Here is a 72089-nt window from a genome sequence, read left to right on the forward strand (position 1 = left end):
ATCCCCTCCATTAAATTTTTTTTGGGGTCAAAATTAATGAAAAGTTCTTTTTTTTTTTAAAGAAGAAAATTCATTTTTAAATGTGTCTACACCAAGATGTTAATGTGTGGATGTGATATTTTTGTTATGGAAAGGAATTAAAGTTATGAGTTAGTTCCTCAAAAAAAAAAAAAAAAAAAGAAGTTATGAGTTTAAATTTTATAAGGATGTGGTATAATACTCAAGTCTTACATCCTCCAATCCCAACATGTCACATTATCTTATCACATATTAAAAAATAAGCACAACCATATTCAATTAATTTTAATATTCATCTAACACCGCGCACCCTTGGTGCAGTGGTCACTCCACAAATATAAATACTTGTGGAGTGTGGGTAGCAAGGGCTGGAGTTTAAGTCTCTAGAGGGAGCTTCACATATATATACACTTAGATTAAACTAGAGTATAAATTCTATTTTGTATAAAAATAAAATTAATACTAATCTAAAAATCTAACCAAATTGGGAGTTTATAGAAGGTAGCATTACAAAAAATGAGGGCTATAGCCGTGTTTTTAAAACGCGGTTATAGACCTAGAAATGCAGCTATAGCCCCATTTGGTCTATAGTCGAGTTTGTACCTGTGACTTATGCATCACGACCACAGGTCCTACAGGTCTATAGCCGTGTTTAGAAATGCGGTTGTAGACCATGTTTTGGCCGCGTTTTTATCAGGCTTATAATATTTATTGAGTTTTAAGTAAAATACTAATGTGACAATCTCTTATTGGATAATATAAAACATGAGTTTTATATTCCTTCTTTACCAAATTCTGATTCTAAAGTTATTATTATACATGTTATATCTTTATTATTATTAGAAAGTATTAAGATCTTTAACTTGTGAGTTCAGACACATATTTCAAACAATTAGATTTCTCATTCATTTGAGCAAATACTAGCACATAGCCTCATTGGGTAAAGTACAGTGCTCCTTACAAAAAGGGGATCATAACAATGTTTGGAAACTAATGTAAGGACATTGCTAACTATCCTATAAGGGCTAGCTATACCTATCTTATATACCTAAAGGGGGAAAATGCAATCCAACTAATATATACGATCCATTGCTAAGATATGCAATTTAACTAATTTGATTGATTACTAAATCAGGACCATAGATTCGTCAGAAATGCATCCAGTCAAGTTGATTACCTTGATGTTCATGGGCTGCCCGCTTTAGTAATTGTTCAATTTGGCAACTCCTATTCCTATATCAAATTTCCAATAAGCTATATAGCTAGCATCCACTATTGGTCCAGATCAAAACTCTCTTTCACACACAAGCAAAGCCAAAGCATATTTTACAATTAAAGATTCTTACAAATGGCAAGCAGTATAACTTCATCTTCAAGGTTCACATACAAAGTTCCCACTACATCTTCTAGTTAGATTCTTATATCTAATATTTAGTACTAGGAGTAGGCAGTCGATTGTCTTCAATTATAAATATTCCGGGCCGTATGCTTCATTGGCAAGGTCCATCCATTGTCTTGTAAATTAAGCTTGAGTGCCTTATAGTTCCCTCGATTCCATCACTCCAAACTTGTTGGATCTTGTTCAAGAGTATGTGGAAAAAGATATCAAAGTCCGTAAGAAATTTACTTTGCCTTCAACCAAACCGTCTTCTGCACCGTAATCAAGTTCTCAATGGGACACTGCATAGTGCCAACTTGGATGTGCAGTGGGTGAGCTCCCATGTTTGTTTAGAGGAAATCAAACCATGCATGTGTAATCACAGCATTAAGAACTTAGAGTCTGTCGAAAATGGCATAGCGATTGAGCACAGTGTGGGGGCTAATGGTTCTTTTGCTCATGCTGTCATTAATATGACTGGGATGCTCATAGGTAATCAAGTTCTTGCATCATCTAGTTAGTTTCATGCATTTGTTCATGTTTACCTTTCATATATCTAATAAAATTGCTTTGTTCCTCTGTTAGTGTTCGTTTGGGAACTCTATAGTTTTCAATAACTTATTTGTATTGTGTCTATCAAAAGATATAATTTTTGTAAACTTTTATGTCAAATGTATGAGAAAAAACTAAAAACTAGATTAATTATTTAAAAAAAAAAACTAATTTTGTTATTTTTTTATAAAAATAACGGAGACAAAAGGCTAATTTTATTTGGTCAAACAAACACTCAGTTTTCTATTAGAGATATAGGTTTATGTATTTGAGAAATGTTACATTTACAATAAATCTTAAGTAATAAGTTGCTATCTGCTGGCTAGTTATAACCTACCACTTAAGATTTGTTGTGAAAATATTGTGAATTTAACATTTCTCTTGTTTTGCACAAGAGTCCAATTATAGTGTTAAGTCTATATATACCTAAACCTATCTCCTAATACATATCCCCTACTTAAGGTTCATTGTAACCATAATTTAATTAATATAGTGAAAATATAACCAGAAAAGATTTTCTTTCATGGATGTAGACGTTTAGGTCAAACCACATAATTCCTTGTATTATCTTTCTTTGTTCATTTTTCTTCTTTGTTTCCTCACCTACAATTAATTATTTGTCTCCTTTAATTTCAAAATATTCCATTTTATGTTCTAATAATTGCAGCCAGTCACACGCACCTTTTTTCTCCTTGTAAAGCAAACAATTTTATTTATTTTTTATTTTTTATTTTTTTAAATCAAGCGTATAATAGGCTGAATAGAGATATAGTAAAAAGTGAAATACTAAGTGAGAAAGAAAATTTGTATTCTCAGTTATCAAATCCATTGTTGATGTCCAGCAACTTAATTGGTTATGTTTTTACTTATTTTCTCACAGGTTTGGGGCAATTATCAACTCCATATGCACTGGAAAGAGGAGGGTGGGTATCTGCTTTTCTGCTTATAGGACTTGGGATAATATGTGCATATACTTCTCATCTGCTTGGAAAATGTCTTGACAAGAATCCCAAGTCAAGAAGTTTTACAGATATTGGACAGCATGCATTTGGAACAAAAGGAAGAGTTTTAGCTGCAACCTTCATCTACTTGGAAATTTTCATGGTACTAGTGTCCTATACAATATCATTGCATGACAACCTTATTACAGTACTTTCAGGGATGCAGATTAAGGTGCCATGGGCTAAACTATCTTCATCTCAGCTCCTAACAATGATGGCAGTCTTAATGGCACTCCCTAGTGTGTGGCTGAGAAATTTATCTTCAATATCTTTCCTCTCATCTGCCGGAATTCTCATGTCGCTTCTCATTTTTATATCAGTGCCATTCACTTCCATTTTTGGAGGTGTAAAACCCAATCACAAGATACCAGTCCTCCAGCTCCATAACATTCCTGCAATATCTGGGCTATATATCTTCAGCTATGCAGGGCACATTGTTTTCCCTAATTTATATAAAGAAATGAAAGATCCATCCAGGTTTACCAAGGTATGCACTATGTAGATTCTCTTATTCGTCTCCCATTTATAAAGCACTTGATAATTGATATATACCACACACACACACACACACACACACATATATATATATATATATAGTTTACACACCTAATTTTTGAACTGAAATTGTGAATTGAAGACACAATTTCATTGTGAGTAGAAGACACAATTTGAATTATATCTTCAACTCAAAATTTCAATTCAAAGAAAAAAATGCGTGACAAATACTACTATACATAGGTATATAGTCCTGCCTCTTTTTATCAAGCCAAATATACAACGCTCTTGTACATTAACCTTATACAAGAATGGATTTAATATTCTGTAGACGTCACTTAGCTCGTGGTGGTAAAGTGTATGATCCTCGAATAAGAAACAGATGTCAAAGTGGTAAAGTCTAGAATAAAAAAACTTAAAGATTGAATTCATGTCAAGTAATAAAGTCTAGAAAAAATCCCACGGATTTTAAGTGTTAACAATTAAAGGTTTAGACATAAAATAATACATAAGTTATGTGTTACACTCGGAACCTCAAAGGAGTTTGAGTGCGCGCAGGCACATGCATACAAAAAAGAAAAAAAAAAATCAAAGATTTTCCCCCTGGAGTTCAAATGACATGAGAACACAATCACATTTAAATTGGTTAAATATTAAATCTTTATGTTGCAATATTAGAACCTCCCTATTTTGCAAACAAATTAAGAGAATCTTTTTTCCACATGAGGCTTGGGAATTTAGAGAAAGGCCTTAAGAGAGATAACACTAGCTGGCCTTTGATAAAAAAAAAAATAGAGTCAATATTTCGTTTTCTACTTTATTTATTTATTCATCTTGGAATTTCAGGTATCTATTGTCAGCTTCACAATAGTGACAGCATTATATACAGTATTAGCTTTCCTGGGAGCCAAATTGTTTGGGCCAGAAGTCAATCCTCAAATCACTCTCAGCATGCCTCCACATCTTCTTGTGACAAAGATTGCATTATGGGCCACTGTGCTGACACCCATGACCAAATATGCATTGGAAATAGCACCATTTGCCATTCAACTTGAGCATAACCTTCCGGATTCCATGAGTTCCAAGGTAAAGATGATCATAAGGGGTTGCGCTGGTTCATTTCTACTTCTATTGATACTAGCACTGGCTCTTTCTGTTCCATATTTTGAGTACGTTCTCAGCCTCACTGGTTCCCTTGTTAGCATTGCTATCTGCGTAATCTTTCCTTGTGCATTCCACGCCAAGATTTGTTGGGGTCAAATATCAAAACCTCTCATAATTCTCAACTTGACCCTCGTTGCATTTGGCTCTCTTCTTGGGGTTTTGGGTACCATTTCCTCATCCAAGTTACTTGTGCAAAGCCTACGAAGAAGAGCTCATCACTCAGCCTAAGAATATGATAATATATAGCAGCTTTTTTTTTTTTGCTGTTGTAAAAAATGGAAGTGCTTTTGTTTGCACTTCTTCTGAAAGCTTCTATACTTGTTGCACATCAGTGTGTATGGACACAAGTTTGCAACAACTGAAATCATGAAATGAGAACACAATTTCAGTTGTTTGCACAGTTGCGTATACGTACACTCTGATGTGCAGCAATCACTGCTCTCTTTGTAAGATCAACTCTGTGTATCTGTCATCATCCAAATGGTGACATATACAAAATAATAATAATAATAAACTAATTTAAGCTTGCTTTCTCCTCGGTGATCATTTTGGGTGCTATTTAGAAAAAGTAATAATAAAAGTTATAACCAGAAAATTTTGAGATAATAAAAGTTGAAAATAATCTCTGAGGAAAATTAAAGGAAGGATGTTTCTTGGCATTCTTAAAGGAAGGATGTGTTGGGCAAGGAAATAAAATGAAATTCAGGCAAAGATGCACTATCCAATTTATTATACAAAGCATCTAATACCCAACGCTACGCCATAAGAATATATTATGTCCAAGTTGCAGCAGCCTCACCAGTCACCACTCCAGGCCTAGCTTTCTAAAAACTGAAATAATTATGAATGCCTTTCTTTTGAAGTGATTAAACTGTCATTTTAGCCTAAGCAATTATTTTACTTTATATTTTTGATAGCTAGCCTAAGCAATTTTAATTCAAAGGTATTGCACTATTTAGAAAAATAAAAAAAATATTAGTTTAAAACAGGTTTATAAATTGATAATACACCCCCATATTTGAGAGCGACAGCACACCCAAAATTTAATAGCCAATATGTTTGTATCTATTTTTGTTACTTTTTGCCGTTAACATCACATTCATAGTTTAAAATGAAAAGAACAATGACACATTCAACTCAAGCTCGAATTCCAAGTAGTATGCACATGTAGCACATTTTTTGGAACTTGAGTTTGGGTTAGAACTCGAGTTTGACAAACTCGAGTTCTAATCAGTATGAATGCATATTGCTTGGAACTCGAGTTTGAGTTGAAACTCGAGTTCCAAAAATATGCTACTTAACTAAATAGCTTTGTTTGTGTGCTATTTTTCTAAAAGTTTTCTAAAATGGTGCTATAGAGCAAATTTTGCCCATTTTCATTTGTTCTTGTTGTTTTACAACTAGTAAATCTCTTAGAATTTTCTTTTTGTTGTTCGTTGTCTCCCCCATCTAACTCATGTGATAACAAAAGTTTTTTTTTTTTTTTCTTTTTAATTTTAGTATGAAGTGGTTAAGGCACTTGATATGGCAGGATTTTATTATTAGTCCATTAGATACGTTAAATATTTCCATTTAAGAGATAATGGTAGGGACTAAACTGACATGACACCAAAATGTTAAGAATCTAATTGACACAATCGAAATGTCAGAGACTAAATTGACATATGGTGTAAAGGATATGAACTAATTATATAGTTTACCGTTATTTTTATATTTTAGTTTATTTATTATTTTTGTCAAAATATGTAAACTTCCTAAAGTCATAGGATTAGCTAAAAATCATGATGTAACATCTTACTAATAGAATTTCATCATGATTTTTAAGAATTGTGTCGGTGCCTGAACTTCTTTGCATTTTATTTAAAGAAATAATTTTTTTTTAAAGAAATCTTTTAGTTATAGGATAATGAAATTCCTTCAAGAGAAGTAAATTAAAAAAAAAAAGTATTTTAGTAGTATGACAATGATTTTACAAAGTTGGCTATACCACCTGCTAAACATATACCAAATTAGCTACGCCACTTGTTATTATGTGAGAAAATTTAAGCATTTAATTTTTTTTGTTTTTGAAAAGAGCTTTTAAAATTTATTGAAACTGGCCATAATAGGAAGAACAGAAGTCTTTTAATTATTGGACTTCAAATTTGTGGGATGGTGCAAAATTAGATATTAGATTATTTTTGTTATTCATTTTTTTTTAAAAGAATTGTGGCAGCAATTGGACTAAAATAAAAACAAGCAAATAAACTACTGTGGCATCACTTGCATTTTTTCAACAGCCACATTCATTTTTTCCCCTAGCATTTTGGGAGCACTTGGGTTTTTTTTTAAAATTTTTTTTAAATTTTTTTTATATAAAAGAATTGTGTCTGTAATTAGACTTCTTTTAATTAAAAAAAAAACTTTTTTAATAAATCTTTAATAGTTGGATAATGATATCAACAAAGGTAGTTATATATGTCACTCGACAAAGTTTATACAATATTAGTGATACCATGAGACAATGATATTTATAAAGTTGGCTATGCCCCTTGACAAAATTTATACAAATATTAGCTATACCACTTGTCAATACATGAGACAATTTAGAGCTTTTAGGGATTGCTTTGAAATGGAATTGGACCTCAAAAATTAATACTTTGTTGAATCTTAGTAAAACATAAAAATTGGAAACAAAATTGAAAGAAAACACAAAAGTGTTCTTTAAAAAAAAATGAAAATATAAAATTCAAAACATCTCTACATTTTATTATATATCTTTTTTTTTATGCCGAGTCATTATTCAATTAAAGAGAAAAAAAAAGGGAATAAAGAAAAACCTAACTTTTGTCACAACTGATTTGGATTTCAAAATTAACATTTGAATAAATCTTAGAAAAACAAAACAAAAAAACATTTGTGAAAACGGGAAAAACACAATCTTGAAAATGTATATCGTTGATATTAATCCTACAAAAGACATTGGAAATTTTGGTCGATTAAGAGATCACATAGCTGTTCCAAAAAGCCCAAAAATATGATCTCATAGGGAAAGCAAACAAGACCAATTTTTCCAAAATGTACAAAATGCTAACCCACACATGCATCATGCATGATCTTATAGTATACTGTAAAAAAAATTTATATTTGAAGGAACACTATTTTGTTATGCGATGCAGGGTCAGAGTATGAGTCCACTAACCAAGCATCCATCAGTTCCACAACCTTACCTCCTTTTCAATCTCCATGCCTAAAAAATATTGAAACCTATTTGTCTTTGGTTGGTCTAACATATCCTCAAAAGAAGTACTAACTATTAAAGACATACATATCCTATGTGGTTAAGGCTGAAAATTAAAGATTGAAACAAGAGATGTATAGTTTGGTGCACTACCTTCCTTTGTTAATGTTTAACTAGGTGAATGAATGTAATTATTGTAGTCTCCTCAATTTCTGAGTTGTGTGTTGTCAATGAGTCATTTGGCACTAATTTTTTTTATAATTATATTAGAGGCGTGGCGCAAAATTGGACTCTTATTGTAGAATTTAATTGAATTTTCTCTGAGTTTTAACTTTATATAAAAGGCAAAGATTTGCTGTAACCTTGGTTGCAGCAAGTCTTGCATAATGGTGGATGTGGCAATATGTTAGAATGACACCTGTCCTGTTAGTGTTTCTCACTCCTCTCTCTTAACACTCACCCCTCTCTATCTCTAACACGTTCACGTAAATCTCTGCCCTTATATAAATTAGTATGTAACCCGTGAGTTAATTGTAATTGTGCTATTAATATTAGTTTGGGTTATTAAGTATATATGGCATTTTTTTTAGAAGAAAATATATATGACATTTGAATGTACTAAATTGGTTTTTCCTTACAAGTTTCATAATATTGGTTATGTCATATTTTTTGTTACACTGCACCATCACATTTATGAATAATCACAATTAAATATATAAAAATTTTGGTTGAATATACACATTAATTTCAAATTTCATTAAAAAATAAACTCTATTCATTACGAGAAAAAGTTATATTCTGTGCCTTTTCTTTTGATAATACAAAAAAAGAAAAAAGATATACATATTTTGACAATATTCTACTTCCTTCATACCAACTAAGGAAAAATATATACATATTTTGACATTATGCTACTTCTTTCATACCAATCAAAGGAAAGACTATCAACAACCATTAAACAACCACTACTTTATAAGAGGAATCCCTTAATGGAAATGCCTCATTCATTTAAAGCCATATTGTTCAAACTATAAAAGAATGGATTCAGATCCTCTAGAGTTCCTAGGGTACTCTACCAAGTAGAGTTCATTAAATCCTAACCACTCTTTAATGATTTAATGGTCTAGATTTTGCCATGTCAGCATTTCATTAACAATCATCTTAATTGTTTTGTTTGCAACATTATTTTATTATTTTAAGAATATTATTAATGAAATGCTGACATGACAGAATCTAAACCATTAAATCATTAAAGAGTGGTTAGGATTTAATGAACTCTACTTGGTAGAGTACCTAGGAACTCTAGAGGATCTGAATCCGTAATATATATATATATATTTTGAGATGGGTTCAAGTTAAGAGTTACTTATTTTCTAAACCATTGGATTTAAGTAGATCTAACGGTCAAAAAAGACACTCATTAATACTAATATTCTGATTAGGATCTCATTAATTACCCCTTATTTATTGCATTCCATACCTATCTCTAAACCTAGAAAAACACAAAAAAGTATACATCTCTCTAATTTTTTTCCACCGTTTCTCAAAAAGAAAAAAAATTCCTCCACTGCACGTCTCTCTATCTCTTTCTCCTCCACCGCTCTTCCACCTCCATGGCTAGGTCGTCGGCAAAAAAGAAAAAAAAAAAAAAAGCCGCTGGTTGTACAACTGGTTAGTCTTCCACTTTTTGAAGTTGCCAAGCACAATTTCGTTACCCTTCTCTGTCACATCTCCATCACCACATTGCTCGTTTTCTTCATATGGTCCAACATTGCAGATCTTTTCAAATGGTACTTCGTTTTTTCGCTAACTAGATAATGTATATGCTAATATTGCAGATCTTTAAAGCTACTGCATTTGTTAACGGATTTTGTATCAATATCGTAACACTAGTTCAATATCATCACCAGTACTTGTGATGAATCTTGGTATGGATATATATATTAAAAACCCATAAAAAATTCACTAGGCATGCCACAAATGGAGTTTGAATTTCGTGGATGATTAAACCAATACACACACTTCACCCTAAAAAACAAAGATATAATTTGACATTCATAAGTATAGTTCAATATTGAGCTATGTCATAAATTTCAAAATCAAGAATTTTCCATTGAGGTGTTTGACAAAGAAAATTGAAAAAAAAAAAAAAAAAAACTAATTACATAGGATGAACATTTTTTTTTTCTTGAGAAAGTTTATCCAACGCATTTCCTTTATCTTAACTATTAAATTTTCCCTAGTTAATTGTTATAACCAATTGTGCAACCAGCGGGTTTTTTTTTTTTTTGCCAGTGACCTGACCATGGAGGTGGAAGAGCTGTGGAAGAGAAAGAGATAGAGAGACAGAGAGATGTGAAGTGGAGGAATTTTTTTTTTTTTTTTTGAGAAACGGTGGAAAAAAAAAATTAGAGAGAGATGTATACTTTTTTGTGTTTTTTTAAGTTTAGAGATAGGTATAGAATGCAATAAATAAAGGATAATTAATGAGATCCTAATAAAAATATTAGCATTAATAAATGTCTTTTTTTACCGTTGGAATTACTTAAATCCAATAGTTTAGAAAATGTGTAACTTTAAAGAGTTACACTAGGTGTAACTTGAACCCATCTCATATGTAGTATTAATTTAAGGTTGCACTTTAAAAAAACTCATTTTTTGCACATGCCTATGCACCTTAGCTTAACTTAAAGTACCATCAACCAACTGCCAAGGGGCTTCAATAAGTCAAAATAGCATTGGGAATAATCAATAAGAAATACCACCCAATAAGAATCATAGATGCGATATGACAAATTGCATCTAATAGCAATAAAAACATCTTGATTAGTTGAGTAATTGATCATAAATGTATTGAGTTAGATGCATCACAAGTAGGCCTGTTTGATTTAGAGATAGTTGAGATTTCAATTCTCAAAACTCATTTCTCTTCACTCTAAACTCTATCTTTATCTCTATTTTTCTCATAGCCCAAATTAGACTTGTGTTTGGTTTTTATGCTCAGTGTAGTTCTCACCCATAAACTCAAATTTGAGAAATAATTGTGACAAATTGCCAAAGAGCAATCATGACTCATCATCAAAAGTGGAGGCGGTGGAGTAGAACATCTAGCACCCGCCAAATCAGCTCGTAAAGCCTAAAGCTCAGTGAGCACATCCAACAAAATCTGTCCATGCGCTGCTTGAACGATCATAATTGTATCCAACACGCTCCACAAGGACGAGTCGCTTGAGGAAGAAGGTGGAGGATCAACAGCGGCGGTAGGATCTACATACTCCTCGGCAGTAGGATCACCAGAAGTAGGAGGCCTAGATACATCACCTGTGGAAGACTCGACTCTTGGGCGTTTAAAGCTAGCTTTCAACTGAGCAACTCTTTGCCTAAGGAAGGTGGCACCTATAGGAGCTATGATATGAACAGGCTCGGATGTAGGAAAATCCTCTAAACCTAAATATAACAAAATCCTATGAATGAAAACTGGAAAGAATAAACCATGAGATTTTGCATTACTCCTATGAACCTCTACAAGAGAGCTAATGAAAAGAGATGTAAAACTTATAGGAGCATCAGTAACTAAAGTGTACAAAAACGCACATCTCTCAATAGGAATAGTATGAAGGTGGGAGATAGGCCAACTACTGTGACAAGAAATCCGGAAAAACAAGTAATTGAGCTCGGTAAGCTCATGAGAAGTGATTCGAGAATCAGTACCTCATCTAATGGAAGTACTAGTGAGAAGTGACATAATGTCATTAAGGGGAGGAGACTCGGTATAAGGTTACATGGGCTGTGATACCAAAGGTACACCAAGAGCAGAGGCCACTACCTGAGGAATAATGACATACTCTTCACCCCTTATCCAACTCATCACAAACTAAATGTTGGAATCATTGGAGTGGACAGAGATGTTCGAATAGAACTCTCTAATCAAAGCAGCTGGAGGAGGATGCTCTACATCTAAAAGAGGTAACCAACCCCTACGCTTAAAATTCCACCTAATCTCCCCATCAAACTCATCTAGTATGACCCTACGCTCAGTCCACACAGACCTAAAAATGTTCAGTTTTTCATAGGTTTCTTGACACTTAAGGGTAATGAACCTATCACTTTGAAACTCAGGGGTAGAGGGAGTGATGGTTTTCTTGTTGGCTCTAGTTTTCCTAACCATGATGCTAAGAGTTTAGAATCAAAGAAAAACAGAAAACAAAGAAAAACCGAGGGCAAACTGCATTAGAGAGGGTTAGAGTACAAAAATCTCAATAAATATCAATCTATATGATGCATGTAATGAATGCACATATGATGCATCCTCTAATGCATTAAAATTTGTTCAATTTTACTTTAGAAACCATCAATTGACTTGAACATAGAGTTTTAGTCCAAAAAACCCCAAATTTGAAAAACCCAATTTCAAAAATTGAATCAAATTGATCAATTAACCACTATGCTAATTAGAAAACATCATATAACGAGTTAATCTATCATTTACACAAGTCAATTTCACAAATTAAAGCCCAATTTCACAAAATCCCCAATTTCACAAGGTTTCAAGCTCTAGAATTTCAAAATTTTCCCAAATCACAAAATTGATCAAACTAATGCGTGAGGATTATGTTTATATCATCTAAGGACAAAAATCCAATGATAAAAGATGATTAAAAATAAATGAATTGAACAAAAATCCCTAAAATGCTTGGTTCGAAATTTTCAAAAAAAAAAAAGGCATGAATCATGTGATTTGATTGAAAAAGAAAGGGTAAAAGAGACTTACTAGTACTTGAAGACAAAAAACCCTTGAAGATTTGAGGAAGAAAACGACAACAATTTTAGATTGGATCGGTCAAGGAGAGAATAGTGAGAAAAGTTTTTGAAAAAGTGAAGAGCACGTGAGGAGAAAACCTTTTTAAAACATTCACTGTTTGAATTTCGATTGGTCAAAATTGCGCTTCAATTGATCGAAAAATAGATTCGATCGATCGAGCATCAATTGAGCACCGATCGAGCAAGACAAATTCAAACCAAAATTTTTGTTGTAATTTCGATCAGTCGAGAATCAGATTCGATCAATCGAAAATCTAGAATTTTGAAAATTTTGAAAAACCATGCAAGTTTTAAGCAGAAACCACTCAAACCATTTTATTTCATGAATAAAATGCATGATTATGAGTTTAAAATATTTTAAAAAACATTTGAATTTAACCCAGATCTTCCAAAAACAAAATTTTCACACTTTTGTCCCCAAAACTCAAAAGATGAAACATATTTTGCATCAAAATCAAAGAGCATATAATCTTGGATGGCCAAAATAAATTCACATATAATCATGTACTAAGTTTAACAAAGAATAACTTGTGTAGTGTGTGCAACCAGTCATAGCTTGAGATACATGTGAGGTGATAAATAGATAGTAATTAATCACAATTTTTACATCATTCATCACATAAGTTTAAAAGAGACTATCACCTAAGGAGTTACATCATATAATTCTCACATTTCCTAGAAAACAAGCTTGCAATCATGTAAGTTTCTTTTGATTTTGTCTTATAATGTACATACCAGTTTTATTTTATTGTTAAGTTGATATTTAAGCCAGATAATGTACATACCAATTTTATTTATTTGTGTCATCTATATTATAGCCTAATAATGTAGACACAAATTTTATTATTAATACAAGACTACACCTTATGATCTTTTTGTGCATGTGCTACACTTTTTCGAGTACAAAATCTTATGATATGCACTAAGGTGTTCATGATTGGCTAGTAAACAGTGGTGAGATGGTTATTTATGCATTTCTCATTAAGTTCTAGTTCTAACAATCAAAAGCATGTGACTTCAAAATCAAGATCATGTGATCAAAAACTATAAACAACTCACAAACAACATGCACTACACAGCTAAAACTAGCAAAGTACAGTAAAATAAGCTCATCCAAGCTAAACAATGTATACAAGCATGTTATGTAAAGATAATATGCCAACCTTGATTACATATTCCAAAATATGTGATACAAAACATTTTTCTTTTTCTTTTTTTATTTTTTTTTATAAAACAAAAATAACCTATAATGAAATGTATGAATATAATGCAATGCAAATCTTAAAAGCAAAAAGAAGAAAAAAAAAAGCAAAAGAAGAATGGTCACAAAGAATATTGAGATGAAGCACAAAGACCATGTCAGAAAGACTCACTTAGATTGAGCCTTTTGCATCCAAAACTTCTTAGATGCAACTCTGGGTCTCGAGTTATTATTCACATTAGAATGATGAGCAACTCTAGGATTGGTATAAAGGTTTAACGCCTTAACCAATTCACCAATAAGTACCATAGGATCTTGTGCTTAAGGCATAGATACTTTTGGCTTATTTGCTCGCTTTGTAGCTTGCAACTTGAAACAGTTTGGGCGAGTATGTCCAACCTTTCCACAAAAATGAAAAACCCACAAAGGTCTATCATGCTTCTCATCCTTAGGGAGGTTAGGATTCTTAGGCTTAAACTCTTTAAGATCAACCCTAATCTTTCTAGGAGGTGAAGTGCCCTCTACCATTTTGACAGGTTCACTCTTGGGAGGCTCAGAAGAAGAAAAAAAATTGGTGGAATGGGTTTCAGACACCGAGATGCTTTCTACAAAACCTAGTCCAGTTTTGTCTAAGGGAGACTTCTGAACACTCAACATGTGATCAATTTTAGAACTAGCAGACCTATTTGTTTGTTCTCTAGCAATGGATAATTCTAGTTCCAAGTTCTTAATCTTATCAAGCAATAACATGTTTTTAGTCTTCACCTTATCAATTAAAGTATTATCATCAAGCAATTTCAACAACAAATCTTTCTTATCAAGTTCAAGGGAGGCAATTTTCTTTAAACCTAAGTCAACATTCATTGTATTCTTTGCAGCAACCTTGCATAGCTTATTGAAAACTTCTTGCACATCAATACATTCAGAGAGTTCCCTATCAGAAGGGTTCTTTTCAACCAAAACACTTTCATCAACTACAGCTGTAGCTGTGAAAGCAATGAAGTTTCCATCTTCATTACTACCAAGCTTGTGATCAAAAACTTCATCATCACTAAGGGTTACAACCATAGTTTTACCCTTTGATCTCAAGAATGTAGGACATTTTTGATTTTACATGACCATACCCTTGACAACCAAAACATTGTTAACTTAGAGAGTTACTAGAGGTTTGATCAGCTTTCTCTTTTGATTTATCAATATTGTTAAGTTTAGTTGGTTCATTTCTCTAAAAATTTCTAGGTTCAGCACTATTTTTACCTCTTGCCTTTCGGTTGTTATTCCTAAGAAAATTTCTAAAATTCTTGGCAAGATAAGCAATCTCTGTAGAAGAGAGTTCATTATCAAATCCATTCCAATCAACATCATCAACTGACTTAAGAACCATTGATTTAGATTTGTTTGTTTTGGGTAGGTCTAGCTCATAGGACTGGAGAGATCTTACAAGCTCATAGGACTGGAGAGATCTTACAAGCTCATTAACAGGGATGAAGTTCACATCCTTGCTTTCAGTAATGACAATCACTTTGGGTCTAAAATCCTTAGTTAAAGATTTAAGTATTTTCCTAATAATCTTAGGTTGATCATAAATTTCACCCAAATTATAAGCAGAATTAACAATATCATTAAGCTTAGCAGAGAATTCATCAAAACACTCATCATCAGGCATTCTAATATTTTCAAATCTAGTTGTTAATTGCAGCAACTTATTAATTTTAATTGCCATTGTGCCTTCATGCATAGTTTGGAGAATATTCCATGCAGTATGAGCAACCTCAACATTTGAGATTCTCTTGAATTCCTCCATAGAAACAGCATTAAAAATAGCATTCATGGCTTTGCTATTAAAAGCAGCTGCTTCTTTTTGAGAAGTTGACCACTCGCTTACAAGAATAGTCGGTTTCTCCCATCCGTATTCAATGGAGTTCCATACTCTCTCATCAGTAGATTTTAAGAATACTTTCATCCTTACTTTCCAATAGACATAGTCATTCCCATCAAAGTGAGGTGGGATCACTAGAGAGTGATCGTGTTCCATGACAACAGGGGTCAAGGATCAACTCTTAGATCAAATGATCTAAACACTAGAGCTAACCCACTTTGATACCACTTGTTAAGTTTTAGACCCTTTAACACAATATGTTTAACCTAGTTATTTAGCCAAGTGATTACTTAGATAAATTATTCAGTTCTAGGTTAACACATATAAATCATATCATGTAAATAATGCGAAAATATAAAGAACACAACGATATGATAATCTAAGAAAAACCTAATCGGTAAAAAACCTAGGGAGGATTTAACCTAACTATCCTCAAGGTAAAAACAGATCCACTATGAAAGAATTGAAGTTTTTACAATAAGACTTAGACCACTAACATCATATTGCTATCTCGTGTAGAAAACTTGCTACCTCGTATAGAAAATTACTACCACAACCACGTGACAGCTTCAAGTTCACGGATTACTTCTTTCCTTGATTTGTTGCAACCACAAGTTCTCCTACTTGTGATTTTGAGACTCCACTCAAAGGTTTCAGATCTTGTTTCAGTTCTTTAAGCAACAACTAAATCGATCATCAAGCTCTTAATACGAATTTTGATCTTAATAACCCTATGTGCGTGTATGAAGGTAAACACCTCAAGGTCTCACAAAAGATTCACCACACAACACTCAAAAAAGACTTGTTAAACATAGCTAAGGTTTTTCCTTTTATATGTGAAGTAAAACATAAAACTCTACACGTCAAACGGGTTTAGACTGAATTGGAAATTTTGCAGAAAATTAAATTTGCACAAGTTTCGATCGACTGAATCTAATTTTCGATCGATTGAGCATTGTAGATTTTGTTCAATAATTTCTGCAATCACTCAATTCCAATTTTACAATTAAACATACTTTGAGCAAGTCTAAACTTAGACTCTATGTTTTGATCATAGTTTGCCAATACATTACATATTGAAGTTCTAATACATTAGTCCCTAAAGTCTTAGAACCTAACATAGATGAATGCTAGGTTGATATGAAATGCCATGATAGATGTATGTTAGGATGTATTGTGATATGCCATGATTGGCTGAATGATTAGGTTTTGGGATGATTGATGCCATTTTGTATGTTTAGATGTATGCTAGTGTGTGTGTATGTGTCGGTATAGATACAATATTAAATATGCCTTTAATAGGGTTATGACATAAGATACAGTGAAAGGAAGCCAACCTTAGGGTTGGGCGGTTTTGGGTGTTTAACACCTTCCTAAAACTGTACTTAAACTCCGAACCCATATTCTAGTGGTAAGATCAAAAGTTTCTTTCTCAAGATGATGCTATATTCATGGTTCCTAGGCCATTGCAAAAATTAAGTAATGACTTCTCGTTGTGTCCACACATATAAAAGTGACAAATACTGTGTTGATCAAATGACAACAATACCTCCCTAATAAACTTTCTCACATTTGATATTTGATCACATAATATAAATTCAATTTTGAGAAGTTATACAGGTTTTCTAAACAAAATATTTATATAATCCTTATGAGTTACTCATGTTCAACACAAGCATATAGAACCATGAGCCAATGAAAAGAACAAGTTTACATAGGTTTAGGAGTGGAGACATACTCTGACTAAGAAATGTTTCTCGTACATTATCAAATTGGAAATGTGACTATAATAACTAATAATATAATTTAGAATCTTATTCAATTTAAATGTATGATAATCAAGCAATATGGTTTATATTTGAGTAATATATGTCAACTACAAGAGAAAGAGCTATCTTACTTGAGATCCAAGTTAGGATATGGGTTTAGGAAGGTGTTAGACACCCAAGCTCACTTGATCCAAGGATTAGCCACCACTTATATGATGAAGGCCATATTTAACTAAGGATTTAACGGAGTTGGTTCCCTCGTTACAAGGAACAATTATATTTTTTTTAATCATGCACATGAACTACCCAAATCACGTAGTAAGGGATGGATTGACCTAATTCTAGGGTTTGTAGTATTTATTCTTAGGGAAGTAGTGTGAAACTGAAAAATAAAAACGAACATACACGGATGGTTTAGTTGCACCACAATTAAACTTGGAATAGATAGAAAACTAGGTTCTTTTATTCAAAAGGAAAAGTGTCTGATGCACCCTCCTATGACAAAAACCCTAATCTACATATTTAAACTAAAACAAATGAAAAAAAAGTAAACTCAAAGAAATGTTGAAATTAAATTTAGAAAATAAAGAAATATTGAATCTAGATGCAATTTTTTTAAAAAGAATTGACCTAGGCCTGAAGACCACTTTACTCATTTGGCCAATCCTAGAATCCTTGTCAAGTACGACAACAAAAACATTATCTTAATGGTTTTTGTTTTCCCTACGCTAAAAATAGAAAAAAAAAGATTATTTTTTTAAATATATACTATTTTGGAAAAAAAATTTCTCCAAATTTGGAGAAAAACCTTTCAAACTCTTCATCTATCTTTTTATTGAATGTGAATTTTGAAAATTTAACTGTTAGATAACATGTTCTTATTATATTTTCTATATTTGCAAAATTTCAAAATGATCAAAGATTAATAGCTATGTCTTTAATCAAAATTTTAAACTTCAAGTTTTTTTGATCCAAAATAATACATATGAAATAAGTTTATTGATTGAATAATAAATAACATCTGATTTGAACAAAATTTTATATGAATGTTATGAACATTGAGCACATACTATCCAACAATTAGATTTTCAAAATTCACATCTGATAACAAAATATAGGAGAAGTTTGAAGGGTTTACTTGGAGAAAAACCTTGTCCTACTTTTTTTAAAGATTAATTATTTGAAAACATTTTTTATAAACACAAACTTAGATTTTGATAGGCTAAGAATGTATCGATTTTTTGTGATGAATTAATTGATTAATTAGCTAAGTTTATTAATTAATCAAATTAACATGCAAACGCGTGGTAGCGCAAACAAATTACCAACTAACTAAAGTATGCAGCGGAAAATAAATTGATACGGTGATTTGTTTACAAATGGGAAAAACCTATACGGCAAAAACCCCACTGGGTGATTTAAGGTCACCACTTCCAAGAATTCACTATTATCACAACAAGCGAATACAAGTAAATGAATTCCAGTACTTTATACCAACCTACAATTGAACTCTTACCCTAATACCTAATTAGACTTGTTCTGTAGTGATAATCTCTCTTTTCAATGCATGACTCCCAGTACGTGACTAACCAATTGCGCGGATCCCAGTATGCGACTTCAATCACCAACTAGAGAAGATTGTTGGCTGCAAAATTCTTCAGTTCATTATATGATGAAGATTGAGAAGCTAATTGGTCACAAAACCATATGGTGCACATACACAGCAACTTCTTCACAAGAAAGATGAATACGGCAAATTCTGTCTCCGGTCACAATTTGCATGAACAAACTTTGCTCAATACTTGTGCAACTTGTATTACCTTTGATGATCCTTAAAATAATAATTTTATATGTTTAGAGTTGTGAGAAAAAAAAACCCAAACATACAATTACGGATTGGATGAAAAATAGACCAGAAATTCTAAGTTTCATAAACCTCGACAGATACCCTATCTGTCAAGCTGTTGTCGAGCCACGGGCTGGAACAGCTCTTCAAGGCTCGATAGATGATAGCTGTCGAGTTTTAATGAACAACACTTTTCACACTTGAATCTTGGTCAAATTTGCATGGCTTTAACACTTGAACTTGAAACAAGGTTTTTTGAAGCATCAAACACATCCTAGATCTACCCAATTACAAGTAACGTGCGTTTTGTCAAAGGATTAGCCAATTACATAAAATAGTAACATATGTTCCTAACATTGAATCACATATGTCCTAACAGATTTCTAATCAAGAGTCTCAGATCCTTTTATCTTCTTCATTTAAAAATTTTTCTTTTACCTTTCTAGCTAGTTTGTATGGCTACAAATGAAGCCACATATGAAACTTCTAAATGTCCTTAGTCGAATTTTAAATCACTTTATTTCTCATTCATATATAGTATTGAAATAATTTATATTTTGAAAGTAATTTAATATATGGAGTGTGCAATATTATAAATAATTTTGATCTAAACCAACTCGTTTTGTATATGAGTCAACATACTAATAATTAAAACAACTTATTAGAAAGACGAAACAACGAATTAGAAATGTCATGAAATCCCCGCTATTGGGAGATGTATCTTACGTACTCTTTCAATTACAAGCAAAGTAGAGAGGACAATTTTTTCTCTCACACACACAAACACACACACACACATATATATATATATATATTGCTCAGTGTATACAGTGCTTTAAATAATCACGATCCTGGCATCTTGAAATCTCTAGATATATACCTGGACTGAATTGATTTTGATATCCATATAAAATATGCATACTATGAGATTCATGTGACGTGTGGCTCAATCAGCTAGACTCATTGTAAAATTCCTCTCTCCTAAAATGAGAAGATATGAGGTTAACAATTTTATTTAAAAATGCTAGTAGGTTAATTAGTTAGCAGAATATACCATTTTCGAGTTTAATACCACATTTTATCCCCCTTCCAAAAAAAAAAAAAAATAAAAAAAAGAAGAAGGAAAATATGGACACATTCCTCCTCTATCTTGAATGATGTTGCACACCTTGAGTGGGTACTTTAATTATCAATAAATTTCTACATAAAGTAAATAGTTTACCTTTTTACTGATGAACTTTTGGCTAGTAGTTTTGAGGTAAAATAACCTTTTGTGTATTTGTGTGTGGATAAAAGTAGCATATAGCTATGACGACCTATATATTGCTAAAAATTCATATTTGTGGGAAGAAATATAAATTTCTTTAGTAATGGTTTGAAAATGCTGATAAGAAGTTTCGAACTCACGACTTTATAACTTTTATGGGGCCTAGCTGCCTAAAGGCCAACTAATTAGGGTTTATTGATATTAACATTTATTTAGTGTATAAGTTATTAGGGGTTATTGTTATATTTTTTATATAACAATGATTGGGGGGGGGGGTGTTAAATTAAATGTTTACAGTAAAAATACTAGAAGGTGTCAATCAATCAATTGAGTTATAAAGTTTTTGGCTACGAGGGTTATTATCAAAGTGAATGAATTATGAAGAATTTAAATTTTTTCTCTTTTTATTAAAAATGTAATTTTCTTCTTTAAATTCATATTAGAAATCTCATTTTCCTCTTACCAATTTTGAGGTATATTGAAGCCACATGTATGATATACATGTAGCTGGATATCATACCATTTCCCATTAATTTGTCCTGACTGGTTAAGTGTTCATTGATTCCAATCATCTTCTTGTTTAGAAACATTTTTTGAATAGAAAAAAAAAATTGTTTTGTTGACAGTTTTATATATATATATATATATATATATATATATATATATATATATATATATATTTTATTTATAAAAGTGGTATCAAAACTTTTCTAAAATAGTTTATTAACAAATGATTTAAAAGCACCTACTAACCGAACCCAATTCAATGGTGATAATTTTCTTTTTCTTAATTAGTTCTTAACAATACAAAGAAAGAAAGAAAGAAACAATAATGTATCAGTCTTCACTTTGTTTCATTGGAAATGGAGAAAAATTCATTTCACTATTAATATCTTATTTTTTAGAATCTAATAATGTCCAAAATGTCATATTGTTTTAAATTTTGAACTGAGTGACACCAAATACAAAATTAAATATCTACTACGTAATCCGAACCATGAAGTTGATCAATTTCAAACAGAGAAGATCTTAAATTCCTATTAGGTCACGATTGGTTTAAACTCTAGTTTTGTTAAATGCAATTAGATTAATTGAAAAAAATATCAAAGGTGTGTATGGGATAATTAATTCCATCTTAATTACCGTGCTAACATTTTGTATTTCTTTGCTATAAAGTAGGAAAAATGTCAGCATCATTTAACAATCTTATCTAGTTGATTATTGTTTGAGCAGTATTATAGGTATCACAAGTTTTACTATATTGGTCTTATAAATAGTCGTGTTACCAATTAGAAAGAGACAATTCGAGATTCAGTTATGAGATTGTTGAAATCTCCAATCACATTTATTGTCACATCACTTTGTAAGGTTTATGTAGTAAAACTTGTAGTACCTTTAGCATTTTCCTTATAATTAATAATTATAGGATATTAAATGACATCTTCCTCTCTTTGAGGGAGTAATCCAACATTTATTTTAAAGCTATTTTGGGTTTAAGATCAATGTCTTCCATACTCACATTTTGACTAGTTCTTGCCTCATTATCATGTATCTTTCATCTATAAATTTCCCCTCCCAAATTGAGTATCTTCTAGTATTCATGAAAGATAATGCTCCTCCCAAAAAAAGGTTTACATTCGAGCAATAATGCTTTTCATTTTTTGTACATGACTCTAAATTTATATGGATTTCATATGACATTTACATCTCATATATTAGAGGTTTTTTTTAAAAAAAAAATTAAAAAAACTTGATAATTAAAATGTAAGAGGGAGAATTTAACCACACGATTGAAAAGATCAGGAAGTATTAGAATTTGAATCCACAATTGAAAAGATCAAAAGTGCCAATTGAACTACAACACTCTTGACTTATATTACTTTTATTGCTTTTATTTTTATGTTTTTTCAATTAATGAGATATTTATACACACATATGAAATATATAAAGACTTGAATCACTAGTGTTTGAGCCAACACAATTTTTTTTAATACATGAAGAATAGTTAATAGTTAGGTGTGAAGTGAATTTTAACTAAAATATATTTAAGTCTTAACACGTGTCAACACAATTTATAACCTTAATTAAAGGGACCAATTAATAATAAAAAATATTAAAAATATTACAAATTTTAGGAAAATTTTTAGGTAGTCCCGGAGTATAGTGAAATAGTGCTCCCTCCTCTCACATTCATGGTGAGCTCCACCATAAATTTAATGAGCGGATCCCACCATGAATGTGAGAGGAGGGAGCACCATTCTCCGTGCTCTGGGAGTACCTAAGAATTAATCCAAATTTTATTAGATGAAGTTACTTAACTAATGCAACAATGAATATAGTTGGTGAATTTTAATTACCTCGTAACTAAAGTTTGAATTAATTTTTTTATTTTTAAAATTTTTTTAATTTAAGTAGTAACACGTTTGTTTGTAAAATTAATGTGGTAAAGGTGTAGAACTTTGGAATTTAGCGTGGAACATTGGCATGTCAGATGAGGGTGTGGGTCCACAAGGAGAGAGGTACAGTTTCGTGGCCGCCACAATACGGTTAGTGGAGTGGTCTTACAAAAGAACGAAATTGACATTTGCACGCGCACACAGAAAGGGCGCGCTGTAGAAATGAGGACAGACTGTTTTATTACAACAAGAACAAGAAGGAGGGGGAGGAGGAAGAGAGAAACAGACAGACAGAAAGGAAAAGAAAAGAAATGAAAGAAAGAGAAAAACGGAGGAGGAGCTCCATCATCCACCACTAATATTTAATCATCTAAATATCAGAGACGGAGAAGCATTCAAAATATTACCAATCAATTTTTTCGCCTCCGATTACGGTGTCCCGTCCACACACACACACTCTCTCTCTCTCTCTTCACACTTTCTTACATGTATATACCATCCTCCCTCCGCCACGTGTCCTCTCACACCCAAACAAACAAACAGAAATCTAACTATTTCGGCGCTTCCTTTTTGCCTTGATATTAGTATATATCACTACCTTTTTATAACAAACTTTCCTCGCCCCTCTCTCTCTTCTTCTTCTTCTTTTCTTTTTTTCTTTTTTTTATAATTTTTTTTTCTTCCTGGTCCAACCAAAATATCGACGATTTTACGTGTTTTTGGTTTTGGTTTTCATTTTCCTTTTGCTTTGCTTGTTAACGAAGGCGAAGGCAAAGAAGGCAAGCTATACCTACCAACATTCTATCTAGCTTTACATTTTGTTCAATCAAACGTGATCGAGCTTATTCATTCGTTCCTCTCACATGTATTATGTATATATATTCGGTCACATTCAATGTCGTTTTCTTGAGCTTTCCGTGAACTTTCCCGCTAAAATTTCACCATCTATCTAGATCGATCGCACTACTCTTCAAGCAATTCGATCAATGTTTTCTTGTCGCGATCGCTAGTAGTCATTTTCTGTACGCTCATGGATTCTGTATTTATATATGATTGTTTTTCTCTGTTGCCAAACGGAAGCCCTTAATTATTGAGTTTGTTTATATTATTATATACAAATACAGATCACATTATATATATATATATATATATATATATATATATATATATATATATATATATATATGTACGTATACGTATAGGTGTTGGTTTCTGATCTTTGTGAATTTATTTATTTAATTAATATTGGCAGGGCGAGAGATAGTTTACGTGAATTTATTCCTTGGCAGAAATTAAGCAATGTCGGAGTTGGGGCAACAACAGGCTCTGGCGAGGAGGCCATCTCGCAGCGCAGCCATGACTACGTTCTCGACGGAGGTGTTCGACAACGAGGTCGTTCCTTCTTCTCTCGCCTCCATCGCTCCCATCCTCCGTGTCGCCACTGAAATTGAAACTGAGCGCCCTCGCGTTGCTTATCTTTGTAATCTACTCCTCCATCTCTATCCCTATCCCTATCCCTATCCCTCCTATACATGCATGCACATATTATTCTCTAATATATATTATTATCTTAATTAGCTTAGAGATAGGGTTATAATTAGGGATGAATTTTTGGTTGTGTGAGTTTGTTTTTAGCTGAAAGTGTTTGGTGATTTTGGAAGGTCGATTCTATGCGTTTGAGAAGGCGCACAGGTTGGATCCAAGCTCCAGCGGACGTGGTGTGAGACAGTTCAAGACAGGGCTTCTTCAACGATTAGAAAGGGTAACACGCACACATACACATACCTTCTCCCTCTCTCTCTCTCTCTTTTTTTTGCTTTTTTTAATTTTTGATTTATTCGAAAAGCTAATTAAGTTGTTCCTTTTAAAATAAAAAATTAAAAAAATCGGTAGATTATTTATTAGGTAATAATTAGTTGATTGATTAATTATGGATTGGTTTTAGTTTTACTTCGAGTGATATTGTTAATAGTATATATTTTATGTAATATAAGCCGCGAGACGTGTTGAAGAAGGTGATGAGCAATTGTGATGATCAGATGTGCTCAATCGCATTATAGCTTGGGTGAAATCGGGATGTGATAGGATGGACTTTTTTCTTCATAAAATTCCAAAGGAAAAACTTTTTAAATTACGTTTTTACCAATGATTACCAGAAAAATTACTAACGTGACACTGCATTTGGATCCATTCGTTGGAGCTTGGGATTTGGTCATATTCGGGTATACAGTAATTATTATTATTATTATTATTATTATAATTACCAATTTACTATGTCGTTGTTGAAGAAGATGTGCTGCTGAAAATGGCTAAATTCAATCAAATGGGGTTATTTATTTATTTTTTCTAAGACAACTGAATTCACGACTTTCAAAGTGGTGAAAAGCTTAACACCTTTTTCTCAGAAGAAGAAAATATTATCCATAAATCTATTTCAAGCGTGAGGGGAGAGAATTGATCGTAATGTTTTTGACTGACTGATCAGGACAACGCTTCTAGTCTTGCCTCTCGGGTGAAGAAGACAGATGCAAGGGAAATTGAAAGCTTTTATCAGCAATACTATGAACACTATGTTAGAGCTCTTGACCAGGGGGAACAGGCTGACAGGTATGTACGCGCGCGCGTGTGTATATATTCAAATGATAGTTTTTTTTTTTATTTTTTTATTTAGTATATTTTCCGTGATCAGATATCGGGTATAATTTGCATTTCGAAATTCTTGACAGAGCCCAACTGGGAAAAGCTTACCAGACTGCTGGAGTGCTTTTTGAAGTGCTTTGTGCTGTTAATAAGACTGAGAAAGTTGAAGAAGTTGCTCCTGAGGTTTGTCCAATTAATAGTTGAAGAAATTCTTTGTTATTGCAATTAATGTCCACAATTTGATGCCATGGCATGCATCATGAGCAGATCATTGCGGCTGCCAGAGATGTACAAGAAAAGACGGAAATTTATGCACCATATAACATCCTTCCTTTGGACTCAGCCGGTGCTTCGCAGTCTATCATGCAGCTTGAAGAGGTTTTTATTCTTCTCTTCTGCTGTGGTTAATGACTGACTCCAGCATCTTGTTTTTCAATGCCTAGTTGGCATGGCATTCAAGTTTGTTGCATTCTGTTTATACCAGGTTAAGGCTGCTGTGGCTGCACTGTGGAACACTCGTGGCTTGAGCTGGCCCAGTGCTTTCGAGCAACATAGGCAGAAAGCAGGAGACTTGGACCTTCTTGATTGGCTGAGGGCCATGTTCGGTTTCCAGGCATGTTAAGGAATTAATTATTATTAAGGATTCTGAGAGCTAGAGTCACTAATTATGTTACCTTCTAATGCATTTGGTTTATTTTTGTGTCAACAGAGAGACAACGTCAGGAACCAGAGGGAGAATTTGATTTTGCTACTTGCAAATGCTCATATAAGGCTTCATCCCAAGCCTGAACCCCTTAACAAGGCATGCAACAATTTCTCAGTTTAGAATTTTACATTTTCAACATTCTAGCAATTTAGAGTCAGAAACATGTATCTACAAATATCAAATTATGTACTTGTACCCTGTCAAAGTGCAATTTTCAATGTTTGTTGTGCAAAGTTGAAATTTTGAACTGAAATGGGATTTATATGTGTGTTTTCAGTAATTGAATTTCTGACATCTGGTTCATTCTTGGGTCACACTTATAAATTCATATTTGTTCTGAGCATCGTGTTTGTGAGTAGCTGCCATCTGTATGACTTTTAAATCTTGGACTGGGGTTAAACTGTTCTTGTGTTTCTTTTAATTTTTATGCAGCTTGATGAACGCGCTGTTGATGCAGTTATGACCAAGCTCTTCAAGAATTATAAAACATGGTGCAAATTTTTGGGACGAAAACACAGTTTAAGGTGAGAGAAAACAGTCTACAGTTTCAAATTGAGCTTTTTATGTATGACCTGGAACTTATGATGCTAAAATTGACAATCTCATTCCGTATAGGCTCCCTCAAGGACAGCAAGAGATACAGCAGAGGAAGCTACTATACATGGGTTTATATCTTCTCATTTGGGGTGAAGCAGCAAACGTTCGGTTCATGCCAGAATGTCTATGCTACATATTTCATAATGTGAGTACTGTTCTAATGTGTGTATATTTCCTTCTTGGTATTTCTCTTATATGAATACAAAATCTATTTGTAGTATCTTCTGTTAATTATTATGTCTTTGATAACGATGTAAATTTTACTTTCAGATGGCATACGAACTCCATGGCCTATTGGCTGGAAATGTCAGCATTGTTACTGGTGAAAACATTAAGCCTTCTTATGGTGGGGATGATGAGGCTTTCCTGCGGAAGGTTATAACACCCCTGTACCGTGTAATTGAGAAGGTATGTTATTGCAATGTCCTGGCTACTCTGTTCAAACTTGAGATCTGTCTTTCTGATACAAGAGTGCTTCTAACGACATTCCAGGAAGCTGAGAAGAGCAAAAATGGAAAAGCTCCTCACTCTGCTTGGTGCAATTATGATGATCTGAATGAGTATTTCTGGTCCGTATGGGCTTGATATCAATTTTCAGATTATAATGCTTGTTTGGGTCTCTTCATTAGATTAAGCATTTTTGTTTTTAAAAATTTTTCCAGGTCATCTGATTGCTTCTCTCTCGGTTGGCCTATGCGTGATGATGGTGAATTTTTTAAATCCACACGTGACATCGTGCAGGTTCTCTTTGTACTTTTGAGCTTTTCCTACCAAATATCTCAATTTAGAGCATGGGCTCATTTTCTACCTTTTCAGTAAAAATAAAAGAAGAGCATGGGCTCAATTCTTAATGTAACCTCTATGACAGGGAAGAAAGGCTTCTAGAAGAAAATCGGGAAGCACAGGAAAATCATACTTTGTTGAGACCAGAACATTTTGGCACATTTTTCGAAGTTTTGATAGACTGTGGACCTTTTATATACTGGCTCTACAGGTATTTAAGTTCAACAGTGGAAACACTAACCTGATGTTTCTTGTCTGTTCCTGGTTCAGTTTGCTTGTGTCAATACTGAAATATCTTGATCTGTTTTATTACAGGCAATGATCATTATTGCCTGGAAAAAGATTAAAGTGGAAGATATATTACAATCGGAAGTCCTACTTGATCTATCCACTATATTCATCACAGCAGCCATTCTTCGCCTCCTGCAAAGTATGACCTGTTCACTTTAAGCTGACAGCTCATTTCTTTTCAATTTTATTTATTTATTTTCTACAAATAGTCTTTTTGAATGTTATGGAGGTTGCATCTCTAGAATCCAAGCTTCTTACATTATGAAGAAACTACTTAGTACTAAGAGATTTAAAATTTTGGAGAGAAATCTATAATTTATCTTAATACTTCAAAGAATTATAACTTCTTATTAAATTTAGGTGAGCCTCTAAAAGTAGGTAACATAAGAAGTAGGCAAAAAGAGGAGAGAGAGAGAGATTGAATACTGAATTTACTTAAATATTATTTTAAATTTTGAGAAGGACCAACTGATGCAATATTGCACAGTTGTCTTGCTACTATGATGCATGAAATTTTGTCCTTAAAATATCTTTGTGTAAATGTTGTTATACCTTTTTGTTTCTTTGGAATTCATTCTACTTGAAGCTTAGTTTCCTGAAGGCATAAATTATATTGGAAGCTTTACAAATCTAAAGCAAATTGATTCTTAGATCAGATTTGTTCAATACATATGAGTTATATGCTGGATTTTCACGTAAGAAATATTTTCAATGTAATATCCAGTATCCTGCACTGGGAATGACCTTTTAATATCCAGTATCCAAATGTACTTAAACCTTGGAAAGTGGTTTAGATGTTATTTATGGAAAAACTATTGAGGACTGGATATGAACATGATTTATCTGTCATTTCTGCATTTCATGGTTATTGCATTGTTGTGGAGCCTCCTTTCAAGTGGTTCCACCATTCATCACTTGGTAAAAGAGGAAACTTTCTTAGATGAGGCAGAAATGTGCACTCAAGGAAGAACATTCCAATCTCCTTCAGTGCTTTCTTTATTACATTATTTTACAAAATTTCTGAATTAATATTGATCTTTTCAAGAAACAGGCAGTACCACATTTCTCTAATAAATCATTATACCTTATTAATTATGAGATTTGGTGACCATTTATAGTAGTCAAGCATGTTTGCAACTTCTTTCTCCAAAAAAAAAAAAAAAAAAAAAAAGAATGTTGGCAACTTGACCTGAGATTTTATATAAAATTAAATAAGAGTTGCAAATAAGATCTGAGATTTTCCTTAATTTATCTATGTTGAAACATTTTGGATGCAGTTGGAAAGTAATTAATTTCCATATCACCATGACTAAATCATGGGATTGACATGAGTAATTCATGGTATTAATGAATAGTACTTATTATAAAATTGATTTTTTTTTTGTAGAAAGTAAACATATTATCAATGTGTAAATTTCATATTTGTAATTTTCTATTATCATATTTTGTAAATTTCATTGTTAAATCAGTTCCAAAGTAACATGTTGATCATCCATATCAATGAGAGAAATGTAGTTATTTGGGCTTTGTTTTGTCGTGAGCAAGAGCCATTTTAACCAATTCACATTAATCCCTTTTTGTCATCCTTGCTCTCATCTTATGTTCATCTAGTGTGAATGTAATCAGTCCATGTGTTAAGTTGGACCCATCTGGATCTGTTTCTGTTTCTGGTGGTCCTGAGTCCCAAATTATTTAGGCGTGGATTTAAATTTGAATTTATATATAGTTGGGAATCTCCACCTCAAAGATTAAGATGTGAGCCAACAATGTATTTCAAGCTCACATACCAGCATTCCCATCCGGGAATACAAAATGCATTTTTATCAATTTTAGATGTTACTGTAGCATCAAATTCACAAAAAGAGTCCCACATCTGGGTATGCAAAATGCAATTTTTTTTGCATTTTGCTACCATCAGATTCACAAAAAGAGTCGCACACTACTATTTTATTCTACCCCCAATTATTTTAATCTCACAAAAAGAATAGACTATGGTAGGGTCTATTGGTCATTACACTTCTATGCAAGCTCTTGCTTTCAGCTGCCATGGTAGTTATATTTGAATCAGATATAACATTATGATTCATCTAGCCGTATGATGTCTTTTGTCTTGTGTACTATAAGTGTGGTGCCATCATCAGTTTGTATTTTTAACTTAAATTTAATTCTTTTTTTTATAGGTATTTTGGACCTTATTTTGAACTTCCCAGGATATCATAGGTGGAAGTTCTCTGCTGTACTAAGAAATATTCTCAAGATAATTGTTAGTCTTGCATGGGCCATTATTCTTCCAGTTTTTTATATCCACTCCTCTAAATTTGCCCCTCAACAAATTAAAGATCTTTTGTCATTTCTCGGTGAAGTGAAAGGCATTTCTCCTTTATACATCATGGCTGTTGCCATCTATTTGCTCCCGAATTTACTGACAGCTGCTTTATTCATCTTCCCAATGCTCCGACGTTGGATTGAGAACTCAGATTGGCATATCATTAGATTCCTCTTGTGGTGGTCACAGGTATTTTTGTTGCCTGCTCTTTTTATCACCTTGTATTCTTATATATATTATATCATCTTTCATTTGTTCTTACCTAAATTTTTATATGGTAAGAAGTTTTTGTGTTATGATTATTTTGTAAGATATGGTGCTTAAGCAAACCAATTGCATGAGACAAAAATATGAAAGCATCTGTGGGAAGTTCACTAAATAATGTATAAAATATAATAATAAGAACAACAACAACAACAACAACAACAACAACAACAATAATAATAATAATAAACAACAAAACAAAACAGATCCAGATATTCTGCTGTGTTCTCAACTGAAGACAATATGTCACAGGTTCTAGTTGTGGGTGCAAAAGTATGGAGTCTAGACACATGTTGCTCATTGTTATGAAGCTATTAACTTTTTGCAACATCAAGTAGACTATTTCTATTAACACATTCAAGCATATACTTTGCACATGAACCTTTACAATTTCTTGTATATTGTAGATCAACAAAGACAAATGATAGTTGAGTTATGTTAATTTATTTTGAGGTATACTCTTATAGATAAATTCCAGTTGCTCAACTATTATTTAGTTAAAAATGAACAGTCTCATCCAACCGTTTTATCTTCTAATTACAGAATCAGAGTATTCCCTCCTGTATATTAGATGGTTCTCCTACATTGAATGGCAAACATTTATAGAGGAACAAAAAAGTTAACATTTTATTTTATTTTTTCATTTTAGCATAATTATGACAGATTAACACTTGACTGCAAATGATGCCGACAGAATTGAGTTCCAAGTTTTGTTTTAAGTGAATACATTAAAATGATACCATGATTTTAGAAATAAAATTTTCCAGGTTGAGGCTTCATATATATAGATTAGGGTGAAATTTACTTAATGTCTACTTCTTTGGTTTATCTATTGGATGTATAAGATCTAGCATACTTTGTCAATTTTTGATCATATCAATCAAGATGCTACCCTATTATCCTGGTCTCCCAGCACCATACATGACTTTTTTGCTCTCACATAACATGACTCAGTTAATTTTATTATCACCAAAGCTGTAATATATTTTTTTTCATAAACCCAAAGCTATAATAAATTCTGTTACTTCTCTTGAATAATATGTTTCTTTTTATGCAGCCAAGAAGATATATTGGGAGGGGCATGCATGAAAGTCAATTTGCTTTGATAAAGTGAGCATGATATGGAAACACACTAAACTTTATTCCATTAATTTACAGTTCTGTATTTCCTTTGATTGGTTAAATTTTGCTTCATTGCCGAGATTAAATTTCCAATTTCAGGTATACTCTTTTCTGGTTCCTACTTCTTTGTTGCAAGTTTGCCTTCAGCTATTTTATCCAGGTATTGGTTGGTCAGTAATTTGTAGCATTTCCATATAAATGAGATATTTGGGGTTATGGATTTTATGATAACCAATTTGTCTCTCTATTCCCTAGATAAAACCTCTGGTGAAGCCAACACGAGACATAATGAGGATCCGTCGTATTAACTATGACTGGCATGAATTTTTCCCTAATGGTAATCTATATGCCGTTGCTTGCTTCTTTTTTTATTTTTTATTTTTTTAGCTTAGTTTCCAGTTATATGCTAAATATTTTCTTGCCAATGCAGCTGAAAAAAACTACGGAGCAGTTGTGTCACTTTGGGGACCAGTGATCTTGGTGTGTGAACCGTATCTTTCCTGTGTTTAGTCTGATATTTTGTTACTTTGCTCAGTTTGCGAGGGTATGAACACATCCTACGTTGTCCTTTGGTAATTCATCTCATATTTATTTACAAGTTCAATGCAGATCTACTTCATGGACACTCAAATTTGGTATTCCATTTTCTCGACTTTATATGGTGGTGTTCTGGGGGCCTTTGATCGTCTCGGAGAGGTGACAATTTAGAATGCTTCTTTTTTCTTGTCCTAAATTATTCATGAAATCTTCTCTCATTTTAGATGAGCACAATCATACATCATTTAAAGTGAATTGTCTGCCATGTTATTTTCTGTTCATGCTTTTGCCTTCTTTCTTAGCGAGCATAGAAAATGGCCAAAGCTAGATTAACTGGACGTTTTCCAATAATAGTTGGGTAGCACCACTAGGTATTGGGGCTCATGATAATTGAAATGTCAGGTTGTACGATTTCCCATATTGTCAAATCCATTTTGATTTATATCAAATTGTCTAGGTTCATAAAAAAATTGCCAGAGAAGAAAGAATAATCATATCCTGACTGCATGATAATTTCAAATTACAGCTTTCTTTTGGTGAAGTATATGCTGTTTGAACAAACAAAAGTATGGCTATATTGTCAGATGCCATGCCCTTGGGTTGGCGTTCCAAGCTCCATTGGATGCTCTCTCACTCTCTCTCTCTCCCTTCGATTTGTAAATGACATCCTTTGGTTGACTGGTTTACTGAATTATGAAAAATTTAGTACATGACCATCATTTTCTTTTAATTGAATTGAATAGCTTAGTCTTTCAGTTGAGTGGACCCCAATGCTTTGGGACAGTTGTTGTAGCAGTAGTAGCTTAGTCTCAGTTCTATCATTTTTACAATTGGGATGACTCACTTCTTTTGATGTGAAAACCTAGGATTGATTTAACTTTATGCATTCATTAGGTTAAATTATGGCAGTGAAATTGCAACAAGTACTTGGCTTGTTGATTTGTACTTATTCTTTTGACTTAAACTTTGAGGGCAGTTTGTGTTCATCTTCTTTTCTCTTCTTACAGATACGAACTCTTGGCATGGTAAGGTCAAGATTCCAGTCCTTACCTGGTGCATTCAACACATATCTGGTGCCTTCTGATAAGTCACAGAAAAGGGGATTCTCTTTGGCTAAGCGTTTTGCTGAGGTTGAAATTTTTCTTCAAAAAATTTTCACATTATTAAATACCCTTTGTTGAGCGGAGTCATATATTCGTACTCTATGTTTTTATTTAAAAATTTGATGCCTCTATAGATAACGGCAAGCAGGAGAAGTGAAGCTGCCAAATTTGCTCAGTTATGGAATGAAGTAATATGTAGTTTCCGTGAGGAAGATTTACTAAGTGACAGGAAAGGCCCCTGAACCTGGTTACACTGCCTTTTCAGCCTAGCTATATTTTTATCCATCATGCAGTTAAAACTAAACAGGATCCTTTTTAATCCAGGGAGATGGATCTTTTGCTAGTTCCTTATTCATCAGATCCTTCCCTCAAAATAATTCAGTGGCCACCTTTTTTGCTTGCCAGCAAGGTCAGAATAATTGTTTTTTTTTTTTTGGGGTCAAAATTTGTTGTATCTGTTACCTATTTTTGTTGTTGACTGTTTTTCTACATTGAAGATTCCAATAGCATTGGATATGGCTGCTCAATTTCGATCTAGAGACTCTGACCTTTGGAAACGCATAAGTGCGGATGAATATATGAAATGTGCTGTAATTGAATGTTATGAATCTTTGAAGCATGTCCTGAATGCCTTGGTGGTTGGTGACACTGAGAAAAGGTTGTTATTGACACCTCTTGGTTCCTGATTACTGATATAAATATCTTCAACTGCTCCTAGTCACTACAATATTTAAGATTTAAACAAAATTTGTTGTTCAGGTGTAAGTCAATTTTATATTTTTTTCAACTTCCATGCTGACAGCATTCTCAGAGCGTAGGATTTTTTTTTTTATATTCATTTTTATCAAACTTAAATTAGCTAGTTAATACATTTGGAAAATGTATGTAGTTTGGCCTTGTCTTTTTTGGGTCCTTGAATTCCTAATGTCTAATGAACTCTATTTTTTGTAAAGGAAAATTTCTTCAAATCTTATTCAAAAAATAAAGAGAAGTGTTACGTCTACAACATTTTTATAATAATTTCACAACAAATCATATGTGGTAAGTTGTTATTGGTTCTAATTTAAATTTACAACTGAAATTACTTTTTGGCCCACCAATAGTAACATGTGTCACTTATGATCTGTTGTGAAAGGTATTGTAAAAATGTTGTGGACATAGTATTTCTCAAAAATAAAAGGAGAAGAAAGGTTTTGGTCAAATTCCTATGCATTGGATATGCTAGTTATATGTCAAATTTCCAATTTTCCATTATTTGTTGAGTTGCCTGACACCATCTCATTTTAGTAATTGTTGAATTATATAAAAATAAAAGGTCATACTATCTGATGCAAGATAAAACTTGACAGAAGTGTTTAGTTTATATTTCTCTCGTTTGTATGAAAGTAGTATAAATCAAGAAGCATGACAGATTTTTTCCCATTTGTATCAATTCTAGAATCTCTAACATCAATAATTATATAACAGGATAATGGGTATCATCTTTAAAGAAGTTGAAAGTAGTATTTCAAAGAATACGCTTCTCTTAAATTTTAGAATGGGCCCTTTGCCTACACTCTGTGGCCAATTTGTGGAGCTTGTGGGGATCTTGGTGAGTTTTTACAGAAAAGTCTTTATCATGTCTTCAGTTTGTGTTTGATTATGCATGATCATCATATGATAGAAACTTTCCTCTCCCTTTTACTTTGCAGAAAGATGGTGATTTATTGAAGAAAGATAGAGTGGTGCTGTTGCTGCAAGACATGTTAGAAGTAGTTACTCGTGATATGATGGTGAATGACATCCGGTTGGTTAGCTTTGTTTCAATCAGTTTTAGTAATTTATTTTAGAAGTTTAGTGTGATAATTAAAATGTTTTCTATATAAGATAATAATGTTTGCTTCTCATGTAATATATCTTTTAGTGAACTGGTAGAAGTTGGTCATAGTAGCAAGGACTCAGGAAGGCAACTCTTTGCTGGAACTGATGCAAAACCTGCTATATTGTTCCCTCCTGTGGTTACCGCACAATGGGAAGAGCAGGTATGTTATTTAAATTTACTTACAGTAACTGAACCAATAAATATTTAATAAAAATGACTCAATTATATTGCTGATTTTGTTTTTTAGATAAGACGTCTCTATCTGCTCTTGACGGTGAAGGAATCTGCTCTTGATGTACCAACAAATCTTGAAGCACGTAGAAGGATTGCGTTTTTTACAAATTCATTGTTCATGGACATGCCACGTGCCCCACGAGTTCGTAAAATGCTCTCATTCAGGTCTGATTTATATTTCCCATATATTGGCTTAGAATGTTTGTCAACTCCAATTGTTTTGTTCTTTCTGAAAAATTCAGTCATTGGAACTATCGTCCTTTGCTTATAGATATGCCATGGTGCTCATGGAAATATATGAAGCTCATTCAAAGAACTTACTAGGATCTTATGGGGCCCACCACCCAAAACATGAGAAAAGTTGTAACAAATTATTGAGTGAAAGGACTATGCTTAGTGAATTTGATTAATAATCCTATGAATTTTATCTGTCTATCTATATCAAGAATTATATTTTGCTTGCTATATTATATGCAATTATAAATGACTTGCAAAACTTAACTTCTTCTATAAGATAAACAAATTTACTTTCTGGGTTTTCCAATATACTATTTCCTGAATTATCACTTGTGTTATATGGTTACTAATTATTTTTCTTTGGCAGTGTCTTGACTCCATACTATAGTGAGGAAACTGTCTATTCTAAAGCTGACCTTGAGATGGAAAATGAAGATGGTGTATCAATTTTATATTACCTGCAAAAGATTTTCCCAGGTTTGTGATACTACAAATATTGTTGGTCACATTCTGTTTAATATAGCTTAAATTATTTTAAAAAAGTGAATTCATTTAGATTGGTATTACTAAGTTAGAAATCCTGTTGTGACTTCATTAGATGAGTGGAATAACTTCATGGAGCGATTAAATTGCAAAAGAGTTAGTGAGATCTGGGAAAATGAAGAGAACATATTGCAACTCCGTCATTGGGTCTCCTTGAGGGGACAAACTCTATGCAGGACGGGTATTGATACATTATAATTTCCATTAATCATATTCTATCCTTTTGTCTTTGGTCTTATTAATTTTAACACTGCAGTTAGAGGAATGATGTATTATCGACGGGCTTTGAAGCTTCAGGCTTTTCTTGACATGGCTACTGAAAGTGGTAAGTTCATAACAACATTTGATCAAGAATGGTGATCATGTATAAGTCATGGAATTTCAAATGCCTTTGTACCTGAGGAGGGGGTATATCATGAGACCACTATATAATTTTCTGTACCTGAGGTCTCAACTTTTTGCTCATGTATGCGTTGTTGATGTACTTGATTATGTATTTTTTCTCCTCAGATGCATCCTAGTGACAGTCAAGTGAAGTGTTTATCTTTTGGAGGTAAATTATGTTAGCTTCTGACTCGTTTTTTATTTTATGAGCAGAGATACTGGAAGGCTACAAAGCTGTTACGATTCCTTCAGAGGAAGATAAGAAAAGTCAGAGATCCCTATATGCTCAATTAGAGGCTGTTGCTGACATGAAATTCACATACGTTGCAACCTGTCAGAACTATGGAAATCAGAAACGGAGTGGAGATCGCCGTGCAACAGACATTCTTAATTTGATGGTTAAGTATGTTCTCCATCTGGTGAAGCTGATAGGGTTATGTAGCACAATTTCTTTGAAGATTTAATTGCTGCACTGAGTTTGTTCAAGAATCTGATTGCCAATCCTTTCCGTACAGTAATCCCTCTCTTCGTGTGGCTTATATTGATGAAGTTGAAGAGAGAGAAGGTGGAGTACACAAAGTTTACTACTCTGTATTGGTCAAAGCCGTTGATAATCTTGATCAGGTAATTATCCTTTGAACTTTAAACAGAACACCATATTGAATTACAAAAACAACCACTGATCATTTGTTGTGTCGTTTTTTAAAGGAAATCTATCGGATAAAGTTGCCTGGCTCAGCAAAGATAGGAGAAGGGAAGCCTGAAAATCAGAACCATGCTCTAGTTTTTACTAGAGGGGAAGCTCTTCAGGCTATTGACATGAATCAGGTTAGCGAATAGAAATTTGAAGTCATCAAAGTGACACTATTGATTCTTTGGGCCAATGGTGGTGGCTTACTTAGTTAATATCTTATAGGACAATTACTTGGAAGAAGCTCTTAAGATGCGTAACCTGCTGGAAGAATTTAATGAGGATCATGGAGTTCGTCCTCCTACAATTTTGGGTGTTCGTGAGAATATCTTTACCGGAAGGTTGGATGAATTCTTTTTAGTCTGTTTGTTAAAATTAAATTTTGTGCTTTGTTATTTCTGAAATTTTATAAAATCTGTGTTGCAGTGTATCTTCATTGGCTTGGTTTATGTCAAATCAAGAAACATCATTTGTCACTCTAGGTCAAAGAGTTCTTGCAAGACCTTTGAAGTATGTTCTCTCTCACGTGCTTTCCTTTCTTGTGTTAATTAAGTATTTTTAAGGCAATTGTTTATCAAGTTCTTGTTCATCTTGAACGGCAAGCCAGAATTCATTGGTAATTACATAAGTTGAGAATAGACTTCCATTTTGATGAACGAATAGTGTTCTATTTTTATCGAGTGGTGATTATACTCATACATAGGTTATCAAAAAATTTGTCATGGATGTGATTTGTGAAAAGTAGTACAATTTATTGAGTTTGGTTTAGCAGTAACTTTTATAACCTCTCTCTTGTCTTGTGTCACATTTATTTTACCTACCCTTTTTAATGTTTTATTGGAATGTCACTTTTTCCCTTTCATCGATGCGAATTATTTATTTTATTTGGTTTCTACAGACTGCATGAAGCTAGGTTGGATTGGCAATAATTTTTTGTTTTCTGTTGTCATGAAAATCATTTAAATAGTTATGATTCAACAACATTTTTATGTATTGAGCCTTATAATACTGTTTTGCTTAATTTTAGGATTCGCTTCCACTATGGTCATCCAGATGTCTTCGATAGAATCTTCCACATCACTCGTGGTGGAATCAGCAAGGCTTCTCGTGGCATCAATCTGAGCGAGGACATCTTTGCCGGTAGCATTTTTAAAACATCCATTTTCTCAGAGATACATGAAATTTACTTCATTTCTTAACATGCGCTTTCCTATACAGGTTTCAATTCAACCTTAAGGCGGGGGAATATTACTCACCATGAGTATATCCAAGTGGGAAAGGGTAGAGATGTGGGGCTCAACCAAATCTCACTCTTTGAAGCGAAAGTAGCCTGTGGTAATGGAGAGCAGACGCTGAGCAGGGATGTCTATCGATTAGGGCATCGTTTCGACTTTTTCCGCATGTTGTCGTTTCATTTTACGACTGTGGGATTTTATGTCAGCTCAATGGTAATTTTTGTTACATGCACTGTCTAAGATTAAAGAACATCAATCAATCAATCAAATACTTCAGAAAGCTGAATGAATTTCAAATTTTATATTTATTAGTTGCACTGTTCAAATACTAATTCCCAACAAAAGTAAGCTGACCTCAAGTAGTTAATTAGGATTTGTTCAGTTGAGAAATTAAAATGAAAAATGAATAAAAGAAAAAGAAAAAGTTAAGAAGCTGAAATAGTGTGTATATATATATATATATATATATTTCCAAGTATGTAGTAAGAACCAACTTTACACGAACATTCTTTGTTTTGTAGGATGCATCCATATCTAGCAGTCAAATTTTATAAGAAGTTCTAGTTATAGGGGAACAAATGAAATTAGTTATGGAAACTGTGTTTACCAGAAAGTAAGAATGGAAGGTATTGCATCTGGAAACAACTAAATTGGATTATACTCGTAAGTAATCAGCATGAAATGCTCCTTATACCATACAATGCTTATGGTTTTCATGAGGCCCCCCTTGCTTCCTGATCCCCCACACCTCTAAAGCATGTTATTTGTATTTTGAGTACTTTTCTGAACTGAAGTTTAATGTCAAGTTATTTAAAATGAAGAAAGGCTGCTTGTAGTTCTTACAAAATTTTATTCCTTTACTTTGGTGTACCACTTCAAAAAATTGTCAGTGTGACGTATAAGGTAGATGCTTTGCTGAGTCCAAGAGCTACATTCCCTTATAATTCATTCTTGAAATGTGAAATTTAGTGCCTTTCTTTGTTTGATAATAGAATTCTTTGCCATTATGGAGTAATCACCATGGCTCAATCTTTTCTGTCTCATTTCAGCAATTCATATGAAACAGTCATAACTTGTGTTAGAAACTTAGAATTATAATTAAACAATTAAATTTATCATTTATACAATTAGATTTACCAATTCCTAATAGCTTAAGCTTTTGGGAAAATTGATTATTTATTATTGTATTAGAGTAAGAATTCTTGAGTTCAAACATTTTCTTCGCCCCGCCTCCCATTTAAAAATAAAAAATAAAAATCCCACGTGTTGGGCATCACTTAATGAGAGAAATTCTAGACCCACACGTGAGAGGGAAGCTAGAATTATGATTAAATTTACAATTTCTTAATAGCTTATGCTTTTGGGAGAATCAGTAATTTATCAACCTGAATATGAAGGAGCCACTTATTGTTTAGTGTTTAGATTTTTCATTTAGAAAGTTTACCAATTTATTTTGGTTACATATCTCATTTAGGAATTTTCAGTTAAAAGGATTTCTTTCTTCTTGTTATGTAGATGGTTGTACTTACGGTTTATGTTTTCCTATACGGAAGACTTTACCTGTCATTGAGTGGACTGGAGAAGGCAATAGTTAGGTATGCCACGAACAAGGGAGACGATGCTCTAAAGGCAGCCATGGCTTCACAATCCCTTGTTCAAATAGGTCTTTTGATGGCCTTGCCCATGGTCATGGAGATGGGACTGGAGAGAGGGTTCAGAACGGCAATAGGTGACATGATTATCATGCAGCTGCAGCTGGCTGCAGTTTTCTTCACTTTCTCACTTGGAACAAAAGTCCATTATTTTGGGAGAACTATCCTGCATGGTGGGGCCAAGTATAGGGCAACCGGGCGTGGTTTTGTGGTTCGGCATGAGAAATTTGCTGAGAACTACAGGATGTACTCAAGGAGTCACTTTGTGAAAGGGCTGGAGCTTATGGTCCTGCTTATAACTTATAGGGTTTATGGTTCAGCAGCTACTGATTCTGGAACTTATATCTTCTTCACTTTTTCAATGTGGTTCTTAGTGGTTTCTTGGTTGTTTGCTCCTTTTATTTTCAACCCTTCGGGCTTTGAATGGCAGAAGATAGTGGATGATTGGGATGATTGGACAAAGTGGACAAGCAGCCGAGGTGGTATTGGTGTTCCAGCAATCAAGAGCTGGGAATCCTGGTGGGATGAGGAACAGGAGCACCTACAGCACACTGGATTTTTAGGACGGTTGTGGGAGATTGTTCTTTCTCTCCGCTTCTTTCTCTATCAGTATGGAATTGTATATCGTCTGCACGCAACAGATGGAAACAAGAGCATTATGGTGAGTGTATTTGCTGGCTATTGACATTTACTGTTATGTACACATGAATTTAAATTGAATTTGCTATCAAGAATTTTTAAGTTTTACTCAGATTATCACTTATTAACAACTTCAAGTCTTATAATAAGTTCTCTGCACTCAGTTTGAAAATTCAAAATTTACTTACAATGACAGTAAGTGATAGTAAAACAAAGACTTATGGTTCAAATGCTGTTATAATTGATGCACTATGGTGCGTGGAAAGGAAGAATCTGGTTACATCTCATTGCTATTTATATGAAAGTTGATCTCTTTTCTAAAGAATATGATCTCAGTGGACTATACATCCTTTACCATGTGCCTAAGAGAATAATATAGAAATACATAATGATGCTGCCTGCTTTTCTCCTGCATAGATGAGTTAAAACTGGGAAAAATTTTCTTGATATGGCTTAGAAGATCTTGAACTAGAGGATTCTGACAAGTAAACAAATTAATTACCCAACAACGAAACCTTCTTTCTAACATCATTTTTGGTTCCAGATTTATGGTATGTCTTGGCTGGTCATTGTAGCTGTCATGATTATCTTAAAGGTAAGTCTAAAGCTCCAGAAACTTGTGTAAATGTAAAGGATTTGTTTCTGGTCATGGCTCTGACTTTTATATCATTAAATGGTGCAAATATGAACTGCAGGTTGTCTCCTTGGGTAGGAAGAAGTTCAGTGCAGATTTCCAGCTGATGTTCCGTATTCTGAAGTTATTACTTTTTATTGGAACTATAATCACTATTGTTGTGCTATTTGTTGTGCTTAAACTCACCGTTGGAGACATCTTTGCTAGCCTGCTGGCCTTCTTGCCAACAGGATGGGCACTACTGCAGGTACATTACTCATTTACATATATATATATATATATATATATATATATATATTTAAATCTTTCTCTGTACTCCAATATTAAGTCTATCTCTGCTAACCCAATAAGATAATTGGATGGGATCCTGTGTGCGTGTCTCTGTGGAACAACAATAATTATACCACCATTGTTGGTTTTCCTCTCTGTTTATGTGTGATGCAATCAATTTTGTTAGTTGGAGCCCTTTTTGATGATGTGAGTAGCATGGTTCACTAATTTTAACATAAATTACTGACTAACTTTCTGCATACTGAAACTTTATTTTGATTTCTTAGTTCTTTATAATGAATTTCGCACATTCAAAGGTTTAAAGCATTATAGATGAATGAGTAATTTTTTTTTTTCAATTAAGATTAGTATTGGTACAAACTAAATTCTATTTCCTCATCCATTCCAATCCATAACTTCTCATAATAATTTTTTGTTTCCATGTACATTGGATTGAAGACAGTGTTAGTTTACTTGTATTCAAGATGTTTATTTCACTCTTTACCTAAGTGTTGGTTTTGTTTGACAGATATCTCAGGCATGCAAACCATTGGTGAAGTCCCTTGGCATGTGGGGGTCTGTCAAAGCTCTAGCAAGAGGTTATGAATACATTATGGGGTTGGTAATCTTTGTACCTGTGGCTGTACTGGCCTGGTTCCCATTTGTCTCAGAGTTCCAGACCAGGCTGCTATTTAACCAAGCTTTCAGCCGAGGGCTTCAGATTCAACGAATTCTGGCTGGTGGCAAGAAGAACAAGTAAAACCGCCCACGCAGCATGGTCTTTGCAAGAGAGAGAGAGAGAGAGAGTTCAGGAGGAGAGAGAAGGGCTAAGGAGGGATTAAGTCATAAAAGAGAGACATCAGCAAATGAAAACATGACATGCTTATCTAGTTTAATATCTTGATCTCATCACACTCCAAAGTCCTCTTTGCAGCTTACTGAAAATATCAGGTTTTTGAACTCTTTGCAGCTTACAGAAAATATCAACTTTTTGGTCTTTGAGTTCATTGGAAATGGAAATCATTGCTTCAATCCAATGTTTAGATACTTGTTTCTTATATGTGTATTATAGGCAATTTGCTTAGTAAAATGTATACCCTGTTGATATCATCCTTACTTTATCCATCTATATACTAACGAAAGCATTAGATTTTTTATGGCTATGGACTGCAATGTTTAGGACAAGTCTAGATTATATCTTGCAGTAAAGAGAAATGAAATTCAGAAAAGTAAAATTAATAAATGATAGTCTTCTTATCAGTCCTTGCATAAATAACTGAAGATTGAAACTGCAATTGTTGTATTTCCAAAATTGTGGATGGTTGTTTCAACTTCCAAATGAAGATGAACCAAAAGACATACCGGAACTCCAAATGTTAGCAATAATAACCACTTCTTTTTTTCTTTTCTTTTTCCTTTTTTTGGCAGGATACTTTATATTGCAAGAAAAAAGAAAGACTCAAGTGCATCAGCACAGGGGCATTCCCCATATTTATAAGCATCATCTCTCACTTGGGCCAACCCCATCAACTAAGTAAAACTAATCAAAATAAACACCAAGGATTAACATAAATAAATAAAACCACCTTAAAATAGCCAGCAAATCTACCTATCAATTGGTGAAGACTTCATCTCACACTACGACATGTCAATTGGATTAATACTCGCCAATCGAAAATCCATCGGGAAATCATCCATGATCTCTCTCGTTAACCATATATTCTGCAGGCCCGTACCTACCTTTGAGAACTCAGGTGCTTCTCACATAGAAACTCCTATTTCCGATAATAACAGTAAAATCTTTCCATACCGCGAAAGTTGCACTATATCAAAGAAATTTCCAATCTCCTCTGCATAGGAAAAATCAAAGAACAGGTGGTCATAGCTTTCAGTGGCCGAGTTACATAGTTATTGTTTATAACTTCAATTATCAGCGAGAGTTACATAGTTGTTGTCTATAACTTCAATTCTCAGCAACTCGTCTTGTTTGTTCAACCTGCTCTTAAAAATGCCAAGTGCCAACCATAACATAACAGATTGCCGGAGAATAGCCTTTTTTAACCAAATGATCCATTGCAATCATAAGGTTGCCCGTTGGTTCTCATATCCTCCCAGGCAATTCTAATAGAAAACTCACCGTTTAAGGCTCCAGTCCAACAAACTCTTTTTTATTTTTTCCCCTACTGGTGCATTGTTTTGAGGCAAAATTTTAAATAAAAAAAAGTTTTTAATATTAATTATTTAAACTGGCATTGTTTTGAAATTATTTGGAAACCCGCCCCCCCCCCCCCCCCCCTTTTTTTAAATCTTTGTTTTAATAGTTAAAATTGTGTTTTGAAATACGATTCTAGCATTTACATTTTGTAAAGGTGAAAGCACCATTTTAGTCGAATTTTTAGTGAAATAGAGTTAAACAATGTTTCCAAAACACAATTTAAAAAAGGCTAGATCTTTAAATATTTCCAAAACAATGCCAGTTAATTCCTTTGTTTTGATTTGCCTACCCTCATCAGCCAATAGCTGAGGAATGAGAAAATGTCAATTGATGATGCCGAAAATCGTCAGTAAGCTACACAGCCCTTATGTGCCGAAACAACACCTGCACAACACCAAAAAAGAAGACCTCAAGAGAGTACTGGTGTGGTACTGGCCGAATACCCTCCAAAGGTTAAGTTAGAACATTATTACAACTTTAAAGTGTCAAAGCTGGGTTCAATTATGCGTACCTCGTTTTCTGAAGGTTTTAGCCTTTTTATAGTAGTGGGAAACCGACCTTGGTGCCTTGGCGAAGAGGGATATTTTCTTGTAGAGAAGATTCTCATAAATGTGCATAATTTAAGGGACCCATTCCATATAGGCCTTTACTAACTAGGATTAATCGTGGAGTACAAGTTATGTCATTTGAAGTTTCTTGGGGGCCAAGTAAGCCATGTCATTGCCACGTGGCTTTTTTACCACCGTTAACCTTAGTATCCGTCCAGACCGTTATCCGTCCACTGCAGGTGACCAGTTCTCTTTAGATCGTCCGTCCACTGAAGGTGACCCGTTCCCCCAGATCATCCGTCCACCTTTAAGGGGTTTGGCCACCTCATCTTTTTGTCCATAGTCCTAGTGATGCTACCTATGGTAGGTCTTTGTAAATTCTGGCCATCTACTTTAATTCCACCCTCTTCAGTTGCCCCCTCACTTCATGGACCCGTCGCCTATTTTGTATGGATCCATGGAGTGACGGTTTGCCCCTATCCTTGAGAAGCGTGTGTTGATTAACAGGCTAGCCTAGTGCCATTAATGCGGTAGGGACACGTGGCAAGCTTTTAGTGGTTGATTGCTTGGATCGAAGCATCCCTTCGTCTTCCGCGCCGTTCCCTTTATATATATGCTGCTCGTCCCTTTAATTTTTATATTTCGAAATTTTTTTGCTGATCAGAGCGCTACTGTCTACTCTTCTCGAGCCGTCGCCTCGTCGACTTAGTGTCACCGTTCTCTACAGTCTTCCCGTTGCCCTTCTTACATCGTCAAGCTGTAAGTATTCTTCCTCTTATCTCAAGTTCCTCTTTCATTCTATTCGGTTGTCCGTCGTCTGTGTAGACCTAGAGTCTTAGGATTTTTACCCATCACTTGTAGGTGTCAGATGTCTAGTGAGGCGTTAAGTGGTCAATCGTTTGTCTGCGAAGGAGTGGGCTACGATGAGGTGTTTCCGCCAGGTCAAGTAGACCCCGGCACCTCCAGCGAGGAAAGGATTCCATTAGCCAACTCTCCTTCCAATATGGAGGATGAGGTGCAGGGTGAGGACGGGTCATAGTATGATTCAAATGATGATCTAGATGGTGTAGACCCTTCATAGGTCTTGATGGGTTTAGGGAATTCATCCTACTTCCTTTGTGGGTGGTTAATGACTTCGTTTCTACCATCAAACCAACACACTTCAATACACTTAGGGAGAAGTACCAGATACTAGACAACATATCTATCTGTCTACCCTTCAAGTTTGAAAAATGCTACTATAGGGGTCTTGAAGATGTGGGGGTGTATGAGCAGATTCTAAAAGCAGGGCTTCGCTTCCCATTGAGTGCTCTTCACCGTTGTCTTCCCCAATACTTAGGACTGGCTGTCACCCAGATCTCCTCAAATGCCTGGTGGGTCTTCCTGGGTGTAGAAGTTTTGTATGGGGAGATGTCTAATGGGGCATGCCGGTTGACAGTGGAGGAGTTCTTCCATTGTTACCATCCTTCTGAAATCACCCAATCAAGGGGATGTATAGTTTCTTGCCAAGGAGTCTGTTGCTTAGATTAGCGTGTGAGACCCTGGACTCCAATAGGAACTGGAAAGGTCGATACTTTTTCCTCCAAGGGGACAACTGGATCTGTTACCCTAATGACCAGGAATACATGCCAGTGGACAAGACATGGGGTATAATGCCCCCGTCTGGTAGGTGTTCGTCCTCCTTAGGTTTAATTTGTCAATTTGTTTAATCGCTCTAACTGTCTCTTTTTGCAGCTCGTGACCATCCATAGGTTACCATTGAGCAATTTGGTTTCTTAGAAAAAATCTTCAGGACCACCAAGCTGTCGGAGAGAACGTGGGTTAAGTTAGTTGCCTTGGACACTCTCCACTGGTATTGCAACGGTCCTGGACCTACTACCGCTGCTCGTCGATGTGATGCATGAATTCGCAAACGTAAGTTCGTTGCCCATTATATGTTTGTTCTTATCAGCTACCTAGATTCTTACCCGTCCACTCTTGGCTTACCCATCCACTAAAAGGCCTCCGTCCAAAAAGCCGGACCATAAAGCTAAGAAGCCCAAAGTGGTGACGGGGCTAGCTGTCGAGAAAGCCTCCAGCGTGTTCAAAATGCCCCCCAAGCTTGGCCTGGTGAAGGGTAAGGGCCTGATGGTTAGCCCGGACCCCGTTAAGGAGAAACCACCCATCCTTCTTCACGAGGACTCCTAGTATGCCCTCATGCAAGTCACATCTATTATAAAGGACGATTACTACGAGGACCTTGGCAACCATGCCACTGAAGCTATAGGGGAGACGGGTCTGTTCAACCTTGCATAGGTTTGTATTCGTTCCATTATATTCCCGTCGTATTTTATTGCTTTCCCAATCTTATTTTATTGTTGGTGCAGGGAGTCCTAATGATGAAGGGGTTGATGGAGCGCTGCCTTTCCTATGAGACGGTATTGGAGTGCGTTCGTGCAAAGGCGAATGCAATGGAGGAGGAGCTGACGAAGCTAAAAGCCTGGAAAGTCTGTCAGGAAGAGAAGCTCAAGGCGTCAGAGCAAGTTCGGGGTGAGCTAGAGAGGCAAGTGGAGGAGTTGGGAAAAGTCCTGGAAGACAAGGAGGATAGTCCTTGTCAAACAAATAAGGACGTTATTCAAGAGTATCGAAATTCTGAGGCTCTTTTAAGCGAGCTGGGCACATCCTTTGCTGACGGTTTCGACGATTGCCTCTGTTAAGTCAAAGCTTCTTTCCCAGACTTGAATCTTTCACACATTACTATAGATCCTGAAGGCCAAAATCCTGCCCACCCCGTTGACTCTGAAGCGATGGACAAGCTCTTCAGCGACGACCCTAGCGACGGAGATGCTTAAAAAGTAGGAACAAAAGAGCTCGTCGAGGTTGGCACCGGTCAACCCGAGGTCTAAACGCTTGATGATAAGGAGGAAACCCCCGTCGTCCCGGAGTAGTTTTCATTACTTTTATTTTTGTTTAGATTTTGAAATGTATGGGAGAATAGTACCCCTTTTTAACCGTTGCCTATCATAGGCTTTTACGTAGATATTCCTTTATGATATTTGACTACATGTCTCATAATATACATCCGTACATTGAATGAATTGTCTTTTCATTTTGTGAATGAACTATCCTTCTAGGATGATCCGTCCAGCTTGAGGATTTGCTAAATAAATTTTTTCCTTCCTAGGATGGTTCGTCCTGTTTATGGACTAACAAATTTCATCCCTCTTAGGATGATTCGTCTAATTTGTGGACTTGGTAATTAATTTTCATCCTTCTTAGGATGACCCATCGAGTTTATGGACTTGTGAATTAATTTTAATCTTTCTTAGGATGATCTGTCCCCTTTATGGACTTTGTAAATAAAGCTCATCCGTTTAGGATGAATCCGTCCACTCTTGTGGACTTTTGTAAATAAAACTCATCCGTTTAGGATGAACCCGTCCACTCTTGTGGACTTTGTGATTATAATCTTGTAGAAAAAAATTCAATTGTGCTTTGAATAAACTCCTCTTATTATGATAAACATGCAGGTAGAATTTGTTCATGAAAATAAAAAAATTGCCCTTTGGGCTTCAAAAGTATTGTAGTTAATAAAAACTAAAGGGGTAAACTAAAAAAGATAAACTGGAAATGAGGAGTGACGTCACCTGCGCCATTATCTACTGGTAGTATATCTTTAGCTGTTCTGCATTCCATGGATGCTGCAACTTTTTTCTGTCCAATGTCTCGAGGTAGTAGGTGCCCTTCCTATGCCATGACACGATTTTGTATGGTCTCTCCCAATTGGATCTTAACTTTCCATGAGTGGGGTCTTTGTTAGCGCCCGTTACTTTCCTCAAGACGAGATCTCCAATCTGGAAGTCCCTGTGTTTCACCCGGGAGTTATAGTGTTTGGCCATGAGGTTTTGATATCGTGCTAACCTTTGTTCAGCCATTGCTTTGACCTCATCTACCATGTTGAGCTGTAGGTGCATCACCTCATCATTCTTCTCCTCGTCGTGGTTTGCTACTCGGTAACTTGCGAGACCTACCTCAGCTGGGATGACCGCCTCATTGCCATACGCAAGTCGAAATGGTGTCTCTCCTATAGGTGTCCTCATCATTGTCTTGTACTCCCATAGTACGCTTGGAAACTCTTTCGGCCAGATACCCTTTGCCCCCTTGAGTCGAGTCTTAATGATTTTTAGTAAGGATCGGTTGGTGACCTCAACCCGTCCATTGGCCTAAGGGTGTGCAGGCGACGAATAGTGGTTCTTGATCCCCAACTGCTAGTAGAAATCCCTGAATGCATCGTTATCGAACTGTTTCTCGTTGTTCGAGATCAGGACCCTAGGTATATTGTACCTACAAACAATGTTTCTCCATACAAAACTGCGTACATTCTTTTCCGTGATGGCAGCTAGGGATTCAGCCTCTACCCATTTAATGAAGTAGTCTATGCCAACTAGGAGGAATTTCAGCTGTCGGGTTGCTGTAGGAAACGGTCCCACGATATCCACTCCCCATTGGGCGAAGGGCCATGAGGCCGTCATTGGGGTGAGTTCCTCCGTCGGTTTCCTAATGAGGTTACCAAACCTCTGGCACTTATCACAAGTTCTTACGTATATCTGAGCATCCTTTTGCATGGTGGGCCAATAGTACCCAGCCCTAATTAGCTTGTGAACTAAGGATCGCGATCCTAAGTGGTTCCCGCACACTCCTTCGTGGACCTCTCTCATGACATAGTCTACTTCCTCGGGGATAAGGCACCTTAGGTATGGGTGGGAGAAACCTCTCTTGTACAAGACGTCTTTGAGTAGTACGAACCGCGTGGCGTAAACTCTCAACTTTCTTGCAGCTTCCTTATCGTCGGTCAACACACCGTCCCTTAGGTAGGAGATGATTGGTGTCGTCCAATTATTCTCGGTGCCTACCTCCTGCACACTAACGGTGTTTATTAATGGCGAGCTCTAGACAAAGAAGAGTACTCGACAAGGAAAAAGCATATGCTCCGCTGATGCCACCTTAGCAAGGCAGTCGGCTTGCTCGTTCTCCTCCCTTGGGATTTGGATGAACTTTGCATTGAGACCGTGCATTCGATTTTTCATTTGCTTGAGGTACTCTTTCATCCATTCCCCTTTGCATTCGAAACTGCCGTTAATCTAACTAGTGACCACTTAGGAATCGCAATACACAGTTACGTCCATAGCCCCTGCAACTTGTGCGAGATCTAGTCCTGTTATCAAGGCATCGTACTCGACCTCATTGTTTGTTACGGGGAAATCAAGTCGGATCATGCATTTGACCTCGTCTTCCTCTGGGCTACAGAGCACAACCCCAACCCTTCCTGAATGTTTATTTGAGGACCCGTCCTTGTGGATCATCCCTATGGGGCATCCTTCTACCCCCTATTCATCTGTGTTGGTGAATTCAGCAATGAAATAAGCAATAATCTGTCCTTTTATGACTGGTCACGGGCGATATTGTATGTCGAACTCACTTAGTTTGATTGCCCATAGCGCCATCCGTTCAGTCGCCTTCGGACTGCTCATTGCTCTTTGCAATGGCTTTTCTGTCAAGACAACCATAGTATGGGCCTAGAAATATGGTTTGAGCTTGAGTGCTGCGGTTACCAACGCAAAGGCGAGCTTCTCCATAGGTGGGTACCTCTCTTACGCGCCTTGGAGCGCTTGACTCGTGAAATATATAGATTCTTGGACTGATGGGAAATACATGTTTATATTGCATACAAAACATACGCAGCGGAAAAATTAATGGATCTACTTCATTCGCTATTGATAATATGCACTATCTAAGTTTCAGAATTTAAGAACAAGAGAACGTATCTTGAAGCGGTGAATTTTAAAACAAAGATTAGATACACTTGGGAACACTTTTAATCTTCACTCTAATTCCACTAACACCTAAGAAGTGTGGTCTCTCAATCAGTTATATGAGTTTGTTCAAGAGAGAATTAGAGAGTGTCTAACACTCACATACACCTTTTCACAATAGTGTTATTATTTTTCACACACAAAAAATTATGTATGTTTCTCCCTTTGTATCTAACTGATTATCTAATTGGGCTGGCCTTTTGGGCTTTTTCAATTGGACTTAAGTGTGTGGCTTGGAGTGGGACCAAAATGGACTAATAAGACACTAGCTCCAATGGGCCTTGGGCTTTTCTGTTAACTCTTAACAAGTCCAAAGTTACCATTAATTATATTTAATACCACTATATAAATATAATTGCACTCTAGGCCTTATTAATGAATTATATCCCAAGACTTTATTGTACATGAACCCCTTTATAAAATATTCGTAGTAACACAAAATCATAAATGTAGGCTGCCACTTTGTAAATTACTACATCTTAATCCTTGAGTACCCGGTTTAATCCTTTAAGTTATTCATTATATATTTATCAAATCCAATTTCATAAATATATACTCTAGTAACTATTTACTAAAGTAGTTAGGCCTAACATTCGGAATAACAAACCCATTAAACTTATCTCAAGGGAATATTTTGTATCTCCGTTAAGAGACTATGAATTCTATCTTGAGAATATATGTTCCATTAACACTAAATGTGGTTGCCCGATATACTGAGGTTTTGACCGTAACTTTAGATCTCACTCCTGATATATCAAAGCAACCTACACGTCATGATCAGGTCCATTATTCTCTCAAGATTAAGAGTTCATGTAAATATAAGTCGTGAGTTTATTATTCATTTGACAGTCGTTAGGAGAATAATAAATCTTACAGCGGTCCAATTCAATACGTTTTAACTCTTAAAACATATCAACATACCAACTATAAATCTCCATTTCCATGATCAAGACAAATCATCTTAGTTGATATGTTATAGTCTTCGCAGATGAAATGCCTAATTTCATCACCGACTACAAACTATAATTCTGAGTTTACAAAGACTTGTGATTTATATCTTCTGTGACTTTTCACATAAATCACATAATATGCATCTCATGGACTATATAATAATGTCTCATGTTCATGTTGCTATCATTTTAGATAATAATAAAACAACTTTATTAATCACAACATAATGTCATATGTAATGTCTATATAGCATCATACAATAGGATTTAAGGGCACACATCTTACCAAATGTGACTCGAAAGTCCTTTGAGGTAAGGTTTTGGTAAAGGGATCTGCTAGATTATTTGCACTTTCAATCTTTGCTACTATTCCATCTCCACGAGCAACAATGTCTTGAATGATGTGGTACTTTCTTTTTATGTGCTTTCCTTTCTTGTGATTCCTTGAATCCTTGGATTGTGCAACCGCTCCACTATTGTCGCAGAACAATGTGATAGGAACTTGCTTAGTTCTTACAACACCAAGATCAGAAAGGAATTTCTTGAGCCAAACAGCTTCCTTTGCTGTATCACAAGCAACAACATATTCAGCTTCCATAGTAGAGTCCGTAATACAAGATTGCTTAACACTCCTCCAACTTATGGCTCCACCTCCCAAGGTGAATACACAACCTGAAGTGGACTTTCTGGAATTAAGATTTGATTGAAAATCTGAATCTGTATAGCCAATGGGAATCAAATCCTCACACCGGTAAACAAGCATATAATCTCTCGTTCTCCTTAGATACTTGAGAATATGCTTTACAGCTTACCAATGTTTTGGTCTTGGATTTGATTGATATCGGCTGGCCATGCCAATTGAATAACAGATATTTGGTCTAGTACAAAACATGGCATACATGAGACTTTCCACTGTAGAAGCATAAGGAACTTGTCTCATCATATTTTCTTCCTCAAAAGTCTTAGGCCTTTGGTCATCACATAGAGGGACTCCATGTCGAAAAGGAAGTAATCCCTTCTTGGAGTTTTGCATGCTAAACCGTTCTAGAACCTTATCTATATATCTAGCTTGTGACAAATCTAACATCCTATTCTTTCGATCTCGCCAAAGCTTGATCCCTAGAATATAGTTAGCTTCGCTCAAGTCCTTCATATCAAATTGGCTTGACAATCAAACTTTAACCGATGACATTACCCCTACGTCATTTCCAATGAGTAGAATATCATCAACATAAAGCACTAGGAACATTACTACTTTGTCTCAATGTCTTTTATACACACATGGTTCATCAAGATTTTGTTCAAAACCAAATGACTTGATTGCTTGATCAAATTTGATGTTCCATGACCTAGATACTTGCTTAAGTCCATAAATGGACCTTTTCAACTTGCATACCATATGCTCATGGTTCTTTGCTATGAAACCTTCCGGTTGCATCATATAGATTTTCTCTTTAAGATTGCCATTGAGAAATGTAGTCTTGACATCCATTTGTCAAATCTCATAATCATAATGAGCAACAATGGATAAAAGAATTCTAATAGATTTAAGCATTGCGACTGGTGAAAAGATCTCTTCATAATCAATACCTTCTTTTTTAGTATACCCTTTCGCCACTAGCCTTACTTTAAAGGTTTCAACATTTCCATCTATCCATCTATTCCTCTTGTAAACCCATTTGCAACCAATAGGTTTAATGCCATTAGGTGCCTTTACAAGATCCCAAACTTGATTGGAATACATCGAATCTAATTCAAATTTTATAGCTTGGACCCAATGATGTGCATCTATATCATTCATTGCCTCCTAAAAAATGTAGGGATCCGATTCAGCCTCTCTTGAGATAGCTTCATAAGCTTCTCCCAAACCTATAAATCTTATAGGTGGCCAAACAATTCTCCCACTACGATGAGGCACCTGTGTACTAGACATCTCATGAGTAATATCTTGTGGTATATCTGATACAACCACATCTTCCCTAGTTTCATCCATTGGTTATTCAATTACAGGTTCATTCATTTCAGCCAAAACAACTCTACTTCTAGGAGTATAATCATCCATATAGTCATTTTCCAAGAATTTGGCATTTGTACTAACAAACACTTTATTATCTTTATGACTATAGAATAAACCTCCAATAGTTCCTTTTGGATACCCTACAAAGGAAACCACTTCTGTTTTAGACTGTAACTTGTTAGGCTTTCCTTTCAACACATGTGCTGGACAACCCCAAATATGGAGATGTCTCATACTAGGCTTACGCCCATTCCACAACTCTGCAAGTGTTTTAGGAACAGACTTCGAAGGTACTAAATTTAGAAGATACATTGCAGTATTTAAGGCATATCCCCAAAAAGAAATTGATAGAGTCGAATAACTCATCATGGATCTAACCATATTTAAAAGATTCCTATTCTTTCTTTCTGCTACACCATTTTGTTGTGAAGTTCCAGGTGCAGTCAATTGGGATAGAATCCCATTTTCAGTTAAGTAATCCTTAAAATCCCTAAGAAGGTATTCGCCACCACGATCAGATCGAATGGCTTTTATGCGTTTTCACAATTGATTCTTAACTTCAGCCCTAAACTCTTTGAACTTTTCAAAAGCTTCGGACTTTCGTTTCATTAGGTACACATAACCAAATCTAGAGTAATCATCAGTGAAAGTAATGAAAAACTCATAGCCACCTCTTGCTTGGATTGACATAGGACCACATACATCTGAATGTACTAGATCTAGTAAATCTTGAGCTCTTCTACCTTTTGCATTAAAAGGTCGTTTGGTCATTTTACCTTCAAAACAAGATTCGCAAACTAGAAACCATCAAAGTCCATGGGCCCTAAGAGTTCATCTTTGATAAGTCTTTGAATTCTGTTTGAATTAATATGATCTAAATGCAAGTGCCCAAGATATGCTTCACTAGTAGAAGGAAACTTTCTCTTTAATGATTTCACATGTGAATTATTATCTAATTCAAAATTATATAATTCATGCTTATCAGGAGTTAAAATATAAAGACCATCCACAATATTGCTAGAACAGATAAACATTTTACCATTCTTTATTACAACATTGTCTTTAAGGATAACATAATATCCATGTTTACCTAAATAAGTTGTAGAAATTAAATTCCTACAAACATTAGGTACAAATAGACAGTTGCTTGCTCAGTCCCAAGTGCAGGAGATTGTAGCAATATAATTCTCGGAGTACCGAGGTCGAACCACAAGGAGCAGAGTAAATTCAAAGACAATATAATTAAATAACAATTTGGGTGAAGAAGAAAAATAATTTTGCTTGGTGACTGTTAACAAGAACAATAATAAAAACTGATTTAAATCAATAATGTAAATACTAGGGCATTAAGATGTTTCCCTATATCGATATGAATTCTTTGTGATCTAAGAAATTATCTATTTCATAATTAATTGTTCGTATACAATTAAAAACTCATGATTCGGTTAAACTGAAACAATTCAAGAATGCATACCTCGATTAATAATGCGGTTAGAAAAGTTTTCAGAAAAACCCATTCACTTTAAAACCTGATTTCTATTTGAAACTATTAGAAATTCATCTAAACAATAAGAAAAACATGAGTGAACTTATTGAAAGCATGGAAGAACTAATAAATCAAAAGAAATCTAATTGAACAATCAAATATGTCGTTGATAAAATCCTAGAAAGAAGCACATTGAATATTCATATCGTATAGAAGAAACATAACCCCTAGCCCTAACACAGAGTTTAGGCTATCATTAGAGAAAGGAAAATACAAGGTTTTCTCTGCCCAAAATTCATTCTACTAGCCTCCCTTCAAAACCCTAACATAAAAGTGTCCAAAGAAAACAAAACTTTTACTATTTTAATTTCCATCCAGGTTTACAGCGGTAACTTGTGAGTTAATTTCGGCCTTCAAAAATTGAGAATTATGAAACACTCAAAAATGGAAAGTTGTAGATATTTAAGTCACGGTTCCAACCCATCTAGCCTTGTGTCAATGGGATTTTTGAGGAGAGAGATACGCTCAAAATACTGATCAGTGCTCAAATTAGATTTTTCCTTTTTAGATTTTGCCTCTTTGATTTCTTTCCTTATTTGAAACTTCCAATCATGGTAGACGATCCAAGCACTCCAGTTGCACCTCCTTAGACATTTAAGCACGGTCCTTTAGCTTTACTTTAATTCTAGTTTGGCCTCCATTATCTCATAAATTCCTGTAAACTCATCTTTCTCACATGATTTCCTGAAAGTAGAAAATTACACACAATAAATGACATCTTATTCAAGAAATTATGTAAAGATAAATAATAGGGACTAATGCAAATCATGGCTTAATTATACAAATTAAGCATAGTAATAAGGAGATAACGCACGCATAAATATATAACAAGTATACATGTTAAGGCGTTATCATCAGTCTTGCAATATTAAAACCCTAGACTCAAAGCATAAATTAACAACTCCAACAGCTACAACTGGAATCCTGCTCTCATCAGCCAAAGTAAGAAACAATTCCCCTTCATTAAGCTTTCTGGTCTCTTGGAACCCTTGCGAAGAATTGCAGATATGATTAGTATAACCTGAATCCACACACCAGGAATCTGTGGGATTTTGTACTAAACATATTTCAAGGAGGAATGAATTTTTCATACCCTTATTATTGGCAGCCTTGAATTTTGGACAATTCCTCTTTCAATGTCATTTCTCACCACAATGGAAACACTTTCCTTTGATCTTCTTTTCTTTATCAGCAACCCCTAAGGCAATTTGTTGACTCTCTTACTTGGTCTTCTTCTTCTTTTTTCTTACCCTTGCCTTTCGACTTAGGTTGAGAAGTAGAAGCTTCACCCATATTAGCATTAACACTAGAAGTACCAAGAATGCCTTCCGCCGCTACCAACTCATTCATTAATTCAGACAACGAATAAATCTTTTTGTTTATATTATAATTGAGTCTGAATTCCTTGAATGATTCCGGTAGTGACTGGAGTATCATATCCACTTGGGATTCTCCATGAATATCGGCACCTAAAACTTCCAGTGTATTCAGATTAGAGATCATTGTAAGACAATACTCCCTCATTGAATTGCTTTCAGCCATTTTGGTATTATAAATTTGTTTCATGGTTTCTTGCCTTACAGAACGACCTTGCTCACCAAACATCTCCTTCAAACTTAACATTATGTCTGAAGTTAGTTCTACATCTTGCATTTGATGTTGTAGAACATTTGAAATAGATGCTAGGATGTAGCACTTGGCCATCTCATTAGATTTTTGCCAACAATCATATCGTTGTTTTTCCTCAAGAGGAGCATCTAATAAAGGAAAGCTAGGACATGGTTGAGTAAGCACATATTTGTGCTCTTCAGCAGTAAGAACAATGTCTAAATTTCTTTTCCAGTCAACATAGTTGGATCCAGTTAGTTTGTTTTGATTAAGAATAGTAACAAGTGGGCTAAATGATGCCATGTTCAAATATGAAAATAATAAACATGAATATGATAAATTAACTGGACATTATCAATTTAGCATATAAATATATAGTATGGAACCTTAATAAAACCATAGTATAATATATGCAACGACAAACCAATCTCATATTCAATATCCCTCAGCATAGAGTGAACATTAAATACAATGATTGATTGAGAACTATTCTCATTAGTAGTGCTATCATGATAACTCTTATCAAACACTAATAATATGCCGTTTTAAATTTAGCCTCTTAGTGATAATAGTAAGAACTCAGCATAGAGGATACTATAATACTTAGTCTAGTGTATACCATTGTCTAGAATCATGTGTAGTCACATTTCATCCCTTTAATAGGCTTATTTTGTTGTACCATGATAGAAACACCCTTCATCTGGAATGCAAAGCTCGAAGCTAAGACAAGGTGTTTGATCAAACCACTATAAACTAGGAAGTTCAATCTTGTAGGACCATGAAATAAATACTCTCCGTATGGAATACTAAGCTCGAGGCAAAGACAAAGTATATATTTCACACTACTATGAACCAACAACGGAGACCGTGAGATCCAACCCTTGTATCTCTCTCCCACTGGATGTTTTAAAAGAAAAGTTTTTATTTTGTATACATGTGTAATCTAATCATACACATCCTTGCTCATTATACATGTAAAAAACACTTAAAGAAAATTCTGAATCTTCAGTCCTCGATCGATCGAGAAAAATTCTTCCAGCTCGATCGATTCTCGATAGATCCTCGATCGGTCGAGAAAAATTTTGCTAGCTTGATCGATGCTCGATCGATCGATGCTCGATCGATCGATGCTCAATCGATCGATGCTCGATAGATGCTCGACCGATCGAGCTTCGCGAATTTTGAATTTTCTAGAATTTTTATAAGACAATTTTTTAACATTTCTTATGAACAAACAACCATCATATGAACATAATGGACATAGATAAACGAAGATTGATAACAAAACTGAATTTCAATGATGCTATAGCCTTAAAGTTCAATTTAACATACTTAAACTCAAATTTAAACAACATCATAACATCAATATCAGTTTGAATCAAACAATAATTTCAACAACCATGCAGAAAATTAATTTCTAACAACATGAAACTATTGTCACTAATTCCAAAACTCACAAAAGCATGTTATACAGATACGAAAATGAAGACCACTCTGATACCATTTGATGGAAAATACATGTCTGTATCGCATACAAAACATATGCAGCGAAAAAATTAACGGATCTACTTCATTCGCTATTGATAACATACACTATCTAAGTTTCAGAATTTAAGAACAAGAGAGCGTATCTTGAAGGGGTGAATTTCAAAACAAAGATTAGAAGCACATGAGAACACTTTTAATCTTCACTCCAATTCCACTAACACCCAAGAAATGTGGTCCCTCAATCAGTTATATGAGTTTGTTCAAGAGAGAATTAGAGAGTGTCTAACACTCACATGCACCTTTTCACAATAGTGTTATTATTTCTCACACACAAATTCTTTTTTGTATGTTTCTCCCTTTGTATCCAACTGATTATCTAATCGGGCTGGCTTTTTGGGTTTTTCCAATTGGGCTTAAGTGTGTGGCTTGGAGTGGGACCAAAAGGGACCAATAAGACACTGGCTCCAATGGGCCTTAGGCTTTTCTGTCAACTCTTGACAAGTCAAAAGTTACCATTAATTATATTTAATACCACTATATAAATATAATTGCACTCTAGGCCTTATTAATGAATTATATCCCAAGACTTTATTGTACATGCAACCCCTTCATAAAATATTCGTAGTAATAAAAAGTCATAAATGTAGACTGCCACTTTGTAAATTACTACATCTTAATCCTTGAGTACCCGGTTTAATCCTATAAGTTATTCATCATATATTTATGAAATCCAATTTCATAAATATATACTCTAGTAACTATCTACTAAAGTAGTTAGGCCTAACATTCTGAATAACAAATCCATTAAACTTATCTCAAGGGAATATTTTGTATCTCCGTTAAGAGACTATGAATTCCATCTTGAGAATATATGTTCCATCAACACTAAATGTGGTTGCCCAACATATTGAGGTTTTGACCGTAACTTTAGATCTCACTCTTGATATATCAAAGCAACCTACACGTCATGATCAAGTCCATTATTCTCTTAGGATTAAGAGTTCATGTAAATATAAGTCGCGAGTTTATTATTCATTTGACAGTCATTAGGAGAATAATAAATCTCACAGCGGTCCAGTTCAATATGTTTTAACTCTTAAAACATATCAACATACCAACTAGAAATCTCCATTCTTATGATCAAGACAAATCATCTTAGTTGATATGTTATAGTCTTCACAGATGAAATGCCCAATTTCATTATCGACTACGAACTATAATTCTGAGTTTACAAAGAACTTGTGTTTATATCTTCTGTGACTTTTCACATAAATCACATACTATGCATCTCATGGATTATATAATAATGTCTCATATATATGTTACTATCATTTTAGATAATAAAAAAAAAAAATTATTAATCACAACATAATGTCATATATAGCATCATACAATAGGATTTAAGGGCACACATCCTAACATGGACCCCGTCCTCTTCCCTAACTAAGGCGGCACTGACAACGCCTAGGGAGATGGCTAGGTAGAGAAACAACTCTTATCTTGGTTTGGATGGGCTTAGCAGGGATGGAGGAGAAAGGTATGTCTTCAGCTCTTCAAATGCGCGTTGACATTTGATCGTCCACTTAAAAGCATTTTTTAACACGCAGAAGAAGGAAAGGCACTTATCTGTTGCTCTCGAAACGAACCAATTTAAAGCAGCAATCTTGTCGTTCAAACTCTGTACCTCCTTGGTGGTTTTTGGGGGAGCTAACTCCATGATGGCTCGTACCTTGTCCGGGTTGACTTCAATACCTCTCTAGGACACCATGAACCCTAGGAACTTCCCGGTCGTCACTCCAAACGCACACTTATTTGATTCAGCTTCATGTTGTAATGCCTAAGGGTCTTGAAAGTTTCCTTGAGGTTGTCCAGGTGGTTGTCTTCCTGTGAGCTCTTCACAAGCATGTCGTCAATGTATACTTCGATGTTCCTCCCGATCTGGCGTGCAAACATCTTGTTCATCAGTCTTTGGTGCATCGCGCTTGCGTTCTTAAGGCCAAACGACATTACCTTATAGCAGAAGAGACCTTGGCTTGTAATGAAAGAAGTCTTTTCTTGATCTGCTTCGTCCAATTTGATCTGGTTGTACCTAGAGAATGCATCCATGAAACTCAGCAGCTGGTGTCTTGCTGTTGAATTGACCAAGATGTCAATCTAGGGGAGTGGGTAGCTATCCTTAGGGCATGCCCTATTCAAGTCCGTAAAATCCATGCACATTCTCCATTTCCCGTTGGCTTTTTGACCATCACCACGTTGGCCAGCCAGTTAGGGTAGTATACTTTCCGTATAAATTTTGCCTCCTGTAGCTTGCGGACTTCCTCTGCTATAGCGCGATCCCGTTCTAAAGCGAATACATGCTTCTTTTGACGAGCGGGAGGAAAAGAGGGTGATACATTCAGCTTGTGGACTATAACTAATGGGTCGATCCCGAGCATGTCTACGTGGCTCCTGGCGAATATGTCCCGGTTTTCCCTTAAGAATGAGACTAAGGCCTGACGGACGGGCGGGCAAGCAAGAGTACCAATTTTTGTTATCCGTTCGGGTTTTGAGTCATCGAGGAGTACTTCTTCCAGCCCTTCCAATGACTCTGCTACCGTTTGATGTTGTGGAATGCACATCGTGGATACATGGTTGTTCATTTCCAGCATAGTGATGTAACATTCACGTGCCGCTACCTGATATCCTCGTGCTTCTCCTACCCTGTATTCAGTGGAGAACTTCATCATTAGGTGGTAAGTGGATGTTACAACCTTCCACGAATTAAGGGTCGGGTGGCCCAGGATGGCATTGTAAGCTGATGAATAGTCCACAACCAGGAATGTAATGTCCCTGGTGATCTGTTAAGGATAATCACCCATGGTTATGGATAATGTGACTACGCCGAGCGGGTACATTCTCCTCCCCCCGAATCTGACGAGAGGTGAGTTAGTTAGAACCAATCGCTCTCTCTCAATATTAATCTGCTGGAAAGCCGGGTAGTATAGTATATCAGCTGAGCTTCTGTTGTCTATCAAGACCCTGTGAGTGTTGTATTCCCCGATCTGTATACTTACATAAGTGCGTCGTCGTGTGGATGGTGGAGGCGTCGAGCGTCTTCCTTTGAGAACCCTATTGCAGGGTATTCAATTCGCGCCATTTTCGGGACCAAACCTGTTAATCGAACGTGGTGAACCATCCGAAGGTAAGTTTTGCGCGCCTTCCGCGTTGAACACGACATCACTGTGGCCCCTATGATCGTCCTTATGTCCCCAATGGGTGGTTTAGGACGCTCGTTTTTCCTCCTGGGGACAGGCTCTTGCAGTTGGTCTATCTTCTCCTTGCTTATGAATCTCTGCAACTTTCCCTTTCTGATCATGGCTTTGATCTGTTGCTTCAAATCATAGAATTCGAACGTATCGTGGCCATGATCTCGATCGAAGCAGCAGTACTTGTCCCTAGACCTCTTGTTGGGGTCACCTTTCAGCTTACGAGGGAATGTCAGGGATCCTTCGTCTTTGATCTGCATATGGGGAGGTTCAATGGGGTGAAGCTTGCGAATCTTCCCGTGGAGGGCTTGGAGCGTCTGTCCTCTCACCTGTTTTCCGTCTTTGTGGCCTTTCGTCCTCCCGCACAAGTAGGGTGTCTTCCGTGTTCATGTATTTCATAGCCCTATATAGTACATCCGACATTGTCTTCGGGTCGTTCTTATAAAGGGAAAACAAAAACTTCCCCTTCCGTAACCTCGTTGGTGAACGCGGCCACGAGTATTTTGTCGTTAGCTTCATCAATCAAGAGCGCTTCCCTGTTGAAATGGGTGATGTAAGACCTTAGTGTCTCATCTTCCCGCTGCTTGATGTTCATCAGGTATGCAGTCAACTTTTTGTACCTGTGTCCTTTGATAAAGTGCGAGGTGAATTGGGGGCTCAACTCCTTGAAGAACTGATGGAGTTCTGCGTAAACCTGTTGAACCAAACTCTTGCAGGTCCCCTCAGTGTAGTGGGGAAAGCCCTGCACATGATCTCGTCTGCTACGCCCTACAGGTGCATTAGGGTTTTGAAGGTCTCCAAGTGGTCTAGAGGGTCACTTGACCCGTCGTAGGCTTCTATTTGCGGCATGCGGAATTTCAGTAGGAGAGGGAAGGAAGTAACAGGCGTAGTAAAGGGTGAATCCATCTGGTGGTAGGGCGATATTCGTGGCCGTTTGCCTACTCATAGCATTGCTGCCTTCTGGTCCTTCCCTATCCTGTCTACCGTTCACGTGCGGAAGGTTGTCGCCCTCCTATTCCTTTTCTTAATCTCGGGGCCTGTTGTCCCTTTGGTGAAGCTGCTCTTCTAGCTCATGGTTCTACCTAGTGAGACGTTTAACCACCTCAGCGAATGTCTAAACCTGTCTCTCAAGGGTTGTGGTGGGTGGTTCATCTCCTTGGTTGTTGTTGGTTGCCATCAAGCGAGTAAGTACCAAGCAACTCTTTGTCCGGGAAGCAGCAACGTGGCTCACCTACATTTCGTTTTGCTTTTCCCACAGACGACGCCAACTGATGATGCTAAAAATTGCCAGTAAGCTACACAGCCTTTACGTGCTGAAGCAACACCTACGCAACACTGAAAAAGAAGACCTCAAGAGAGTACCGGTGTGGTACCGGCCGAATACCCTCTGAAGGTTAAGTCAGAAAATTATTACAACTCTAGAGTGTTAGAGCTGAGTTCAATTATGCGTACCTCGTTTTCTGAAGGTTTTGGCCTTTTTTATAGTAGTGGGGAACCGACCTTGGTGCCTTGGCGAAGAAGGATATTTCCTTATAGAGAAGATCCTCATAAATGTGCATAATTTAAGGGACCCATTCCATATAAGGCTCTACTAACTAGGATTAATCGTGGAGTACCAGTTATTGCCATTTAAAGTTTCTTGGGGGCCAAGTAAGCCATGTCATTGCCATGTGGCTTTTTTACCACTATTAACCTTAGTATCTGTTCGGACCGTTATTCGTTCGTTGCAAGTGACCCGTTCTCTTTAGATCATTTGCCCATTGAAGTTGACCTGTTCCCCCAGATTATCCGTCCACCTTCAAGGGGTTTAGTCACCTCATCTTTTTGTCCGTCGTCCTAGTGATGCTACTATGGTAGGTCTTTGTAAATTCTGGCCATCTACTTTAATTCCACCTTCTTCATCAATATTTGTCAAGAATTTGCTTGATAAAAATGGACAAGGTCTTGTCTAGAAACTTTATAGCTTATTTGACGAAGAATCAATTTATGCTATTGTCAGAATTCATTTCCCTAGTACAAAAGAAACCAGATCAATTATGGATGCAGAAAATAGGGACCCCGCTCTCTTCTCCATGGCAATTTGGGCAATATGGAATCGGAGAAATAATCTTCGACTAGGAAAATCTACAGTATCTCTTGGCTAGCTGTTGTCTCAAGCAAAGGAAAGGTTGCGCGAGTTTAATCTCCATAATTCCTCCACCATAATACCAATGGGACGTCCACCTACTTGTTGGCAACCTCCAGACAGAGATACGTATAAGGTGAATTTCGATGGTGCTCTATTTGCATAAGAAAACAGTGCTGGTATGGGTGTGGTTATTCGAAATGATATGGGACAGGTCATGGTTTGTCTCTCGCAAAAAACTACACTCCTTTTCACAGCCATTGAAGTGGAAGCTATGGCAGCGAGGAGGGCTCTAGAATTGGCCCTGGAGACAAGTTTTGACCAGGTAATATTGGAAGGCAATTCACAGATACCCATCATAGCTCTTGGAAATAGCTCACTCTTTGTCACACTTCGGACACATAGTGAAAGACATACAGTACCTTGCCTCTTGTTTTTTTAGAAATACATTATTTTCATACTCGTAGGCATTGTAACACTATAGCTCACTCGTTAGCGAGACGAGTAATTTCTATTTCTCAAATGCAAGTCTGGATAGAAGATGTACCACCAGATATTATTCATATACTTCAGGTTAATCTTAACGACCTTTGATAAATGACAAGTTTCTGTCTTTCTTCTAAAAAAAGAAGATCAATTATGGATGCTAGCTAACAATGGCCGTTTCCATGTCCTATATGCTTATAATGTGAGTCAAGCCCATAGGTTTTACATGTATGGTCACAACTTGCCACGTATTCTTTTTGTACTTTCCTTAAAAAGAAAAAAATAGACACATTGCATACTGCATCCACAATTGATGGGGTATAAAGTGAAATACAAAAATTGGTACATTTGATTTATATTGTGGGATGTAGGGTCAAACTTAAGGCATGATAAATACTTTAAGATCACACATCTATCCACTTGAATAATTATAAGTGATTATGTATTTGTGTTGAATTATGCTTAGTAGTTACCAAATATATATATTTTGCTACTTCATGGTGTAGACATCGCATTTTGTACCCTTTACGACTCAAGCCCCTGTTTCCCAATGATGTCTAAACTCTAAGGCTCAAGGCTAGTTCAGAGCCAAATCACATATCAAATTGACTTGAGGAGTGTTAAAATGGAAAATATAACCTTTTAAATGAGAAAAAAAATCTATTTTTGAAAATAAAATTACCAAAGTGGCCCTCGGCCCACGTATGTGGGCAACAGCTTGCGTAAGTGGGCTAAAGCATGCGTACGCAGGCACACTCCTGCGTACACAGCTAGGGTTTCAAAGACATAAAAAAGATAAGGTTTTTTACAATAATGGTTGAGGTTTGGAATGAATTCCATCTCGTCTGGGAGTCGTTCCAAACCCCATTTTTTCTACTATGTAAAGCCTTACATGGTATATTTTCAAAACACATAGAAATTCCACAGGAAAAATACAAGATTTACTAGAAAATAGTGAATCAAAAGGGAGTTTTCACAAAACAGCCTCAAGTTAATTTTGTTTGATTGAGACCTTTTCTGGCCCCAATTCTTTTAGTTTAACGTTGCTAATCACATTTTTATTGAATTGTGATAGATTTGACTGAGGGGAACAGTCAAAATCAACTTATAAGGCTTTTCATTTGAGGTATTGAGTCCAACTCTTTCTTTTCATTCCTTTTTCTTTTCTTTCTTTTCAGTTTTAATCATGTTTATTTGCTTTATTTATGCTTATATATGTTTGTTTAGGTTAGTTTTATAGTTTTCTTTATATCCTAAGTATGTTTGGTTGTTAAAATTAGGGTTTTTATTTGTGCTCTGTTTTTCGGCTTTGCTATTTTTGGGTTAAGGTTTTGAGCAGAGTTGCGCATGCATGCCTTATGCATGCATATATGGGCCTCCTCCTGTGTACGCAGGTGCTTGGCCTGCGTACTCAATCTTCGGTATGTGTACATAGGCCTTTGCCCAAAAACCCTAGTTTAGTCTTCAGCTCCTGTCTCATTCTATTTTCTTATCTCACATGTTTTTGTTTAAGTTTCTTTTATGTATATGTGTATCTGATGCCTTTGTTACACATGTTTAATTGTTATTTACCTTTGATATGCTAGATTAGGGTTTCATCTCTTGTTTCTTAGTTTGATACCGTGAACATGCATTCACATGCCCATGCATGATGCCATAGGTGCTGAGTTGCTGCAAGGTGTGTAAAGGTAAGTTATACATTCACATTCACATGCATATGTGTTGTTATGTTTTGTTTGATGAACATGTACATGTGTTGTTGTATTGCGTCTTTTGTTTAATTGATAAATGATGTACTTGCTGCCATGATTAAGTTGCTACCTTATATATGACATGATAGGGTTTTCACATGTTAGATGAATGCTAGGGTTGTATATGTGTGGTTTGGTTTCTTATACTTTATGGATGGATATGTTTGCGTTTTAGGATGATAATGCCATGTTGTATGCTCAGATGTGTGCTAGTGTGTGTGTGAGTTTAGGACATAAGTATTGAACATGATTTTATCGAGTTTAAGACATAAGACATAATTATGGGAGGCTAACCTTAGGGTTGGGCGGTCTTAGGTGCCTAACACCTTCCTATGAACATACCTAAACTACGAATGTATGACTTACCTTTACAACGGAAATGGAGTCGCCACCTAGTTATATGGTCTAGGAACCATGAATATAGCATCATTTCGAGGAAAACCTTTAATCTTACTACCAGAGTTTGTGTTCAGAGTTTAGGTACACTCTTAGGAAAGTGTTAGGCACCCAAGATTGCCTAACCCTAAGGTTGGCCTCCCATCATTGTGTCTTATACTTTAACCTCATTAAAAACACTCTCAACACTTGCATCTATACTCATGCACACACTAACATACATCTATGCGTACAATTATGGTATCTTTCATACCAAAACAACACATACTTATCAATCTAAAACAAAAGAGAGCTAAGGCACAAAAGAAAACCCTAGCATATAACATGTGAAAACCTATCATACATCTACAACAAGGCAGCAAGCAAACATATTACAAAACCCTAATCATGGATTTAAGCATGTTTTATCATATCATCAAGGTGAAACCCAAATGCATAGACATTACTAATGCATGACTTATTCATTACTTACCTCTCAACAACACAGCACCTATGGAATTAATGCATGAACATGTGAATGAGTGGCATTAAAAGAAAGAAACCTTAATCTAAACCCTATTCTAAACATGTGATAACAAGCAAACGTGTTAATAGGTAAACAAACAGTTATGGGGCTTAAAACATATGAAAAGGAGGCTACACAGAATACACATGTGAATGCAGAAGCAAACAAACAAAAATTAGGGTTTCTAGTTAATGGCATCACGCACGCTAGATCAGGTCTGCGTACGTATGATTTTAGCTTGCGTGCGTAAGCTAGATCATGCATACATAGATCCTTACCTAGAAAACCTGATTTACACAAAAACAGAGCAGAAGCCAAACAAAACATAAAACGTGAAATCTAGCAAACTAACATGCTTAAAGACATAAAGAAAACCTAAAACTAACCTAAACAAACATGCGTAAACATAAACGAAACAAAAGAAATAGATTAAAACAAAGATTAAAGGCAGAAAAGAAAAAAGAAAAAAGAAAATTTTAAAAGAATACCTTAAAGCAAAAACTCCTAGGCTTGATTTTTGACCATTCCCCTCAATCAAATCTATCACAATTCAATAAAATAGTGATTAGCAATCTTAAACTCAAAGGATTGGGGCCAGAAAAGGTCCCAATCAAATAAAAAATGACTTGAGGGTGTTTTGTGAAAAGGTCCCTTTTGATTCACTATTTTCTAGTGAATCTTAGGTTTTTCCCATGGGATTTCTATGTGCTTTGAAAATGTACCATGTAAAGCTTTATATAATGGAAAAAATGAGGTTTGGAACGATTCCCAGACGATGTAGGATTCGTTCCAAACCTCAGTCAATATTGCAGAAAACTTGTCTCTCTTATGCTTCTGAAACCCTAACTGTGTACGTAGGAATGTGCCTACGTATGCATGCTTTGGCTTGTGTACGCAGGCCACGACCCATGTGCCCAGGCTGAGGGCTACTTTGGTAATTTTATTTCCAAAAATAGATTTTTTTGCTCATTTAAAAGGTTATATTTTCCATTTTAACATTCCTCAAGTCAATTTAATATCTGATTGGGCTCTAAATTGGCCTTGGGCCTTAGAGTTCGAGCATCATTGGGGAACGGGGGCCCAAGTTGTAAGGGGTACAAAATGCAGTGTCTACACTATCAAAAGGATACCCTTTATGTCTCTTGTTTGTTCAACCATATATCATGTGTTCACCTAATTCTAAAGAACAAATAAAAGAGGTAAAAATGGAAGGGATGGCTTTAAAGTTATGGTATACCTTAAGATGTTTGGGATAAAAGAAAAGAAGTTCTCACATATAAGAGGCTTGTCCATAAATCCAAAGGTATATCTTAACTTAAAAGGTTCAAAAGACCATAGCCTAATTGCTATCATAGGCCTAAGTGGAAAAAGTCCTTTTGAAAAAGAGGACTTTGGGCTTAAGGTAACAAATATACTATGGACTTAGCATTTAAAATCCTACAAAGCCAATATGAACTTCCCTAATCTTGGGCCTCCTTGTTGTATGCCTAGGCCCAAAATGATGAGAACTTCATGGACTTTGATAAGAAGGCTACAATATATTCTAGCTAAAGGACTAATTCAAAAATATAAAAAAGAAATGATAAATAAAAATGAAAAGCCCAAAGGTGATGAATACATTGTAAGCCCATGTTTGAGACAAAGGGTTGAAAATTTCTAACTGCATTCTAATGAAAGCCCATGAGAGTAAGATAAGAGCTTTATTGCAAATGGACCAAAGCCCAATTAAACAAGGGGCAAAAATCCATGAGAAGGAAGGGAGTGATATTGTAATTGAGCCTTCATTAAAATGAACTAAAAATTTGTTAAGGATATCTAAAAAGTTCAAAAAACCTTTAATTTTTTTTTGTGACTGAAAAAAACCTTTAATTGAGACATGAACTTAATGAAAATGGGGCTTATTTTCAGGCATCATTGCACCGTCAAAGTCAAGAAAACACATCCCCACTCCCATTTGGATTTGAGAGAAAGGAAAGCACTTGATCAAGATTGAGGACACACACCAAGAAGAGGAAGAGACCCCCCAAGAAACAATGACTACCTTTGTGGAAGACATAATGGCACAAAAGATCCTTAAGGCTTTGGATGAACATGGAGAGGCCCTTAAGAAAATGGGAGGGCATCTCACTAGGTTGGAGGAACCTAAGCTCAAGAAGCCTTCATATGTGGAAATCCATGATGATGAGGAGGAAGTGGAAAATGGGACAAAAAGGACAAAGCGGAATATGAAAGGAATAAGAAATTTGAGAAGCTCACTGCTGAAACTATAGCTATGAGGGAAAAAATGGAGAAAATGCAACTCGCCTTCCGCAAGGCACAAGGGATGGATGATTAGCTCTATAACATGGGGGGAGTGAGTTCAAAGGATCCTATTGCATTGCCTCCCAAGTTCAAGATTTATGATGCAGAAAAGTTTGATGGGGCTGGAGATCTGAAGCAACACGTAAGAAGATACCTAAGCATCGTTGAAATTAAGGGGCTATGTTAGGACATATGTAAATGATGTTAGGAACATATGTCATTTAGAATTGGCTAATCCTTTGATAAAACACACTCTACTTGTAATTGGGTAGATATAGGATGTGTTTAATACTTCAAGGAACAAGATTTAAGTCCAAGTATTGAAGCCACGCAAATCTGTCCAAGAAACAAGTGAAGAAGTGCGGGATTTTGAAGCTTGATAACTAGCTCAACAGCTAGCTCGACAGATAATATCTATCGAGGTTTAAAAGGCCGCTTTAGCCCGATGCTCGATAGCTACTCGATAGATACCCTATCTATTGAGATTTATGAAAACCAGTTTTTCAGATCTGATTTCACTCCAATTCGTGTGTACATGTTTAGGTTTTCTTATCTCACAACCCTAAACATATATAAGGATTATTTTAAGGGCCGTCAAAGGTTGCGCGAGTGTAGAGCAAAGTTTTGTTCATGCTGTGACTGGAGACAAAATTTGCCCTAGTTCATATTTCACTTGAAGAAGCTACTGCGTTTGTACAGCGTTGGGTTTTGCTTCGTGATCTTCATCGAGTTGATGAATTGAAAAACTTTGCAACCAATATCTCTCTCAAGTTGGTGATTAAGTCACGTATTGGGATCCGCTCATTGATAGGTTAGTCACGTACTAGGAGTCGTGCACTAAAAAGGAGAGATTGTCACTACAAAACAAGTTCAATTGTGTATTAGGGTAAGGGTTCAACAATAGGTTAGTATAAGGTACTGGGATTCCTTTAATTGTAACTGCTTGTTGTGATAATAGTGGATTCTCGGGATTGGTGACCTTAAATTCACCCGGTGGGGTTTTTCCCTTGGAGGTTTTTCCCATTCATAAACAAATCACCGTGTCAACTTTATTTTCCGCTGCATATTAACTTAGTTGGTGATTTGTTTGTGCTACCACGCGTTTTGCATGTTAATTGGATTAATTAATTAACTTGGCTAATTAATCGGTCAATTTATCACAAGGGGTTAATATATTCTTGGCCTATCAGGCTAGATGAGAAGCAAACTTTGCATGCATTTCCCCTCACTCATGGGAGGTACATCAAGGTGGTACTATAGCCTTGATTCAAGCAAAAATAAGGTGTGGAATGAACTAGTGGAGTTGCTTGGGTACCAATTCATCTCCAAAACCATGATTGATGTGACTCTAAGGGATTTGGAGACTACCAAACAAGGTGTAGGGGAGACATTTTTTGAATACATGACTAGATGGAAGACCAAGGCATCTAGAATGGTCAATAGGATAAATGAGAAGGACCAAATCAACATAATCGTCAAGAAATTGCTTCCGGCTTATAATTGTAGGCTTTCGTCATCGCCTATTAGCTCATTTGGAGAACTATGTGATTGTGGGATAAGAATTGAAGAGACTATCAACAATGGACAATTGGAGAAAGGTGAAGGTAAGCCTCCAAATAAGAAAACATATGGAGGGGGAGGGACCACCACTAAAGTGCCCAATCCTGTAAATGTAAGCGCCATCATATCCCAAAAAAAACACTAGCCTACCCAAAGAAAGCTGGCAGAGAATTCTCCGACCTAGGAATGACCTTTGCTCAAGCATATGAAAACCTATCCTTCAAAGGATTCATCAAACCTTTATACCCCACACCCATGTCTAATCCCATATCTCCCACTTGGAACCTCAATGAATATTGCCACTACCACCAAAAATCGGGCTATAAAACCGACAATTACTTCCACCTCAAACATGAAATATAAGACCTAATAGACAATGGAACCCTCCTAAATCCCAACATTATTACCAAACCCAACATTAGAAAGAACCCTTTGCCTGATTACCATAGGGCTCCTCCTCCATATTAAAATTGGGTGCAAATAGATGAGATTGAATGGGATTGCTCAAAGTTGATGGAAACTACAAATGTCAATATCAATGACGTGGAAGTCCAAGTAATATGGGATGAAGAAGATGAAGTCCTAAAGGAAGTGGTAGCGGTGTGGGGAATACTTCCCAAAGTGGGGAATACTTCCCAAAGGAGTGATAGAATTAAAGAAAAGGGTCTTGGAGGACAATGTAGAAAATATCACTAGGAGTGGGAAGCACTACAAACCATCATTTTCAAAAAAGGATCATCCTGGTAGAGATTTAGGGGAAGGGTCCAAGCCCACAGAACCTAAAGAAGAAGAAGAAGAAGAAGAAGAAGATAGGGTCTTAATGCAATTAAAGAATACCCAAGCTCCTATGCCCATATGGGGCTTACCCATGTCCTCTTAAAAGTATCGTAAGGCTCTCTTGGATGCCTTGAATGTGAAAGAAGTACCCATAGAAATTGTGTCATTAGAAGTTTTGTCTCTCATGGGAGTCAAGGGTTCCTCACACCCCCTCCTTGCCTTTTTCGATGAAGATCTCCCTCCCAAAGGAGCTACTCACACTAGACCTTTACAAATCATCATTGAATGCATGGGTGCCAAGGTTCTGGTGGTACTTATTAACAATGGGTTTGCCTTGAATGTTTGTCCTTTTAGGACTGCCCTCACTATTGGCCTAGATATGGAGACTATCATCCCTTCTCCCTTGACTGGAAGGACATATGACAACACTTCAAGAAAGGTCATGGGTATTTTCAAGGCTCCTTGCAAGATTGGGTCAATAGAAACCATTGTGGAGTTTCATGTCATGGACATTATCCCAAATTACAACCTTCTCTTGGGAAGAGTTTGGCTTCACCCCAATGGGGGAAATCCCCTCCTCTACACCAAAATATGAAGATCCCATGGAAAGGAGAGATTGCCATAGTGCTTGGAGATGGTGAAATTCTAGCACTGGTTTATGGACTCGAGGAAGGAGGAAGTGAGCTTCAAATGAGTGGCTTTGAGTTCGTAAACCTGGCTGACTATGGGTTAAGGATGATAGGTATACTACTGACTTGTTCCCATATTGTGTAGCCATAAGGTGATTGCAATGATGAAGAACATGGGATACATGCCTAGTATGGGCCTTGGAAAATGAGGAAAAGGGGTAGTCGAGTTCTCCAATGTCAAGACTCAAGTGACTAGGGAAGGTTTAGGGTTCTTTAAAGGCTGCAATGGAATCAAGAAAAACCTTGGCACTCTCAATGGGAACATCTTGAAGGA

General features: G+C 35.6%; 3 protein-coding genes across 3 annotated transcripts; 2 read left to right on the forward strand and 1 right to left on the reverse strand.

Annotated features, from left to right (window-relative positions):
• The first annotated feature begins 1494 nt into the window (after positions 1-1494).
• Positions 1495-5142, forward strand: LOC142625987 (amino acid transporter AVT1H). The gene is made up of 3 exons (XM_075799744.1): positions 1495-1888; positions 2829-3436; positions 4291-5142. The coding sequence occupies exons 1-3, from the start codon at positions 1609-1611 to the stop codon at positions 4834-4836; spliced, it is 1434 nt and encodes a 477-aa protein (XP_075655859.1). The 5' UTR covers positions 1495-1608; the 3' UTR covers positions 4837-5142.
• Positions 5143-24306: 19164 nt separating this feature from the next.
• On the forward strand, positions 24307-42910 carry LOC142625567 (callose synthase 5). The gene is made up of 42 exons (XM_075799199.1): positions 24307-24487; positions 24669-24769; positions 25493-25614; positions 25734-25830; positions 25915-26025; positions 26132-26260; positions 26357-26449; positions 26786-26877; positions 26969-27095; positions 27221-27358; positions 27443-27519; positions 27613-27691; positions 27819-27944; positions 28049-28163; positions 30205-30539; positions 31672-31724; positions 31836-31896; positions 31992-32073; positions 32167-32216; positions 32346-32432; positions 33281-33403; positions 33511-33602; positions 33698-33785; positions 33874-34034; positions 34844-34967; positions 35068-35162; positions 35280-35397; positions 35485-35636; positions 36076-36185; positions 36307-36432; positions 36508-36576; positions 36849-37038; positions 37151-37259; positions 37344-37463; positions 37552-37667; positions 37753-37836; positions 38354-38466; positions 38545-38774; positions 40077-40874; positions 41397-41447; positions 41548-41733; positions 42286-42910. The coding sequence occupies exons 1-42, from the start codon at positions 24307-24309 to the stop codon at positions 42514-42516; spliced, it is 5742 nt and encodes a 1913-aa protein (XP_075655314.1). The 3' UTR covers positions 42517-42910.
• Positions 42911-48157: 5247 nt separating this feature from the next.
• On the reverse strand, positions 48158-48598 carry LOC142625176 (uncharacterized). Its single transcript, XM_075798871.1, has one exon. The coding sequence runs from the start codon at positions 48596-48598 to the stop codon at positions 48158-48160; it is 441 nt and encodes a 146-aa protein (XP_075654986.1).
• Positions 48599-72089: the final 23491 nt, after the last annotated feature.

This window comes from Castanea sativa, chromosome 2 (assembly GCF_040712315.1).
Source record: "Castanea sativa cultivar Marrone di Chiusa Pesio chromosome 2, ASM4071231v1".
In the NCBI taxonomy this organism is placed as follows: domain Eukaryota; kingdom Viridiplantae; phylum Streptophyta; class Magnoliopsida; order Fagales; family Fagaceae; genus Castanea; species Castanea sativa.

Coding starts and splice junctions, on each gene's coding strand:
- LOC142625987 (XM_075799744.1), top strand. CDS start 1,609: ATGTGGAAAAAGATATCAAAGTCCGTAAGAAATTTACTTTGCCTTCAA. Junction 1,889..2,828: donor TATGACTGGGATGCTCATAG/GTAATCAAGTTC, acceptor ATTTTCTCACAG/GTTTGGGGCAATTATCAACT. Junction 3,437..4,290: donor ATCCATCCAGGTTTACCAAG/GTATGCACTATG, acceptor TTGGAATTTCAG/GTATCTATTGTCAGCTTCAC.
- LOC142625567 (XM_075799199.1), top strand. CDS start 24,307: ATGTCGGAGTTGGGGCAACAACAGGCTCTGGCGAGGAGGCCATCTCGC. Junction 34,968..35,067: donor TGGAGCTTGTGGGGATCTTG/GTGAGTTTTTAC, acceptor TTTACTTTGCAG/AAAGATGGTGATTTATTGAA. Junction 35,398..35,484: donor CCGCACAATGGGAAGAGCAG/GTATGTTATTTA, acceptor TTTGTTTTTTAG/ATAAGACGTCTCTATCTGCT.
- LOC142625176 (XM_075798871.1), bottom strand. CDS start 48,598: ATGAGGACACCTATAGGAGAGACACCATTTCGACTTGCGTATGGCAAT.